This window comes from Papaver somniferum, chromosome 3, assembly GCF_003573695.1.
Source record: "Papaver somniferum cultivar HN1 chromosome 3, ASM357369v1, whole genome shotgun sequence".
NCBI classification, from domain to species: Eukaryota; Viridiplantae; Streptophyta; class Magnoliopsida; order Ranunculales; family Papaveraceae; genus Papaver; species Papaver somniferum.
Window position 1 is genome coordinate 87,291,592 of NC_039360.1, and position 72,089 is coordinate 87,363,680.

At 37.7% G+C, this 72,089-nt stretch overlaps 4 protein-coding genes, 1 long non-coding RNA gene and 1 other non-coding gene across 7 annotated transcripts; 5 read left to right on the forward strand and 1 right to left on the reverse strand.

Moving 5' to 3' along the window:
• The first annotated feature begins 14,751 nt into the window (after positions 1-14,751).
• On the forward strand, positions 14,752-15,234 carry LOC113359702. Its single transcript, XM_026603294.1, has one exon. The coding sequence runs from the start codon at positions 14,752-14,754 to the stop codon at positions 15,232-15,234; it is 483 nt and encodes a 160-aa protein (XP_026459079.1).
• Positions 15,235-15,681: 447 nt separating this feature from the next.
• Positions 15,682-19,786, forward strand: LOC113361446. The gene is made up of 4 exons (XR_003365123.1): positions 15,682-15,790; positions 15,880-16,009; positions 16,642-17,049; positions 19,239-19,786. It is a non-coding gene; the product is annotated as an uncharacterized LOC113361446 (long non-coding RNA).
• Positions 19,787-20,695: 909 nt separating this feature from the next.
• Positions 20,696-22,684, forward strand: LOC113361447. 2 transcript variants are annotated; one of them, XM_026604693.1, is made up of 3 exons: positions 20,696-21,486; positions 21,561-21,806; positions 22,639-22,684. In XM_026604693.1, the coding sequence occupies exons 1-2, from the start codon at positions 20,770-20,772 to the stop codon at positions 21,771-21,773; spliced, it is 930 nt and encodes a 309-aa protein (XP_026460478.1). In that variant the 5' UTR covers positions 20,696-20,769; the 3' UTR covers positions 21,774-21,806; positions 22,639-22,684. The 2 variants fall into 2 exon arrangements, with proteins under 2 accessions (XP_026460478.1, XP_026460477.1); XM_026604692.1 differs by lacking the exon at positions 22,639-22,684 and adding an exon at positions 21,901-22,048.
• Positions 22,685-34,230: 11,546 nt separating this feature from the next.
• On the forward strand, positions 34,231-37,964 carry LOC113356741 (mediator-associated protein 2-like). Its single transcript, XM_026599949.1, has 5 exons — positions 34,231-34,385; positions 35,029-35,160; positions 35,267-35,345; positions 35,458-35,541; positions 37,418-37,964. The coding sequence occupies exons 2-5, from the start codon at positions 35,038-35,040 to the stop codon at positions 37,822-37,824; spliced, it is 693 nt and encodes a 230-aa protein (XP_026455734.1). The 5' UTR covers positions 34,231-34,385; positions 35,029-35,037; the 3' UTR covers positions 37,825-37,964.
• A 2,774-nt stretch (positions 37,965-40,738) lies between these two features.
• Positions 40,739-40,809, reverse strand: TRNAW-CCA. The gene has a single exon. It is a non-coding gene; the product is annotated as a tRNA-Trp (tRNA).
• A 157-nt stretch (positions 40,810-40,966) lies between these two features.
• On the forward strand, positions 40,967-42,939 carry LOC113361448 (tetraketide alpha-pyrone reductase 1-like). The gene is made up of 6 exons (XM_026604694.1): positions 40,967-41,210; positions 41,301-41,470; positions 41,572-41,760; positions 41,949-42,111; positions 42,197-42,389; positions 42,615-42,939. The coding sequence occupies exons 1-6, from the start codon at positions 41,078-41,080 to the stop codon at positions 42,745-42,747; spliced, it is 981 nt and encodes a 326-aa protein (XP_026460479.1). The 5' UTR covers positions 40,967-41,077; the 3' UTR covers positions 42,748-42,939.
• Positions 42,940-72,089: the final 29,150 nt, after the last annotated feature.

The window sequence follows — 72,089 nt, forward strand, 5'->3', positions numbered from 1 at the left end:
AATTTTCAATTGTGGAGGGACAAAGATTGGGAATACCAAGTTTTCCAAAAGCCATCAAAGCATTACTAAGATCATTAGTAGGAAACTTTCCTCGAATCCAAACAACCTTCTTGCCACAAATCCCAACCAAGATATCATCACAAGATGGGTGTTCATCACATGGTCTAGGAAGCCGTACATTCCCCAACGGGATTCTGGTAACCCTTGAAATTAATTCTCTATCAACAAGGAACCTTTCTCTACCAATCATGGATTTGAATTTCATCTTGTTGTAATCAACATCATGAATATTGGCATAAAAAATCCTTGTAAGAAAATCAAATCCTTGACCAAGACCATCAAAGATATTTCCAAGCTTGAATTTTGCAAAGCATACCAAATCCTCTTCATGCCCACTAGAGAAATCCAGCCTCTTTTCTAGAATGAAACCTTTTGAAGCAATCTTATCAAACATTCTAGCACAAGAATCATCCACAAACCTAATTCTAAGAGAGTTTTGGTCACAAAGAGAATTCAAGCTAGAGGTTTTTGAGTTTTTAGAACTCCTTTTTATGCCCTTAGAATTCATCATAGATCTAAGAAATTGAAAGGAGAAAGAAGATTTTACTTACTTGGAGTGAGATTTGAACACCCTTTCTTTCAATTTCTCCAAGGAGGCTTTAATGGAAGAAATACTCAAAACCCTAGGTTCACGTACGCGAACGGGTAAAGGAGAAGACTATGATGCGCGAACTTCTTCTTTATAAGACCACTCATGGGCTTGGACCCGTTTATGAACCGCGACCCACATAAGAAAGATGGGATTTTCTTAGCCATTTGCACATTAAAGGTGATGCATTCCGCGACAACACACATGTGAACGACAACGTAAGCAATAGAAAGCTAAAATTGATATTCAAACAAGGAATAACAATACTGTACACAACTCAAACCATTTCTTGCCCCATTTCAAGATATATACAGATGGGGAAGTGCCAACCTTGTTACCAAGAGGCATAATGCGCAGAGTAATTCTCATGCGACATTTCTGGTTGATATGTGTGAACAGTCCCTGTAGTATAATCAAAGTAATGATGATAGTCAGGGTAGTTAGAGATTTCTATCCTTCGTTTGACCTGGCTAGAAGAAGGATACTTCCGATTACTAGGTTGCACAGTATTAACAGATTTAATACATACATAACCCTTTTCGGAATGATTCTTAGACTTAACAGATTTAAGTTTTTCTAAGAATTTAAGAACGCCTTCAAACACTTTGAAAAGATCTTTATCAACTGATCCATTACGATAGTATTCCTCAAAGAGATCAAGAGTTAATATAGTGAGGTTCCATATCCTTGAGCGTATTGAGTGTTTTCTCAATCTTTCCTTCTTTTTATTTTTTCCTTCTGATTGATTCTTAACATCTAAATCTCCCGTTTTAGATGAAGTAAGATTATCATGAGAAACCAGAGATTTTAGCCATAATAATCTTTGAACAATCTTTAAGGATTTCTTGAAAAAGAGGGGGTCTAACAATACCACCCAATAATTCTATTAGCAATTTGTATGGACTAACTCCGAAATACTTTTCTAGAGAATCAACTAGACAGTCAGATTCAATCTAGATTAAAGTATCTCAAGGAGTCAATATCTCTCACTTGTTTTGATTTACTCAAGCTAAAACAATAGCGAGTCGTTAATCAAACACAAGGAATAACTTGGACGGTACCAAAGACCAATATCCAAGTATCAATCAATATCAATCAACAACCAAAGGTTGGATTTCCAATTGATGATCTTAACGCACAACCTGTATTATTTCAATTATATAAAATATAATGCGGAAAAGAAATAACACAGACACCGGAAGTTTTGTTAACGAGGAAACCGCAAATGCAGAAAAACCCCGGGACCTAGTCCAGATTGAATACACACTGTATTAAGCCGCTACAGACACTAGCCTACTCCAAGCTAACTTCGGACTCGACTATAGTTGAACCCCAATCAGTCTCCCACTAATTTAAGGTACAGTTTTACTCCTACGCCTCTGATCCCAGCAGGATACTGCGCACTTGATTCCCTTAGCTGATCTCACCCTCAACTAAGAGTTGTTGCAACCCAAAATCGCAGACTTGATAATAAACAAATCTGTCTCACACAGAAAAGTCTATCAAAGGATAAATCTGTCTCCCACAGAAAAACCCTAGGTTTTGTTCCGTATTAAGATATAAAATCAAGGTTAACAGGAACCAATTGATAATCCGGTCATATATTCCCGAAGAACATCCTAGATTAATCAATCACCTCTCAACAATCCTTATTGACTACACAAGCGGTTTGTCGAGGAATCACAAACAGTTAGACGAAGATGTTTGTGACTTCTTTATCTTGCCTATCGTAGAACTCTCACGATCTCAAGCCAATCAATAGATTGTACTCGTACGATAGAAGATGCAAGATCAGATCACACAACTACGATAAAAGTAGTATCGTTCTGGCTTCACAATCCCAATGAAGTCTTTAAGTCGTTAACCTGGTTTTAGACAAGAAAACCAAAGGTTAAAGGAGAATCGACTCTAGAGAACGCACTAGTATCACACAGACGTGTGGGGATTAGTTTTGCTTAATGCTAGATGTCTCCTTTATATAGCCTTCAAATCAGGGTTTTGCCTTAGTTACAAAGCAATCTATATTCACCGTTAGATGAAAACCTGATTTAGATTCAAGCTAATATTTCTCAACTGTTAGATCGAAAACTTAGCTTGTCACACACACTTGGATAGACGTTTACTGGGTTTGTGAAAACCATGCCCAAACATGTATGTGTATGTTGGTTCAACATAGTAACCCAAAAGGTTAACCATATGAGCAATTCATATTTACCTAGTTCTTCTTCACCATAACTAGTTCAATTGACTCAAATGAATTAGTTAGAGAGTTGTTCAATTGCTATGAGATCTTATGTAACTACACAAGACACAATTGAAACAAATATGATTCGATTTGATGAATCGGCTCATGAACTTTATAGCCACGGTTTGCATAAAGCATTCCTTAGTAATTTAAGTTTCATGTTCAGAGCACATCTTTAGATCATAACCACTTAAGCTCACAAACAAGTTCGCGGACTTAAGGCAACCGGCAGAGTTTTCCAAACTCAGCAGAAAATCTCGGCAATGAGACTTCCGCCAGTTCGCGGACTAGGTTCGCAGACTGAGTTCGCGGACTTGAACTTCACGAACGAATTTGGAATCCCAACAGAAATTCTCGATACAAGAACTACCTACAGTTCGCGGACTTGGCAAAGCCAATTCCTCCGGTTTCTCTCAATCAACAAAGTCCGAAAACTTCGGATTAAGGAATACATGGTGATGTAATCTAAACTCTCATTCCAATCATTGAGACATTCTCAGAGGACGTTATATAGCCGTTATTCACAGACCGTTTCACGTCAGAGCAATTCTCAAAGTAATTGAAACTTTTCATGACTTTCATCACTAGGTGAAGATAAACTTGATCAAAGCGAAACGCTTTACCAACACACGATTTCGAGAAAAAGATAAGTAGTGAATACTCAGCTCGAAATGTCAAATTTGTATGATCCAGCCTATATAGCATACGACTTTTTGTCTCATAAGAAGTAGGAGATAGAATAGATATACTTTTGAGTGATAGATAAGTTCAAGTTTCCACATACCTTTTTGTTGATGAAGTTCCACGGTTCCTTGAGTAGATCTCCGTCGTTGTATGATGAATCGCCATGAAGTCCTTGAGCTCAACTACACTTTTTTATCCTAGTCCGAGACTTAGCTATAATATACTAGAAATCAAGACTCATAGTTTTGATCACTAACATTGACAAACATGCTTGATATAACAATGCATGCGAGGTAGACCAAGCTATGCTCTAACAGTCTCCCCCTTTGTCAATTTTAATGACAAAACTATTATTACATATGGAATACAAAAAAGATAAACTTTAGTGGCTCATATTCCATAGTCTAATCTTCAACGTTCCTTGAAATATTTGTCCTTCAAAGTACTCCAATGATCCCAAAGTTTGTAAGTTTAGCACCACCGTTGTTGAAGATCCGTAGCTGTAAAAATGAGAGAAATCGAGATTCTCGATCATTATTATACAGTGTCATAGTATCATTATATAACATCAAAGTCCAATTGCATCACGACTTTAATAACAATACTATGGTGATATGTATCACTCCCCCTTAGTCAATACTCCATATTGATCATGGAAACCACTCCCCCTTACACAATGATCCGAAAACCATATGTATTTGTAGTGTGAACTACAGTATTTCTCCCCCTTTTTGTCAATAAAATTGGCAAAAGTAAAAGAACGGGATCATAATGAAATTTCCACAAGAGACATTTCATAGACTAAAAGAAAAAAATACATACCAACTTAATTTAGATGCAATCATAAAGCCTAAGCTAAATGCATTCATCAAGGAGTTTTAAGATACAAGATAACCCCTATAAAATTCCACAGCCGCACACCCCGCACGATATTACCATTAAGCACAAGTTCAAAAGAACTCTCCCCCATTTGATGTCATTCCCGAAAGAACAACAAGAACGACCTTAATTTCGAAAGAAAAGAAGGATTTTTTAATTGGACACCAAAAACCATGGAAATGATTTTTTGTATCCAAAACTCAACCAAATTGATCACAAGTAAACCCATGATTAATTTAATCGGAATACGCAACTAAATCAAACCACAAAAGTGATCAATTTAATTGATTGTGTTCAACATAAGAAAACTCACTGAGCTACGACTAAGATAACCACACGGATATGACTACCTTAATCGTTCAAATACTCTACATAAGGAAAACCTTACGGAATATACGACTATATCAACCAATAGAACATGATTAGTACAGCCGTTCATATACTTAACACAAGAACTTGTGGAATATATGAAAAACTCAACTAGACTAATTACAAGAGAACCCATAATTAATCTAATTGGAATACAAACAACCAAACTAATCACGAAGGTAATCAATTTAATTGTCAAAAGTTTTGCTTGACAAAAGAAGATTTTCGGAGCAAATAACTAAATAACCATCCAAGATGATTAATTTAGTTCATAATGCTCAACATATAGCATCTTATGGAACAACCAACAAAGCCAATAAGAATAATCGACTTAGTTGTATCGTGCTCAACATAAGACACACAATGGAGCCTTCACAGTAATACAAAAAGAATGGATCAATGAAGATCAATACCGTGGAATACATACAAGGATCTATTTTATCTTACCATCGTTATATGCATAATGACATAATAGACTTTATCCTTGTCACACAAAAGATTTTACCCTATTTTCCATCAAATAAATGACTGCATAGGTATAACTTTTGTATTTGTCAAAAGTCCATTCGTCCTTTCATCAATACGAATACCAATTTATGAACGAATTTACTTTTGACAACATATGGGACCATCAAGTTCACGGATGCAAACAATACATATCCCATAAACAATTGCAATATCACAAAATCATAAAGATTAATACTACAATAACAATCTTTGCCCTTAGAAGGTAGAATCAATCTTTTTCGCACGGATTTATACCAAGAGTGGTTACCAAAAGCGTATAAAAAGATTTCCTTAACAGAGAAGAACATACAAAGTCATTAACGACTATGCACCATAGTTCACATGAGATGATTGTGAACACTCAAGAATATATAACAATGTGAACTACTACCCATTCTCGAACTTCCTTCTTTGTGATTCACCAACATCACTCTTGTAACAGCCACAAAATAGCTTAGAATAGGATTTCTCCAAGAATCCCAGTGCCCAAGTCCAAGAGAATAGAACAAGTGCAACGAAACGGAGCAAACACTAAAAAACAAGAGACAGGACAAAGACCAATATTAAATCATCCAAATTCAACGATTCTCATCTCCATTTTGCAGGGAATTCAATAAGGAAGAGAATGCAAAAAGAATGAGGTAAATCCAAGTTCGGACGAAGAAGTTACGACCAAAACAAGTTTACCGAATATCAACGTCAAGTATGCATACGGGTTTGCGAACTTAAACCCCTAGATTTTGATTTTGAATGTTGTTATGCATATTTGGTATGTGTACCATGTAGTCCAAACATCCCGAACTATTATTTTCAAACCTAAACATTTAAGAACCTTAAACACGGATCAAGTTAGGTAGAAATGAACGATAAGCAAGATTATTATAAGTATTCTAAGCAAATAAAAGTACAAATCTTGCTCAAGTTTATAGACATGCCTTTTTAGATGAATCCAATCGAATTCTACCGCCTTACCGAACATAATCTGTGTGCCCCAATTCTTGTGCTTCCCGCACCGTATACAAAGCAGGGCATTCCTTGGTGAGGATGCACTTCCAACACAATCAAGTTGCGTTGGGGTGAACAAAGTCTTGCTCACCACAAGTGACCTTTGGATTATCATGAAAGAGATCACTTTTAGAACCTTTCACATCCAATTCCATTTTTCCAAAAAACTTGTTAAGTTCCAACATCATGGATACTGCCTTTTCCATAGTCATGGAGTTTTCTGGAAGATCATTCTTTTTCACACTCAAAACATCATTGTCTTTCTTCGGTATCCACTTCTGAGTGCGTTTAGGAACAGTCGGAACCTTCTTCCCATCACTCTCTTCTAGAATTCTTGGAAGAGAATTGGATTGATTATTCTTTTGCAAGTTAGTCTTTCTCCAATTTGGAGCATCGGTTCTTGTCTTCGTCTTTACGAAGTTATCCTTTTGATAACCATTACGATTATGAAAAGGATTCGTACGACGTTTATAGGCAAATCTAGGTCTATCATAGCACTGATTCCTTGCCTAAAGGTTGGAAAATTACAACCTGTAACGTTAAGAGGATCAGTCTTAACGTATGATCTTGGTTTCACAACTTCTTGTGATGCCCAAACAAGAACATCATGAAGTTTCTCATTCCTTATATGGAAACGACATCTCCTTTCCAGGTGACCTTTATTTCCGCAATAGTGGCAAACATAAGGAATGTTTTTACCTCGATCCGTGTGTGCTAACTTTGGAGGTTGATAAACTTTGATATTCTGAACCTTAACTGCCGGAGAAGGCATTTCACTTTTTCCATCGGTGGAAACCTTTTGTTGAGAAGAATCACTAGCCTTGACAAATTTTACCTCTTTGCTAGTACTTGGAGCATTTATTCCCTTATAGCCCAATCCTCGTGTATCACGATGATTTTTACTTGCTCCTAGCATAGTGGTTAATTTGCTTGAACTAGTATTGAACTTTTTCAAGTCATCTTCCAACATCTTGATTTTATCAAGAGAAGCAGCTGAATCAGCCTCAAGACGTTTTTCTCGAGTGAGATGAGCGCTTTCTCTGTCGTCAAAACTTGTTTGCTGGAAGTTAAACCTTGCTTCAGATTCTGCAAGTTTCTCTTCCAACAAAAAGAACTTTTGATAAATATTATCACATTCAAGTGACTTCATATGTAGGTTTTCCTCAGAATCCTTGAGGATCGATTCGGTAGAACGATTCGAAAAATAAACACATGCGTAACATCTTCTCAATTTCTTGTTTTCTTGACAGAGAGGAGTCAGAAGAGGTGTGACATGAGAAGTTGTAATCTTCTTCATATTCCACGAATCCAAAAACTTAACATACTATGAGACTTCCTCATCAACATCTCTATCAATATCTGAACCACCTTCATCAGAAAGTTCATCTAACTGTTCTTCAAGGAGAGTTTCCAAATCAACAGTTTTTACATCAAGAGAATGTTTGGATATTGACTTAGATGTGACAGTTCTCTCAGGTGAATCCAAGCTTTTAAAATCATCTAGTAATTTCTGAACTGGTACGTTATTAGAGATAGACTCGTCCATAATCAGATCGCTACAAACACGGACTTATAAGGTCTTTAACGTGTTTGCCTGCTCTGATACCAATTGAAAAAGCGGGGGTCTAACAATACCACCCAATAATTCGATTAGAAATCTTTATGTACTAACTCCGAAATACTTTGCTAGAGAATCAACTAGACAGTCAGACTCAATCTAGATTAAAGTATCTCAAGGAGTCAATATCTCTCACTTGTTTTGATTTACTCAAGCTAAAACAATAGCGAGTCTTTAATCATACACAGGGAATAACTTGGACGGTACCAAAGACCAATATCCAAGGATCAATCAATATCAATCAACAACCAAAGGTTGGATTTCCAATTGATGATCTTAACGCATAACCTGTATTATTTCAATTATATAAAATATAATGCGGAAAAGAAATAACACAGAAACCAGAAGTTTTGTTAACGAGGAAACCGCAAATGCAGAAAAACCCCGGGACCTAGTCCAGATTGAATACACATTGTATTAAGCCGCTACAGACACTAGCCTACTCCAAGCTAACTTCGGACTGGACTATAGTTGAACCCCAATCAGTCTCCCACTGATCCAAGGTACAGTTGTACTCCCTACGCCTCTGATCCTAGCAGGATACTGCGCACTTGATCCCCTTAGATGATCTCACCCACAACTAAGAGTTGTTATGACCCAAAATCGCAGGCTTTAACAATAAACAAATTTGTCTCATACAGACAAGTCTATCAAAGGATCAATCTGTCTCCCACAGATAAACCCTAAAGTTTTTGTTCCGTATTTTGATAATAATCAAGGTGAACATGAACCAATTGATAATCCGGTCTTATATTCCCGAAGAACAGCCTAGATTAATCGATCACCTCACAACAATCTTAATCGTATGGTAGCGAAACAAGATGTCGTGGAATCACAAACAATGAGACGAAGGTGTTTGTGATTACTTTTTATATCTTGCCTATCGGAAAACTCTCACGATCTCAAGCCAATCAATATGATTGTACTCGTACGGTAGAAGATGCAAGATCAGATCACACAACTACGAAAAAAGTAGTATCGGTCTGGCTTCACCATCCCAATGAAGTCTTTAAGTCGTTAACCTGGTTTTAGAAGAAGAAAACCAAAGGTTAAAGGAGAACCGACTCTAGCACACAAATTATTATCACACGTAAGGTGTGGGGATTAGTTTTGCAGAGTTGCTAGATGTCCCCTTATATAGTCTTTCAAATCAGGGTTTTGCCTTAGTTACAAAGCAATCAATATCCACAGTTAGATGAAAACTTTATTTAGATTCAAGCTAATATTTCTCAACCGTTAGATCGAAAACTTAGCTTGTTATACACAAATGACTGTACGCTTCTAGGTCTGTTAACCGCACTCAAACGTGTACATTGTTGGTTCAACAATAGTTTACCAAAAGTTTAATTATATGAGCATTTCATACCAACCATGTTCTTCTTCACCATAACTAGTTCAAGTGACTCAAATGAACTAGTTTAGAGAGTTGTTCAATTGCAAGGAAATCTTATGTAACTACACAAGACACAATTGAAGCAAAGATGATTTGATTCACTCGAATCGGTTCATGAACTTTAATAGCCATGGTTTGCAAAAGCATTCCTTAGTCTTTTAAAATTAAGTTCAGAAATCATCTTTAGATATATAACCTTCTCAAGTTCTCAGACTAGGTTCGCGGACTTAAGATACCGGACAGAGTTTACAAACTCCAACAAAAATTCACGGGATGAGAACTTCGCCGGTTCGCGGACTGGGTTCGCGGACTTGGCTCAGGTAAGTAGTTTGTCAACTCCAGCAGAAGTTCTCGGGTTTGAGAACTTCGGAAGTTCGCGGACTGAGTTCGCGGACTTGGCACTTTCCATACTTCTGGTTCTCTTGATCAATAAAGTTCGAGAACTTCGGTTCAAGGAATCCATTGGTTATGTAATCTAAACTCTCATTCCAATCATTGAAACATTCTTAGAGGACGTTATGTAGTTGTTACACTATTTCTCGTCAAAGCAATTACCAAAGTAATTGAAACATTCATGACATTCGTCACTAGGTAAAGATAAACTTAGTCGAAGCGAAAAGCTTACCAACACATATTTCGAGATATAGATAGGCGAGGTATACTCGGCTCGAAATACTAAATGTGTATAATCTAGTCTATATATATAGCATACGACTTTTGTCTCAAAGAGTAGGAGATAGAATAGATATACTTTTGAGTGAAAGATAAGTTCAAGTCTTCACATACCTTTTTGTCGAGAAGTTCCACCGATTCCTTGAGTAGATCTTCTACTTGTATGATGAATCGCCATGAAGTCCTTGAGCTCAACAACACTTGCTATCCTAGTCCGAGACTTAGCTATAAGAAACTAGTAATCAAGACTTATATTTTTGATCACTAACATTGACAAACATGCTTGAGATAGCAAAGCATGCGAGTTTGACAGAGCAGTGCTCTAACAGATAGTACGAGTCAAAATCAGCAGACAGGTATGAACATGGGCCAAAGTGCTTTATTTTAGAGTGTTGTTAATAAAATGTTTCAAAAGCACAATAAAGGTGATGTCAATCAAAAGATCGCGGGATGTTTATATGTAAGTGCAATTCCCATGAATGTTCTTCGATCTCCATTTTGGGCAGAAATTAATAGTGTCCGCCATTAATAATACACCAAAAGGATACAAATACCCTTCTTATGAAAAGGCTTGAACTTCTTTATTATACAAGGAGCAAATGTTGGTTAAGAAAGCATTGAATCCTTTAGTAAGTGACTATCGGACTCATGGAGTTTCAATTGTCTCTGATGGTTGGTCAAATATGAAAAATGCATCATTAATAAATATTATGACAGTATCAAATGAAAAAACAATGTTTTTAAGTGCACATGATGTTTCAGAAATAGAGAAAACTTGTGAGAACATTTCTGCGATACGTTAAAAGCAATAGAAGAGATTGGGCCTTCGATTGTCGTACACAACCTCATAGACAACGCGAAAAATTGCAAACAGGCTGGAGGAACTCATATAACAAAGGTATCCACATATTATTTGATATGGTTGTTTAGCACATACTCTGAATTTATTAATGAAAGATATAGCAACATCCAAGGAACCAGTCATATTATTTGTGAAAGAAACATATAAAAAATGCAAGGATGTTATGAAGTTCGTGAGGAATCATTATCAATGTCTAGCTTTATTTAAGAAGTTTCTCCTTTAGAGGTTCTCAAATCAAAAACGACACGGTTTGGATTTCATTTTGTTGTGTTTTCCCGTCTTATCGAGATAAGAGGTTCTCTGATTGCCATGGTATTATCGGAAGAATGAAAAGAGCTTAAGAAACCTGCAAATGTAGAAGAAGATGCAAACATCACCTCAATTATCATGGATGGGAATTTTTGGAGTAATGCAGATAAAGTGTTGCGAATAACGAAGTCGATATATATGATTCTTAGATTTTCTGATTCCGATAAGGCAGTTATAGGAGAAGCATATGAGCAAATGGATATAATGTTGGGCTGTTTACAAGACACACTTGCAGATGATATAGTGATTCAACATATTATTCAGCAAATTGTGGTTCAGAGATGAAGTAAAATGAACATTACATTGCATTGTTTAGCTTATTTACTTGTACTTAAGTATTACACAAATTCATGGATAATGAAACCAGCTCCCGGTGACGTTAGTAGGAAGAAGTCTAACTTCGACAAAGAAGTTCAGGATGGTATCTAGATGCTATAGATAAGATGTTTCCAATGCCGGAAGAAGCTGCGGTTATAAGGTATCAAATTTGTGATTTTGCAAGTAATGGAGGTTGTTTCGCGCCCCCACAAGCTATAGCGGATAGAGGAAGGATGAGTGCAAAATAGTGATGGGGTTTATACAGCAGAGGGGCACCATGAGCTTTACAACTTAGCAATGAGAGTGTTGTCTTTAAGTGTTAACTCGTCTTGTGCAGAAATATGTTGGAGCACATATAGCTACATCCACAGTGTAAAGAGAAACAAATTGGGAGTTGATAGGGCTGAAAAGATTGTGTATGTTCAGTATAACCAACGTCTTTTTGCAAGGTAAAGAGCAGATTACGAGACTCAATATAGAAATTAGGATGTAAATCTATAAGAAAACAACATTGAAGAAGCTATTGAAGTAATTGAGGCAAGGGAGCGAGACACGACGTCTGATAATGAAGTGAATTACTTTACAACACCAATACCTGCCTCCCCTACACCAACAACAACACCTCCACCTCCAAGTTCACAAGAACAGGAAACACAAGCACAGAGTCGAGTTCAGAGTGCTCTTAACAAACACAAGAAACAAAAAAGGTCAATGAATGACATATATTCCTGCACTTCAGTACGTAATATTTTCTAGATATTTAATGTATTTGTCTTATTTCTTGATTACAAAATTGGAAAATTGGTAATATAACTAATATTTCTGAAAAATTGTAATTTACGCTCCCAACTCGTTCCTTGAATCTCATTTTTTCGAAAATTTTACGATTTCTGCTTTCGTCCTCCTTCTAATCTCGTTCCTGCTCCTGGCTACTAAGCTATGAAGGAGCTGGATGTTGATGATGGTTTTTAAAAATCCACCACATACGCATTCAAAAGGTTGGAAAAGTAAATAAATTATAATGGTAAAGAAATTGCAAACATATGTGTAATATTATTTACCTAAAGAGTTATTTCCAAAGCTTCGATTCAAATTCATTAAAACTCGGTGAATGTCGGGGATAATGGACACATGATAAGCATCAAAAGCAGTGATGCTGGTGTTTCCACCTGAAGAACATCCTCTCGAATCTTCTTTATCAAATTTTCAGATTATATTCTCTGTGTGCCGCGTAACTCCACTACCTATATAAGAAAAATTGCTAGTATGTGGAATTTTCAAGGTAAACTTTTAAAGAAAAATTGGACAATTAATCAGCAAATGGGAAGACATAGTCGTTTAGCACCTGCTCGTGGTCGATAACCATATCCACGATGGTAACTTCGTTGGTGGACTTAAAGTCCAACTTTTCCCGTTTCCTAGTGACTCTAACTGCAACATGACTTTATTTACTTTCGTCAAATTCATATAACCCTTTGAAGATATCATCTCCCACTGATGAACCAACTTTCTAAACCCGACAATTCACCTGGGATGCTATATTCAGTGGTTTGATTTTCAGCTACTTTCAATAGATAAACATAAACAATTTAAAACATATTAGAACTACTTAAACGAAAGCAATGGTTCTATATTTTCTTGCAGCACATTTTACCAATGATCAAACCGCGATTGATCAGTACAAATAAACCATACTACACCGTTTTATTGGTATCCCCTACAAATAAAGAAGTATTTCAAGTCAAATCATATAAACCCATTTTGCTTTTGCTAAAAACTGAAAAACAATACCAAGGCAGTGATACATGGCTGAGATGTACATTTTCTTCTTTTAAAGCATACTCAATTGTACATAACTTGATAGACACTTAGTTTTTGAGAGTAAAAATTTGCTTTGGATGGAACATTTTCTCAAACGCGTAAACAACTCCATGGCTTGATCAAGATGAATACCCAAGTCTTCAATATTGGACTAAAATAAAAGATGCAATACTCATACAAATTTCAACACACAAATAAAAGATACAATACTTTAATTTAGACAACAAAAAAAGAAAAAAAATCACAATTACTATATAGATTTAACCATAACTTAAATATGAATTCGAAATTCATGAAATCAGATCAAAATTTTCCAAGCTAAAAAAGATATTGAATTTGCAAGCGTATTATAGATTCTAATTCAATCTATCTTCTATTTCAATCTTCTTCATGGGATATTGTTTATTACCTAAAGGTGTTACAAAATAAATTGAGAAGATCCAAAGGTGTTTTTGGTGGGGGCATTCAACTGAAGAACGCAAACTCCATTTTCTAAATTGGTCTAAAATGGAGATGAGAAAAAAATTTGTGGTTTACGAATTAAAAACGTTGAACTGATGAATATTGCATTAATTTGCAAACTGGTCTGGAGATTTTTGGAAGATGAAGATGCGATGTGGGTTCAACTGTTGTGTGCTAGATACTTACATGATACTTCCTTTTGGCTGGCGGATAAACCTGATAAATGCTCAGCAACCTGGAGTAGTATGCTAGAAGTTCGCCATATCATGGAAAATAACATATTCTGGCAGGTTAACAATGAAACAAGATTCACATCTGGAATGATCAATGGCTTCATTCATATAGGGATCATTTGATTCCCAGACCTACTTCTCTGCCTGTAAATGTCAATAAGGTATCCGATCTTATGATTCCAAACACCAATACTTGGAATTTACCTCTGTTGGATGAATTATTCTCTCCATAATTACTTCAGTGTATATCATCAATATACATAAGTTCAGAAGCAGATTCTCATGATACTTTGACATGGTCTTACACTCTATCTGGAAAGTTCACAACAAAATCGTGTTATCATCTTCCATCAAATAATATACCTACTTCGTCGGATTTGGCATCTATTCCTTGGAGAACATTCTGGTCATTCAAAAAACTACTACCAAAAATTCAGATATTCGTTTGAAAGGTGATTCATGATGGTATTGCAGTTAAAGGAAATATTAGCAGGTTTGTGTCTTATGTGGAATCTACTTGCTCTTTTTGTTCAGTGGAAGAGGAATCTATTGCTCATCTTCTCTTTGATTGTCCCATATCTAAGGAAGTTTTCTATAAAGCTAACTGTTATGTGGATTACAATTCTCCGGTCTTTAATATCCATCAGATTCTATCTAAATGGATGTAAGAAAACGAGAATAATGGTTTTATTTTGAGAATGTGCATCTTATGGAACCTATGGAAAATGATAAACGACATTGTCTTCTCTAATGTTAACTTCTCAAAGCATTTGGTCTTAAAAGGTATTGTACAGGATTTCAATCTTTGTTTGGTGGAAGAGTCAAGTTCTGAAAACTCTTCTAAGATTTATCGATCTCCAGACTGGTCTACACTTCCCTCTCCATTCATTAAGATAAACGTTGACGGTGCCTTCATTCCAAATAATGCCGATGCAGGGGAAATTGCCCGTGATTACAATGGTAAGTTCATGGGTTGTGGTTCATCGACATTTGACGCTGCTTCTCCTTTATTGGCAGAAGTTGTGGCTTGTAAACTTGGTTTACAGCTTGCTATAATGTTTGGTTTCAATGATGCTATTATAGAAGGGGACGCCTCAAATGTAACTTCAGTTGTTCTTGGTGAAATATCAGATATACCATGGAGTATTAGATCTGTCATTTTAGAAATCAGGGATATGACGGGATCATTTGCTGTTGTTAAATTTTAGTCTGTACCCAAAAGTGCTAATAATTTAGCACATGTGTTATGTCAACATGCTATGCATGACAATGTAAATTTGTGGTGAAATGCAAATTCTCCACCTCTTTGTATCCTTTCAAACCTCTTTCATTGAGGCCCTTTAATAAAGTGGAGCTCTTCAAAAAAAAATAAAAAATAAAAAGAAATTCAATCTATCTATCTAACTACTCCAGACGATAATCGAAACACAATACTCAACTCTCCTTCATTCTGACCCCACAAAAATCTAATGTGGACAATTCTGATGAGAGTGTTAGAAAATAAAGCTCTCTCATTAATTATGATCCCACGAAGCCAACAAAAAAAATACATAATTTGACACCATGCTTACACCTACCGTAACCCATAAGAAACCGGCAACCAACTGCCCCCGCTTCAACTGCCCGCTTAGACACAATTACCCCAGTAACCCACTTCGTAAAACCAGAGAAGAGAGAGTGGATATGAAGTACAGAAAAGATAGAGATGAGAATGATGAAAAATCAGTTTTCTTAATGAAGATGAAAACATTGTTGATGAAAATGGTAATGTTCGTATTCCTTTTCTTTCTCTATCGTTACTTAAAACATAAACCCCCGTCAATTTCCTAATCACCGTCTCAATTGAATTTCAGAGCTTTCTCATGCTGATGAAAATACCGATTCAGATCGCGATGAGGGAATCCATTCTCAACTTATGTTATTCAAATTGGGTTTTGCTAATTTTTGAAAGAATTCTAATCATATGCAGGTAACCACAACAAGGTACTGTATTGCCTTTGGTTTCCTTCGCTCTTCATGTGTTACGTTTTCCAAGTTCATTTAACTGTGTAGAGCATTATGTGTTCGTGGAAATGCCTAAGAAAAAAATTAATGCCTAAAAAAATAAAATCAAAAAGCTAATGTTATATTTATGTTCAAGGAAATTTGTTTTAAGTTTTTATTTCAATTGTCACTAGACAAGGTCACTGCACTCTGCACTAGTTAGTGCCGACTTTCAAGCATTGCCGGTCTAAGAATATCATAATGCACATGACAGAAAAACAGATTTGAGAGCAGCTGTGAATGGGTCTCAATTAGAAGAAATCTTAAGACAAATCCATAATGGCAAACTTATAAAAATGCATATAGTTTAAAAGGGGGATCAAATGGCAAACTTACCCTTGAATCTTGATGTTTCTTTTGACGTGATGTTTTGGCATTGAGGCATCTATACGTGTAGCATATTTTTACTATTGCAATTCTAATTCTGATTGATACAGATGAAAGACAATGTAAAAAGTCGTGTGTGGAGCTGATACTTTAGCATCTATATATCTCAGTTACATTTAACTGTACATGTTTCTTATTATACCTTTTTTTCTTTGAGTCTGATCATGCTTCTTAACTTTTCCCAGTTTATGATCACTGTCGTGTGCCTGACTTGAAGCTAAGGGATGTTAGAATCCTCTGCATGGATGGATCAAAAGTTACAATAATCACGTGATCAAATTCACCATTGCAATGACTAAAAGATGCAAGATAGATGCCTTCCCTTGATTAGTAGTTCTTCAAGCCCTTATGTTGGCTCCTTGGAAATTTTTGGGTAACCTGAAGGTAACCAGATCAAACTCCACCTCTCCATATAAAGCTTTGAACGCCAATGAAAATTTATTATTATTGATTTTTTTACGTGTTCTGTGAGCCTTTTGTTTACTTGTTTTGTGCGAGCGAATATTTAGAAGAGTCTCGATGTGGTAGAGAACATAAATGTGTTAAAATGGTTCTAAAGATGCTCCAAGAAAGGGTCTGAAGCTGAATCTAAGGTATATGGTTGATTTTTTTTAGTCTCTTTTAAGTGGAATGATTGCATCTCAGTTTCATATATTTTTCCCCCCTTAATTACCTGGATTGTTTGATTGACTGATATGCTTATTACATTATAAATTCATTTGGGTAGGCTAGGCTAGGCTAGGCTTTGTCAAGGTTAGTTTCGATTGAATTTTCCCGAAGACATACTCAGTGTATGCTCGCTCTTAAATCATGTTGCAAGAGTTAACAGATTAAGCCATTAAGGTAGTATATGTGGGTACGGTAGTATGCGCCAAAGTGGTCAACGGCAGTCTCGGGATTGCTTTGGACAACAAAAGGTATTGTTTTTAGAACCCATCCGCCATTTTAGAACATTAATTTTGTGGCAATACGTTATCGACTTTTACTTTCAAAAGATGAATTGAACTTGAAACTACTTGGTTTAATTAACTACCAATATCAGTTGAACACATTTGAACTTTGAAGGTGTGAACACATAAATCACGAAGGCGTCTATATGTTCACAAACAATATTCGCACTCTAGGTACGGACTCGCACTGATAATACAATGGCATTGATTCCTTGGCTCCAAACCTTCGGGTTTATCATAGCCTCATCCAATAACATCGAGAGAGGCGTTTACGTAGGGGAAGATAAAGAAAACGAAGCATAAAAGTAAAACTCATGGAGCGTTAGGCAAATATAAAGTGCTGAAATGTAAATAAGACTGGGATTTACGTGGTTCAGCACTAACGCCTACATCCACGGGGTTGTTGTTTCACTATATACTTGATGGTTACAAAGATAGTCGAGTGACTTTGGGGTTTACATAGATCTGTATATTGTAAAGGACTAACTTACACTCACAATCTCTCTCTCCTTCCCTTCCTCAATTTTCCGATCCCCTTACTCTTGTTGGAGAGGGGGTATTTATAAGGTTAAAGTGTGGGACCCATCTCTGAGGACCGTTGGAACCTTATCTTCTTGTGTTTTGTGTCCATCACGCGGGAGTCTTCGTTTATTACTTCATCACGCAGAGTCGTCCTCGTTCGTTCCACGGGTTGATCGACACTATGCTGCTCAGAGTGTTTAATGCGGGTAGTTGAGGTGCCTGCTCGTGTCAGGCAAGTGTCTTCTGCCCCTGTCACATCCATGTCAGTTCATTTTCTCTCCACCGTTGATCTTGGCTTCTTTTGGGGATGAGATAAAGTAACTCTTCGGGAGTTATCTGGTGCTCCGCAGAACATCGTGTTACCGGTACGTCTTTTTAACTTCTGCCCTTAGATTTTTTCGGGCAAAGATCCAACGTCGGCGGGATGGGCATCTTAGCTGTGGGCACATGTCATCATGCTTTGATGACTTTGTCCGCATGCTCTCCACGTATGTTCCTATATACACGTGTTTGATGATGAAATATGTGCACACAATTTGGCCCTTTTCTTCGGGCTTGAGTGTTTAGTGGGAGCATTGAAGAAAACAGTCGTTACATATTCTTCCTCTCTCCTAATAACTTCTCCTAGAGACTTGGGCATGTTTCTTATTTGTGCATTAACTGCTCATTTAATGGGCACGTTTCCCATTCCTCCCTTAACTTCCTTCTCTTTCTTTCGAGTATATTAAGGAGGGGAGAAAAATTAATTTCATTCTCCTTCGAAAATTAATTTCATTCTCTGTCATTCTTTGTTTTTCAACCATTAAATTCTCTGTCTTAGCATTAATCACGCTCCCTTCTTCATTGTTTCTGGTTTGTTTCATTATCTGTCAGTCTTCATTCTTTGTTCTTCGACCATTAAATCCTCTGTCTTAGCATTAATCACGCTCCCTTCTTCATTGTTTCTGGTTTGTTGTCCTCTTCCTGTTGCTGTTTGTGGTGGTAAGGTTTCTTTTCTTTGTTCCTTTTGTTTTAAGTTGTGTTGGTTGTAAATTTTCTGTTGTTGATCGTATTGTAGCCTCCCCTTTCTGCTGCTGTAGTCCCTTGTTTGTGATGAAGAACCCTTTTCTAATGCTTGTATGCTAGTTTGCCCCTGTTCTTCGTCTCAAATCGAGGAGGCCATTGTTTTGCGTGTATTGATTGGACTTTTGAGTTTGGGGTTTTAGGGTTTCTGTGCTATGTTGAGATGGACTGCTAATTTTGTGGTTTTTTGATCCTTGGTGATGACCTTGTGTTTGTTTCTAACTTGTTTATGTTGTATCTCTTCGCAGCCATGTCTGACCGTCCGCAGCTTCCTTATCAAACTCCGGGTGCTAGTCTACCGAGATCCCCTCCGCGCAGAGAGTCTCAAATGGATCCACGTGGTATCAGAGTTTCTTCTTCAGGGGCGAAGGCCTCTCCTCCTAGGAAAGATGGTCCCTCAAAAAATCATTCTGGGTCTCGAAACGCTGCCGACTGTGCGGTTTCTCGTCCTCGTGATGACGTTAGGTGTGCGCAGACACCTCCTCGTGTTGTTGCCTTTGATGTTCCTCCTCTGCGTTCAGTAGTGCCTGTGCAGCACCCTCTACCGCCGCCTCCAGTACTTCCTCTCAAAGGGAAGAACACCAAAGGTTGTGTCCCGAGGACTGAATCGTCTAAGAATCCCTCTTTAAAAAGACGAGCTTCCGAGGCTTTTGTTGGTTCGTCCGACCCCGCGGAACAGAATGAGGTTGCCCCGGTGATACGCAGTGTTTCGGTCAGCAAGAAGAAAGTGATGTTCAAGCATATTGACCTTGAAGTTTTCAAGGAAAAGCATGAGCTTCAAGCCTTCGAGGTTCGTTTCTATGCCCCTGAGGATGATATTACTTATGAGCTCCTCTCGAAGTATCAGTTTGACGAGTTCCATTTGTTGACTACGGTTGGAGCTTTCGAGGCGGGTCTTATGCTGCCGTTGTACAAGTCTGACGACTCCTTCTATTACGATGTGCTTGCTGGTCGTGAAGGCTCTTCTACCAATACTCACAGCCGTTCTGTGTCGCAATTATCGGGGAATTATCTCCGTGCACTGAAGGAGTGTTATCTGCGGAGTAAGGGACAGACGACGATGACATGTTACGTTCCAAATCCTGCAGAGAGGGAATGGTATACTCCTGAAAACTTCAACAATTATTTTGGTGATTACGTCAATAGTAGGAATCGTAAACCGTGGAGTGTTAGCCTTCGGAATCTCGCTGCTCCTCGGGGTGAAATTCGTCTGTTAAGTGAGGTCAACGATGCCAAACTGAAGTATGTTCCAGGCACCGAAGGGTCTAGTCAGCGAAAACTTTTTCCGGCACGTGAGAGGATCAAGCGTGACCATGACTACGAGTGGCACGCTACTGTAATCGAAGTTGTTGGTCCTTGGGCGTACGGTTGGATTCCCGGTCCACGCGGTTGGCGTCCTTCTGGGAGTAGCAGGCCACGTGAATCTCCTCCTGCTCGTTATGGAGATTTCTGTCCCTGGCGTTTAAACTTCGGAGGTATGAACTTTCCTTATGCCCTCGACGTCGTTGAAGGAGACGAGGAGGAAGGTTCTGGTGCTATACTTCCACCGAATAGTGCCACTACTGCTAAGGTATGGTTATTGCAGTTTCTGGCCGCGCCTGTTCGGAAAGTAACTCTGTGGAAAGTAACTGTTCGGAAAGTAACTCTGTGGAACATGTGTTGGTTTGCAGGTTTCGAAGAAGAAAAAGATTGGGCCGAAGCAGTCTTCTACCATTGTGATGGGTGAGGCTGAGGTTCATGAAGAAGTTACCAGTCCGGTAAACGAAGAGTTTGCCGAGGATGAGATTTCTGATGGGGAAGAACGTATTGATACTACCCCCTAATGTCGAGGAGGAGATTGGTGCGGGTTTTGAAGGTGATGGAGGAAATAATGTCGCGATAGCTGATGGCAGTGTTATCGCTGATATGTCAGTCCCTGCTGGTGATGCTGCGGGAACTCTCCACACCATGTCTCAAGAGTTCTCTTTTGACCGGGTTTATTCCGCAGGGGATCTCCTTGACGATGCTCTTGATTTTCCTGAAGACTTCTCTCTACTCTCCCCCAATGATGATTGGGATGTGCTCGGGGGGTCTGGTAAGGAAGACGTTGTTGTTCAGGATGGAGGCGCGGGTGATCACGATGTGTGTGTTGATGCCGAAACTTGTGTTGATGAGGCAATATCAGCCAAGGGGAAGTCTGTGGTTGATTCGCCTTCCGAGGATTTCCCTCATTCGCTGACATTTGAGGGTGAGGACGCCATAATGGATTGGCTTAAGAAAAGGGGTTTGTTGTTTGTCCCTCATCCTGCCCCGGTGGTTGCTGGTGAAAATGATTCCGATGCTTATACCTGTCGGATGATGGAACTGTCTTCCAAGGCGCGGGTATCTGAGATGTGGGGGAAAAGTTTGAGTGTTCCCGAAGCTACCCTTGTACCGGAGCCTCATACTTCTGTCGAGGATATGATGGCCATAGCCGACGGTTACCAATATGGTTTTCCTCAGCAGCGTGTCTTGGAGGTAAGTCTTCGTACATATCTCTTCGTGACGATTGAATCCTTCGGTGTAATAATGTTTGCCGTTTTGATGTGTAGATGATGAGGAGTGACCATTGTAACCATGTGTTGTATCAATTCTTTAAGGCGAAATCTTTGAAGCTGGAGGCTAAGCTTCGTCACAGAGAAAAGGAATTATCTGCGGCTGAGGTAGAAATAGAAGAACTGAAGAGAAGCCTTGAAGAGAAAGAAAGGTTGGGTGAAGCGGAGGCTGGGCTTCGTTCAGAGCTGCTGTCGTTCGCGCTGAGTTAGAGCAAACTCGCGGCCAAGTTTCAACTTTCACAGGTTTGATTCTTTTTCCTCTTTTACCCTCGCAGTGCGTCGTAATTCCTCTATATTCCTTAGTTGTTCTGTCTGAGTCTCCCCATCCTATCTCCAGTGGGTGGCGTCCCCGAGTTGATATGGCTTCGAAACGAAAGGGCACGGCAAAAATCTCGTATCAAAGAGCTGGTCGAGAAAATTAAGAGTGAAGCCAAAAAGTGGGACGCTCGGGCTGAGGTATGGCGCGCAGGGCATGTTCAAATGGTTGATATGCAGAATCTGTATAACCATGACCGTACTTTGTTCAATGGTACGCTGCTATGGACACGTGAGAATCTGCGGGAATCCCGTGAGCGAACTTCATTGTTGGAGTCTATGATACATCTTCTGGAAGAGGAATTACGAAAGGCTCGCTCCCTTCCTTTTCCGGGAGTTAATGAGAGCATGTTGTGTCTTACCAGAGAACGGGACGATGCCCGAGCCGAAGTTTGGGCTCTAAGCAAGGCCCTTGCTGCGTCTCGCGCTGAAATAGCACGTCTGGCTGAGTCTGAGAGAAATCTTGAAGTATGTATGTACAGACTTGGCAAAGGGGTATCAGAGATAAACAACGAAGTCAACCATCTTCGTCACATGGATTCGATGAAGCAGGTAGAACTAGATGTCAGTCAATTTACTCTCACCAACCTTCAACTAGATTATAAGAAATTATCCGCGGAATATGACCATCTTGATGAAGCGCGAGATGCGGTTGTTAATGAGTATGAAGAGGCTTCGGCTTGTGTCGAAGGTATAACTCTATTTCATCGAGTGTGATTGTGTCTTTTCTGTGCTAACTCCCTTGTGTTGTCTTTTTCAGAGCTCGAGGGACAACTCCGCGTTGCGAATGAAAAATTTGAAAAGGCTCAATCTTCCTTAGCGCAACAGGAAGAACAGACTAATCATTTTAAGAGTTTGGCGGCATCCCGCGAAGAGGTCGTTGGTGCAGCTTCTAAAGAAGTGAATCGTCTATCTTCGTTGTTATCCCAAGCCCAACAGCGGAAGACAGTTATTATGCATAAGGCTCGGTGTCAATTGGCTGAGAAAACAAACAAGATGCTGGAGAAGATTGAGCTTGGCCTTAAGACCGAGCATGGCCTTGTGAAGAGCTATCCGCGTCGTCCAGTGCCTGCTTCCTTGCCTGGCTCCTCGGGACCCTCATCTGGTGGGAGCGTCCCTTCAACTCTTCGGAACAACCCTGTTGATGGGGCGGCATCTTCTAAGTAGAGACCGCGGCATAATTATCCTTCCGTTAGATTTTGCTAGTCTTTTGTAAAAAGAATATTTTTGATGTGTTCCTTGTAAATTTTTGATGTGTAAATTTACAATCCATGGCCTTGCCGCTTTTTGTAACCAACCTTTATGAAATGGATCATTTTTTTGATATACCTGCAATATCAGTTTGTTGTTTATTTTAGGCATTGTGATGAAAGACGCTAAAAACAAAAGAGTTTTTTAAGTGTTTGGGTGCGATACCGAAGGGAGGTACCTTCGTGATCGGCTTGAGACCTGTCACCCCGCTGGCGAACCCTTGGCCAGAGGATTCCCAGACGGTGTGGGCCGAGGCAACGTTCTAGGATATGGGGTTAAAAAATTTACGTACACCCATTCCGTGGACCCGTTGCCTTAAGATTGGTTGGGTATCTCTTTCTGCTGGGTGCCTTCCCCCTGGTCTTATACTTATGGACACTGATGGGGGAGCCCTGAGAGATTGTAGATTAACTACTTTCCCCAATACTGTTGATAAGTTGATTTCTTGAATTTTTAGGAAAGCTTGTTTGATTGATAGGTTGAGGCCTGCAATTCCTCGTCCAGAGATAGAAACATGTAGAGCGGTCACGCTGCCTTCTTCTTCTGGTACTCTTCACGCAGATGCAAAGCTGCGTTGCTCCTATGGGTAATATGGTTTAAGCCACTTAGCATTCCAAGGATGTCGGAGGACCTCGCCTTTCATATTGCGAAGGTAATAGGAACCGCTTCCCGCAATGTCGTGTATTATAAAGGGTCCTCCCCACATAGGTGCTAACTTTCCCCATCTCTTTTCTCGTTGATACTGTGGGATAGTTCTTAACACATACTGTCCCTCTACGAAATTCCGAAGCTTGACCTTTTTGTTGTACTCCCTTGCTAGTCTTCGTTGATAATTTTCCATCTTCTGCAATGCTGCTTCCCTTCTTTCTTCTAGGTCGTCCAATCTCTCTAACATCATGTCTGTTGTGAGATTTTTCTCCCATGCTTCGGTCTTTTTGGTTGGCATGAGGATCTCTGTTGGGATGACTGCTTCAGCTCCATAAGTGAGGAGAAACGGGGATTCCCCGGTGGCAGATCTTCTTGTTGTTCTGTATGCCCATAACACATTATGCAACTGTTCACACCATCGCCCCTTATGTTCGTCTAATTGTTTTTTGAGGATAAGGGCGAGGGTCTTGTTGGTAGCTTCCGCTTGTCCGTTGCTTTGAGGGTATATGGGGGTGGACTTGTTTTTCCTTATTTTGAAAGTGTCAAAGAGCATGTCTATGTTTTTCCCCTGTAATTTTTTACCATTATCGGACACGATTTCCGCTGGTATGCCGAATCTGCAAATAATATTTTGGAATATGAAAGTAAACACGTCCACGTCTCTGATCCTGGCTAAGGCTTTGGCTTCCACCCATTTACTGAAGTATTCCGTGGCTACTATCAAAAATCGTCTTTTCCCTGACCCTTCGACGAAAGGCCCGACGATATCTATGCCCCATTTCGCAAATGGCCACGGGCTATCTACAGAATTTAACAGTGTTGCCGGCGCGTGTATCTTTTTGGCGAAGCGCTGACATTCTTCACACCGTCGGGACATCCTTGCGGCATCATGTATCATTGTGGGCCAGTAATATCCTTGCGTTTTTGCTTTGTCGGCTAGTGACCTCAGGACGCTATGATTCCCTGCGTCACCATAATGGATGTCGTTTAGAATTCGGTGCCCCTCTCTCCGGGATAAGCAACGTAGTAATGGCCCGAGGAAGGATTTCTTGTACAGGACCCCATCCCGGAGATCATATCTTCCTACTTTGGAGAGTATTTTCCTAGCTTGTTTATGATCCGCGGGTAAGCTTCCCTTTTCGAGAAACGCATGGATCACCGTTCTCCAATCATCTTCGTTGCTGAAGTCTTTGTCTTGATTTGCTCTTGACAGGATATCTTCTTCGTCAAAATCGTTATGGATGTCTTCTCCTACTTGGTTTTCGATATTTTCTTCCACTGTATCTTGATTGGTAGCGAAGGAGAATTGAGATGCAATCGAAGGCTCGTATACCCTTGTTATTTTAATAGCTTCGACGCTTTTATCCTTCAGCATGGATGATATATATGCTAGGGCATCCGCATGCCTGAGATCCTTTCTGCATAAGTGCCGGAATTTGATGTTCGGAATTTGTGACGCCAATGTTTGGACCAAGGCCATGTAAGCTGAGAGGGTGTCATCGTACACATTGTACTCGAGCTCTATTTGTCGTATGACAAGCTGTGAATCACTTGTCAGTCTTACATCGGTTACCCCCATTTCTATTATTACACGGAGGGCATGTACGACTGCCTCGTATTCAACGATGTTGTTGGTATGCTCTTTGAATTCTAACCTGAGTGCCTGTACAATCCGTTCTCCGGTTGGGGTGGTGATGACAATGCCTATTCCTTCTCCTTCCTTATTTTTGGAACCGTCGACGAAGACTTCCCATTGTCTTTGACTCGCGGGTTCGAGGATATCCATTGGATCTTTGCTTTCTTCTTCGGCTTCTGGTATTCCCTTAATCTCTTCGTCGTTTTCCAGGGGAGGTCTGCTAAGAAATCCGCCAAAACTTAGGATTTTCGAGAATTTTGAATTTCATGAATGATGTTGAATTGGTCCAGGTGGGTGTTCCACTTGGCTATTCTGCCCACTTTTCCCGCGCTTTTGAGGACTGCTTCCAGTGGTGCTTTGCATGGGACGCGGACGAAGTGAGTTAGGAAGTAGGTTCTCAGCTTTTGAGTAGCCCAAACCAATGCTAGGATAAGCTGTTCGATCTTTGTGCAGTTCCTTTCCGCAGAATTGAGGGTCTTACTGATGTAATAGATAAGCTGTTCTATCTTCGTATTGGTTTTGACCAACACTGCGCTGACTGCGTCTTCTGTTGCTGCTATGTACAATGCCGAAACTTCATCAGGATCCGGCTTCTGCAGGATCGGAATTGTGTTCTTTGATTTTTTGGAAGGCTTCTTCGCATTCTGCGGTCCATTCAAACTTGCTCCCTTTTTTGAGAATATTGAAGAAATGTTTGCATTTTTCCGAGGATCGGGCAATAAATCTGCCCAAGGCTGCTATGGACCCATTGAGCTTCTGCACTTCTTTTAAATTCTTCGGGGATGGCATTTCTACTATGGCCTGAATCTTCACTGGGTCTACCTCAATGCCCCTTTTTGTTACCAGATATCCGAGGAATTTCCCCGAGGTGACACCGAAAGTGCATTTCTCTGGATTTACTTTCATGTGATGTTTCCTCATTGCTTCGAAGATATCTCTCAGATCCTGGTGGTGATCTTTGCGCAGCTTACATTTGACGAGCATATCGTCGACGTAGACTTCTAAGGTACTACCAATCCATGGCCTAAAGATAGTATCGACCATTCTTTGGTATGTTTCCCCTGCGTTTCGAAATCCGAAGGGCATTCTAGTGTAGCAATAAAGGCCATGTGGGTTGTAGAACGCTGTGTGTGGCTGATCTTCTTCTGCCAGGGATACTTGGTTGTAGCCAGAATGTCCATCCATGAATGACAGTTCTTCATATCCTTCTACTGCTTCCACCAGCTGATCTATGCTTGGCAGGGGATAGCTGTCCTTTGGACATGCCTTGTTGAGGTTAGTAAAATCGATGCATATCCTAACCCCTCCATTTTTCTTAGGAACGACGACCATGTTGGAGATCCATGTAGGGTACTTGACTTCCTTGATGAAACCCGCGTCTATTAATTTCCGAAGTTCTTTTTCCACTGCCTTATGGTACTCTGGGGCAACTTTTCTAATTTTCTGCCGGAACGGGGGTGTGCCTGGTTTGATGCGCAGCTCGTGTTAGATTAATTTCGGGTCAATCCCCGGCATACCTCCTAGTTTCCAGGCGAATATATCCGCGTATTCCTTAAGTAATTTGGTTAGAGAATCTTCCCTTCTTTCGTCCATTATGGTCCCTACTTTGATCATTTTCGGGTATTCTTCCGTTCCTATGTTGATTTCTTTTACGGGCTCTACTGGCGTGAATACCGGCTTCGGGTCCCCGAGGACTGGGACGTTCTTTGATTGCTATTTGGTATGTTTCTGTCCTTCGTTGGCTGCTGAAGGACCTGTCTCTGTGTTTAGGACATTATCATCTTTTGTCAAACCCCTTCCTGTAGTTTCCTTGAGGAATAGGTCTATGGCCTTCTCTTTCGCGGCTTCTTTATTTTTAATTCTTCGGGTTTTTCGCTGCTCTTCTTGTTCGTTGTTGATACGATCCTGAGTGGCTTGGAACTCTCTTGCAGAGACCCGATCTCCCTTGATTTCCATCACTCCCTCAGGTGTAGGGAATCTGAGATATTGATAGTAAGTTGCCGCCACTCCCTTGAGTTTATGTAACCATTTTCGTCCAATAATGGCGTTGTAGGGGGATGGGGCGTCGACCACGTTGAATCGTGTTTCTACTTTCATGGGTCCGGCGTTAACCTGCAACACGATGTCTCCCAATGGCTTCGTGGGTGCTCCGTTGAATCCGTAGATGGTGTAATAAGAGGTCACCAGCTGTTCTTCATGGAGTTTCATTCGTTTGAATGCGTCGTAGAATAGAACGTTTACTAAGCTTCCCCCGTCTATGAGGATCTTTTTGAGGTTACATCCGGCCACTGGTAGTGTGAGGACCAGGGGGTCGTTATGGTCTTCCATGTCCTCTTCGATATCCTTAGCATCGAAAATAATAGGCGAGTCCATCCACTCTTCGTGCTCGTCCACCTCTATCCCATCGATCTTATACAATTCGCAGCGGTCTTCGAACTGCTTCCGTAACCTATTTCCTATTTGTGCTGTAATTGAGGGCCCTGCGGCTTCACAACACGAAATGGTGTTGATTGTGCGGTTCCCTTCTGGAAGCTGGACTGGCTTAGTTCGTTTGGATCTATCCTCGGTGACATCCTTTCGTATGTACTGTTTGAGCTCGCCAGCATCGATTAATTTTTGGATCATTATTTTGAGGTTTTTACATTTTTCGGTCTGGTGTCCGTTGAAGCAGTGATATTCACAATAATCTTTAGACTTCTCGGTTCTCGAGGGCTGTTTTCCCTTAGACCATGGCCACTCCAGGTTTTCCCTTTCTTTGATCTCTCTCAGGATCCGAGCATAGCTAGCATTGAGCTTCGTGTAAACTTGATCTTCGAATTTTCGATCGCCTGTTCGTCGTTCGTCCCTTCGTTCCTTCCTGTCTTCGTGAGGCCTCTCCGCTGAACAATTCCTTTTGGCCCCATTGGTTTGTTCTGCTGAATTGGTACGGTGTGACTTCTGTGTGTATGCCCTAGGGTTTTCACGCTGGATTTCTTCAAGACGAGCATGCTTTTCAATAATTATTCGAAGATCTCCCTCTGTCTTAGGTACGCTTCCATGAATCTCAACGAATAGTGGACTCATTCGGTCTAATCCCCACTTGTAGCAGTTGATACTTACCACCGGGTCCACATTTCTTATGGCTTGGCAGACCTTGTGCCATCTGTTAGTGTATTCCCTCGTGGTTTCCTTATAGCCGATTGCTAGCGAAAAGAGCTTATCCATTCCAGTATTAACAGCCTTGTTGTACATGTAAGTTCTTAAGAACTTTTCTGCGAGTTGGTCGTTGGAGTGGATGGAGTCTGGCGGCAGATTATCAAACCAAGACAATGTCGATCCCTTCAGGCTCGATGGGAAGTACCTACAGAGTACTGCGTCGTTTTGACTCCATCTAGCCAAGACACGGTTATAATACCGAATGTGTGCAGCGGGATCACTGGATCCGTCATAGCATTCAAATGTCGGGACAGGGCACTTGAGTGGAATAGGGGTGCTGGCCAGGCGATGAGTTAGGGGCGTGGAGTTAGCCTCTCTCATGACCTCTTCTGACCTTCCCCCGCCTTGTCTACTTTTTAACTGCCTGATCTCTGCCATCATTTCATCACGCAGCTCTTCCATCGCGCGGTGGTGCCCTACGCTCTTCTTCTCGTGATAGCTTGACTCTCCGTCGTTATAATCCGGGTCGGATGCGCTACTACCCCTTGCCGCTTCTCCATTTGCTGCTACGATGACTCTTCGGTCTCGGTTTGAAACTGGTGCCTTTGAACTTGCTTCATCGAGTTGTTGGCTCGTCTTTGTGCTTAGGGCAATCCGGTCTTTTAAATCCTGGTTTTCTCTGGACAACAGAGCTACAACATATGAGTAAATCTTCTGGCTCTTCTTCAATTCCTCAAGATCGTCCATCAATCGATGTGATTGGTTCGACCCCTGATTGGGAGTCCCAGCTCGTGCTACTACGGCAATGGTGCCACCTTCTTCTATGGTTTGCACTAAAGGTGGGGGAGGTTCAGCTTCGATTGTCGGCATTTCCAGATCGGGCGAAGTGCCCATCTGCGGCGTTAGAGCCGCCGGCACAGTTTGATTTTGCTCGTTTGTTGATGGCATTCCGAAGGTCGGAGGGTGCGCGGGTTGGTGTGTTCTGGATTCATCCACCCTTTCTTTTGGTTGGTGAAATTGATTCGTAGCAAAAGTTTTGCTGGCTTCCGCAGCCTTTGGGGCAGCCGTTGTTGTACTATACTTTGTTGCCGCTGCTCTGAGGGCCGCGGCTGCGACGGAGTTAGCCTTCATAGGCGAAGTGATTTCCGCAGTGTCCTGCCTCTGACTGGTCATTTTGGCTTTGTCTCCTTTCTGCTTGCTCCGGGTGATGATCGGGGTTGTCCTTGGTGCTTCCTTTGACGTGACTTTGGATTTTCCTGCTTCCTGCATCTTTTCCATCGTGGGTCCTTTTGTCGCTTTCGTTTTATTTCTGCACAAGGGAATTTCAAACAGCGAGAAACAGAAATGTCCGTGCGGATCGGGTTAGTTTACAAAATTCCTTACTCCAAGACCGGGAAAAACTGCCTGAGGGCCACAGAGAACTTTTAAAAATGCGGGTTCATTGAAGGTACGCGGGAACGTGAAAGGATCCCCTTGAAAATGCACGTAGATCTTTTTGAAATTTTTTGAAAGCGACCCACTGGAAAGCCAGGTCCGTACGATATCTAAAAAATGTAAATCCATGGATCTAAGCGATAAATCTTTTAACCAGTTTAAATTGCTTCGACAGATACTGCCAGGACCATCGAAGATAACGGGTGCGTTTTTGAATATAGTAAAGTTAACAAAAGGTAAATACTGCTAGAGCTGATGAAATAGAGCAATCATATGCTAATTTAATATGAAATCACAGGATAAGATAAATCTTTTACCGGGACGAAGTCCCTGTTTCTAGCGCCAAATTGTGAACACGTAAATCACGAAGGCATCTATATGTTCACAAACAATATTCGCACTCTAGGTACGGACTCGCACTGATAATACAATGGCATTGATTCCTTGACTCCAAACCTTCGGGTTTATCATAGCCTCATCCAATAACATCGAGAGGGGCGTTTACGTAGGGGAAGATAAAGAAAACGAAGCATAAAAGTAAAACTCATGGAGCGTTAGGAAAATATAAAGTGCTGAAATGTAAATAAGACTGGGATTTACGTGGTTCAGCACTAAGGCCTACATCCACGGGGTTGTTGTTTCACTATATACTTGATGGTTACAAAGATAGTCGAGTGACTTTGGGGTTTACATAGATCTGTATATTGTAAAGGACTAACTTACACTCACAATCTCTCTCTCCTTCCCTTCCTCAATTTTCTGATCCCCTTACTCTTGGTGGAGAGGGGGTATTTATAGGGTTAGAGTGTGGGACCCATCTCTGAGGACCGTTGGAACCTTATCTTCTTGTGTTTTGTGTCCATCACGCGGGGGTCTTCGTTTATTACTTTATCACGCAGAGTCGTCCTCGTTCGTTCCACGGGTTGATCGACACGTATGCTGCTCAGAGTGTTTAATGCGGGTAGTTGAGGTGCCTGCTCGTGTCAGGCAAGTGTCTTCTGCCCCTGTCACATCCATGTCAGTTCATTTTCTCTCCACCGTTGATCTTGGCTTCTTTTGGGGATGAGATAAAGTAACTCTTCGGGAGTTATCTGGTGCTCCGCAGAACATCGTGTTACTGGTACGTCTTTTTAACTTCTGCCCTTAGATTTATTCGGGCAAAGATCCAACGTCGGCGGGATGGGCATATTAGCTGTGGGCACATGTCATCATGCTTTGATGACTTTGTCTGCATGCTCTCCACGTATGTTCCTATATACACGTGTTTGATGATGAAATATGTGCACACAGAAGGCTTTGAACTATACCATCATGAATTACTGCGAATGCTTTAAGTTTTTACTGTGGATGCGTCAATCGTGTCATACTGATTAAGAGTTCTATTTCAGACAGGGTTGAATATGTGTAACAAGTCGGCACATTCCATTTGACCGGGCATGAAAGACCAAGGCATTTGAGGCGCCGGAAAAAAGAAGATAGCTGCAGCTTTGGCCAAGAAACACGCTTTATTGTAGAAGCTCTACCATATTTCAGCCAATAGGATGATTTTCTTTTGAAGCGGACCTAATGATGAGTGTATAGATGAAGAAGTGATGGGTATGAAACTCAACTTTTTGCCGGAGATATAATCCTCTTGCTCATCATGTAATTCTCTCATCTTTCTCTCTACAGTACAGTGTACATTATGTAATGCAACTGTTCATTATGGTAGTAAGTATTATTTAACACTTTATTTTTGCGCCCTATATTGTCTGTAGGGCTGTTCATGGTCGGTTTTGGTTCGGTTTCTAGCCACCAATACTATCGGTTTCTAAAAATCTAAGCCAAACCAATCCATTAACCATTGGTTCGGTTTTCAAATGGTTCCGGCTGGTTTCGGTTTGTCCCGGTGGTTTTTGGTTAACCAATAGTTATGTCAAACGACTCAAGCAAACAAAAAAAATACACAAATTTACAGATAAAAAAATCGTAGCTGCCGATAATATTGGTTTACACAAATTTACAGACAAAAAAAAAAAAAAATCAAGAATAGCTAAAGCTTACTCTAAATCTAGAGATCAAAAGGAGATGTATAATATATCTTAATTTAGTTATTGACGAACAAAAAAAAATGAAGAAGGGAAGAAAAAAACTGTACACATACATGGCAGTTCAACGTCAACAACAAATTTAGGCGTTGGTGGGCATTACAATTGTTCAAACACATGTTTTTCCATCATCTTTGAGGTTAATTTTACGCAATCATGTTTATCGGGTTAAACTGCTGTATTCGGTACTTCGTAATTATTCGAGTGACATTTACAAACAAATTTGTCCCAACTGGACACATGCACCGTAGCAGGTGTAATAAAACCTCGGAGAAAATAAAAAGTAAATTTGCTCATGTGATGATTCTGGGCTCGCCTTAATATCAAATCAACAACATTAACGGAGTTGGTCTCTTTTGGTCTTAAGTAGTAAGAACCATTGCAACTGAAAATACACGTTAAAGTCCACCTATGGCTAGTTGTTGAGTCTTCGGTCAATTGCAATGAAATATTGGGTGAAATGAAGTAAAAAAGTCATAGTGAAAATCATGTCTGCAGATTATCTCAACCCATCTCATGATTCATGAATTTCTTGTTTGCACGTGACATCAAAGCATGCGACATTTTACGGAATTGTTGAAGCCTTCAAGCTCTGGTTTTTGAATGTCGGTCGAATTTGGCTGTCGGGTTTGGATTCAGTGAAGTCCGTATTCAAGTACTTCATCTTCTTTACCCGTTTCTCTGCTATTGCAACTTGTTTAGAATCCGAATCATCCGACTAATCAGACGATTTTTTTCAATAAGTTTGAAATGGAAATCTGTTTATTTGTTTGTATGTGAAGTAAGTTCATGATCTATTTTCTTAATGATGTTCATATGAATCTCAATTTCATGAAATTGTAAACCAATTTTATTTTTTCTGCATAAATATTGTGACGGACAAACTCACCATATTTTCATCACTAAGGGACTCCTTCGTCGACTGAGTTAGGGGTGGAGAAGGGAGGCGACTGAGAGAATGAGAAAGAGAAAGAGGGAGATTATCATAATGAAATATTAAATTTAGGGTTTTTATTTATCCTCTAAATCAATGGGTAGAATCTAATACTTGTAAATCAAGGTAGAAACTAAGTTTAAAAATTAATCGGTTTTCCAATGGTTTTTGGTTCAGTTTTAGAGGTTAAACCAAACCAAAACCAACACTATCGGTTTTCCACTTTCTACACCATAACCAATCCATTAGTAAATGGTTCGGTTTGGTTTCTTCCTAATTGGTTTGGTTCGGTCCGGTTCCAGCGGAAAATCGAAACCATGTTCAGCCCTAATTGTTTGGCTCATCATTTTAATGTTTTCAAGCATTTGATGTCCTTGGTTCAGTTAGTACAGTTTGTAACTATCAAGTAAAAAATTCTTATTGTATTGTGGTTGAAGCTTATAATGATGTTTTCAAGCATTATGAAGCTTATAATGATGTTTTTTCATGTTTAAGAAGATGAATCAGATTTCCTATAAATACTGTATATAGGAACTGGGCACTGAGTTATGAAAATTTAACATCAGCTCGCTAGCTCAAACAATAAACGAAAGTTTAGCCCAACCTGAATAAAAACGCTATACTCCTGGTGCAAAGCACGGGTTTCTATCTAGTCAGTTGTTATTTGTAAAGTAGGGTCTTTGTGTTGGATTAACTTCAACATAGAAGTCACTAACAAGTTGGTTAGGACAAGATTAGAAAATTGATGTAATCCTAAGGGAATTAGAAGTCATCTGGTTCTAAGAAAAGGAAAGACATGTAATAAGGTAATAGGATTAGGAAAAGGAATTCATAGTTCTATATATATATATATGCTCACCAAAGTTGTGGTTGATCATATGAGCAAGATTAGAGCTTGTGTTTAGTTTTGAGAAATTTTCTAAACATTAGTAAAGAGAATTGTCTTTATATAAGCTAAGTTTCATCTTACAATTGCCATTACTTTGTAAATGTGAAGCAATTATTATCTCCTTTTCGAATTTGTATACCAAAAAGGAGAACTGGCAGAGAGGTATATGAGTCCATCCATGCGTCTTCTCTCTGGCTATAATTTTCAGTGGCTGTTTGTTCATCTTTGGAAAATACTGAATACGCTGGGCCGTTGGATTAAGATCTAGGATGACATGGGAGGGGAAGGATAATCTCAGCCGCTATTTTGTTTTATAAGCAAAATAGACAAGCTGTTTTTTCGATACAAATAAACAAACGAGTTTTAGAGAGTGTGATTCAGGACTTTCAGCGGCTGAACTTTGATAACAGGGTTTTGCGAACCAGGGTTTATACAGAGAGAGTTTTTTTCCCCGCAAACCAGAAACGAATTCTTTGTGAATTTCCTTAAACCGGTATGATTTCTGTAACCTTTTTCTGTTCTTATCTCTTTAAGTTTTCTTTTCTATTTGATTTTGTTTAATCATCATGTTTGCTTCCCTCTTGATGCTGGAATGTTTGTAACAATGTATAGAATAAAATTTAGATTTGGAGATTAAAAAAAAGTTAGGGTTTTAGGTTAATTTAAAATGGAATTTAAGTGGAGTTTTTTGTTTGGGGATTTTGGGTTTAAGATTTTTGCGTTTCTCTGAGTTTAGGGTTTATTGTTGTGTCTTTGTATTGACTCGGCCTAGTAGCAATTACTATGGTGCTCCACGTGTTAATGAAAGACAGTAGGAGATACTGGGAACATCTGAACTTCTTACAATATTGTGAAAAGATTGAGCAGTAACCATTCTAATAAACTAAGCAGAGCCACAGCACATTACCTATACATGTCTTCTATATGAATCTTATTTTACCATGCCGTCTTTATTGAATAAACCTTCATTACTTACTGCATCCAAACAATTGCTATTACTGGGATATACCAGCGCGCACCTGTTACGTGTTTAAGTCTCGCTCTCGTTCTCTCTCTGAGTAAACTCAATATACTGTTTCTGTTGTTACATGAATATGGAATTTATAACTTAAGTGTTTGTTGTCTTGGTGGTTTAGGTTTCATTAATGGAGGCTGTTGACGAATATAAACCAGCAAACGAATTTCAAGAGGATGTCAAAGACTCACTTCTGGAAATCCCTTTGTCAGATTCGCAGGAGTTTTGGCTTATCCAGTGGCCAGATAAACAAGTAAGGGGGTTTCTCTTAGTTCTCAGTTATCGGTCTATCAGTTTGTGCAAGTGTTTACCATTTTAGTTTGGAATATTCACCTTTATATTGTGATTTGAGATTCCAGGATCCTGATTTTGATGGCCAAGAAGTGTCAATTAAGTTGCATCATGATGGACAATTAGCTAGTTTTGAAAGTTCATCAGGTAAAAGTAAATCCTGGTTTTGTGACATATCATAGATGGTAAGCTTTTGTTGTTTTCTTTTCCTTTGGCCATTTGTAGCATTATACTTATTCTGTGTATTCTATTATGGTAGGAATGTCATACGAAATGGTGAGCTATGCATCTCAAGAACCAGATGCAACGGTATTTCTATCATCTGCATCTGAGGCAAAGATTGGTACGTCTTATTTCTTGATTCTGTAGACGGTATTGTTTCCCTTTGTAGATTGCAACTCGCACACATGTACAATATCTTTGTAATACCAGATAAACATATAGAACTTCTTTTTGTTTGGGTTGAAGTCAATATTTGCTCACTTTAGGCTGTGAGTCTTATACTCACTAGTCACGATGACGTTGTTTGGTTCATCTGAGATTCAAGAAACACTATTGGTCTGATGACTATCTCCCTTTAAGACATTTTTACTAGTCTGTAAGCTTTGATTCTCTCTTCCAAACACTTGAAGTCATACTTTTGTCGAACTTCTCATAATTTTTCTTTTAGTTTAATCACCTCTATGGCTACCCTAGATTAAAGAATAACATGAAATGTCCAACTCCTTCCTGCAGTTATGTTTCTAGTTTGTTATCTTCAGAATATTTTTGGAAATCCCAAAAATGAATAAGAACATAACAGGTTTGTTTCAATTCAGAGTGTCGCTACCTTACAGGATTAGGTGTTGGGTAAAGTTCTTTTGCCTTAAAATATGAAATGTTCAAATGCTTTGACAGGCACGCTAATGAGAACTTTCCATCTTGGAATCCTATGCTATTTGAGATGATTGTCTGGCAAGTCGCCATCGTATTGTAGTATCTTTATGAATTCTCTTGTTTGTACATGCATCTTCAATACGAAATTTTTAGGTCCCGTGCTCCTACGTATCATTGCCTGCTAGAGTTATTTCGTAGCGTCAATTACTGAAGATAGAGAATACCCTACAATTTGGGTGATCTGTGAATTAGGATGGTTGCTTTCAATACTTCTATTGAAATATGCTTAACTTCTGCTAAGGCCAATGCTCCACATATTCAAACACCTAGGATATAGGATATCTTTGAAAGTTAGAGTTTGGCAACAACAGACAAAGTAATGTACATGATAGTGCAGTCAAATGGTTTATAATCAATCAAGGCAGTACATAAGCCCGGCCTATCTAGGTGCATAAAAGCTTTTTTTGAATGCTTAAAGATTGGAACCAAGTAGTATATGCCATGTTGGGGAAAGAGTACATTTGATTCTGCAGAGAAACTTCAACATATGTACACGTAAATCCACATATAAGTAAGCAAAGTTTAAAATCCAATAGACCAATTATCATGTCTATTTTGTACTGTTAATCTGCCAGGATATCTTATCTTTGTTAAAATCATGTTTTGTTATTGCCACATATTCAAATTAATTCAATGAAGACCAGGTCTTGATTATAGTTTATAAACAGGGTAATGAGGTGTGCATATATTTTTTTCGTAATTTATTTCTTACAACTTTCATGCAGACTTAACCATCCGTTGTTTGTTCTGCCATTAAAAGGGACTTTCACTAGATCTCCAATTACAAATTCATTAAAAAATAAAGTGGAAGCTCTACTTGTCTGCGATTATTGAATTGCATTATTGTGGCCAGAGTCATATTGTTTTTGCTTAGCATAGCATTTAACGTCTTGAAAAATGGTATCCGCATGTTTGATTCTTTAGATGAATAAATTTGTAGACTTCATGCTATTATCATTATTTTATTTGGGATTTTTACCATTCATCAACTTTTATACTGTTAGACCCAATTTATGATCATTGCACATTGGGGTATGAAATTTGTTTTTGTAGTCTTAGTTGTATTATGTAATTACGATGCATCTTAAAACTTCTCTGACCGAATATCTGATGGATATGCTTAGGTAATACATAGTCAGTTGCTCTTCAAGAATATTAGATAATTTTAATGGATCAGATTCTTTGATTTATTGTTGAATCTCTATATTTGCTTTAGCAAACCTTATTGCTTAATCAGTATCTAACACTGTTTATGTTTATTGTTATGTTTATTCTTGTTGCAGCTGGAAAAATTTCACGCCGTGTTTCTTTGGTCCGCTATCCAGAACTCCGCGAGCTTGAAGAAAAAGCTAAAGAAGCTAAAGAAAAAGCCAAGGCTGAACGTGCAGCTCAACAGAGTGCAAGAGCACACTCAACTGCAATAACTCCATCTAAATCTAGTGGTGGTAGGCGAGGAATTTTGCCTGCAATTAGTGGAATGCCCCGAGGTAAACTATTGGGTAGCGGTGAGCCATCATCGAAGCATCCCAAGAAAAGACGCGTCAATGAACCAACAAGAACAATATCTCCAGCGGTTAACTTATCAGGAGGACATGGAAGTGGTGTTACTACAACTTCTTCAGGATCTGCTGGGTCCTGTCGTTCAGAGAACTCTAAGAAGAAGAAGAAGACCAAGGAAGAAACAGAGTAAACAGGAGGGGTTCTGAAAAATCGTGAATTTTTTTGTCCCTTTGATATCAAGATTTTGCAAGTCCTTTTCAAGTGAGAATATGAAATATGAACCAACGCATTTGGGCCTTCTTTACAATCGATGAATCATTAGTTTTACCATTTTCTTGTGCTGTATTTTTGTACTGAAGGTTAAAATTGTTCACCCAGTTGGCCAAAGAGCCACTCTCATGGCAAATGAACTCAGAACTGAGATTGCAGACTTTGCAGTGCCGACTGCTGAGCCGAGCCTACGGGCAGTTCAATTCGTGCAGTGTCTCGTTCTTCAGGGATAAGTTTGAAATGAGCATCCAAACCCAATGACACTCTCATCATGTCACGTAAACCTAAAAGCCTGCTCAATAAATTTTAACTTACTCTGCTGTTTCTGTTTGTTAACGAATTTTTAAAGCAAAAGAAAAGAGGGACAAAACCAAAAGTAAAAAGGAAGAACTGTTTCCTATACACAGCATATAACAACAGATTTTGAAAGGAAAGCTTCAATGCAATCTCCAAGAAAAGACTGAAAGTTGTGTTTCTCTCTACATAAGATATCAGTTTCATTGTCGAGACTCGAGTAAAGCTAAAAAGCTTGACACTTGAAAACGAGTACTTCTTAACCTTATTCACTCCTTTCACAATTTCCCAAGACTAAAAAATGTTGTCTTCACAAAACAAAATGAGAAAGACTATTTAAATACATGGAGAAATAGTTCTTTAACCATAATCTTATGGAAACCTTCCTCGACTGTAAAATGGACGACAAGACCTTCTTCTATGAAAGAGTATCATAGAGTAGTATGGTGTAGCTTATCCAAATAAGAAATTCTGCGTGCGTGACTCCGTTCCGCATACAATAACCCTTCTCGAGTTTATTGCAAATGAACCAAAACTAAGCATGCATTTGGATTAGAGAGAAACACAAAAATCAAACATACAAGAAAGTTGTTATTTTTGTAGGCCGAAGTCTTCCAAATTTCCGGAAGTTTCAAAATCTTATAGAATTATATAAACCAACATATTGTATGTTCTGAATGTGACTTCTCAATACCATTTACACTAAAACTGTGTATGAATGCTCAATGGGGGTCAGTTGACTCCCAATCTAGTTCTCTCCTAAGCCTCATTTTGGTCTTGACAAACTTAAAGTTTCTATCCCAAATCTAATTTGCTTCCATGAACTCAAGAGGTTCTTTTTTCTTCCCCCCTCCGGATCAAAAATCCTAGACCCACCACTATCAGAAGCAATTTTAAGTGATTCAAGTGTATTTTTCACTTAGTTGCAGTGAAAGATCTATTGGACGAAAAGACGTCCTAAAGTAGATGACAATCTTAAATCTTTAACCGTTTAACGGGTAACATCAAATGGGATTAAAGTGTGTTTAATGTGTATTAAATGTTACAGTATGACACCCCACCCACGAATCAATTCTATGGTACCTTCTAATAACTTTACCTGTTTTCCTTCCATCATTCATTGGTATATTGATTTTAGTTAGCAGCTATGTAAAACAGAAATCACAGAAGGATTAACATAGAACACCTAATAAACTTTTATTAATTTGATAGCGAACTCAAAGACAACAAAACCTCATGAAAAATGAGGACAAAATAAACAAAGCTCAAAATACATATATCATCATCAACATCAGACCCCCAGAACAAACATCTGCAAATTAATTTCAAGACCCCTCTGTGGTCCAGCAGTTACAAGGAAGAGATTTCAGAACAGACAAGACGGAGAAGAAGAAGAATGATGATGATGCTTACTAAACCTAAAAGGATGACAAGCAACAAGACAAAAAGACAACTTATGTTTACTAAATTTATTAATATGCAGTACTTTTCTTTCCCCCCAACGAAGAACACGATAAACTCTACTTTTGATTACATTATTAATCTTCTTCTTCTTCACTTTTAAGATCTTCACAAACTCTTCTTTACCATTCTCTTTAATCTCTTTTTCTTGAATCTTCTCTGCATCATCAGTTGATCCATAAACAACTATTGCTAGATGATTTACATCATCTTCATCATCTTCACTACCTTTTCTATTTACTTCTACATAAAGAGGATAACTTCTCAAAAACACTCTTCTAGTGTCATAATCTTCATCTCTAAAACTTCTAGCTCTCTTCCCATCTTCTTCATCTCCTTCCATTACTACCATCACTGCTGTATTTTCCCCCATAGCAAACACAAGATATTGAGAAAGACAGAGTTAGAGAGATAGAGAGAACTGAGCTTTAAAGGGTTTTAGTTCTATGTAAACACGAAATGTATTAAAGAGAGTTAAAGACAGAGAAGAAAAGGAAAAAAGATGAATGATGTTATGAGTCAGTACGAGTCAGAATGTACTTATTTTCCAAACGAACCTCTATTTGGTCAAAGATTTTTAATGAGAATAAAGGAAAAGCTCTGCTCTTATTCGATTTTTGCGTGGAAATCTGGAATCTATTTCAAATTTCATATTAGTTCACCCGGGAACTGTGAAATAAGGAATAAGGATGAGCTAAGAATTCATGGGGATGGAGTGACATCCATTCAAAGTGACCAATTTTGGGACCATCCACTCCCCACCATTTGGTATGAGGCTCATTCACGTCATAGTCCAACCCCTTGAGTATATCTCCAAGATTATCTGCATAGAGCTGGTTAAAGCTCACAATGGTTGGACTGCAAAAAACAACCGAGAGGTAACATAGAGATGCTTAGTTTGACTTTAGGGCTGCAAGATCAAGGACTCGACGCTTAAACACAAATTGATAGCTACTGTGGTGCTTTTAACATTTGAATTCACGGACCCATTGTAAAAATAGACAAAAATTTTAGGAAAAAAAATGAACTGTATCACAGACCCATTGTAAAAATAAACAAAAATTTTAGGAAAAAAAAAATGAACCTGACGTGAATCGAACACGCAACCTTCTGATCTGGAGTCGACGCGCTACCATTGCGCCACAGATCCTGATGTGTTTATTGTCGACGTTTTCTTTATATAAACATTACAGGAACAATCTCTAGTTCCAAACTTCCATTACATCACGCTTCCTCCTAACTCTAGATGGCAATAAATCGTGACATATCTGTTTCAAACCTATATTTTGAAGTTTGTAGTTAACATTAGTTGGGGAAAATATACTGTGAATTCTTTTTTCTTTGCCTCGCTAGTATATATAAGGGTCTGAATTTTGTGACCATCTTGCGGGATTTTAAGTTTGTTTTAACCAACTGAAATGGGAGACAACAAAGATGTTGATCTCAAAGGCAAAGTCTGTGTAACTGGAGCGTCTGGTTACCTTGCTTCTTGGCTCATCAAGCGACTGCTGCTATCCGGGTATCAAGTTATAGGCACAGTTAGAGATCCAGGTCTGTCTACAGTACTTTTGTTATGTCTTAGTTACGTGATATGTTTTTCCGGACGTGCACATTTATAGCCAGTTTTGTTTGATTTTATAGGAAATTTCGACAAAGTAGCTCATTTATGGAGATTGGAGGGAGCCGAGGAAAGATTGAAACTGGTGAAGGCTGATCTAATGACGGAGAATAGCTTTGACGCTGCCATCAGTGGTTGTGAGGGTGTCTTCCATACTGCTTCTCCTGTCTTGGGACCTAAAGCCGATCCACAGGCATTGACTACCTCCGCCACCATCTCCATAATATCATTATGCTCAACTTTCTTTCAGTTTAATATTTTTTCACCATGTTACTGAAATATGTTTAAATACAGACTGATATTCTAGATCCAGCAATTCAGGGCACACTGAATGTGTTAAGGTCATGCAAGAAGAACCCTTCCGTTAGACGAGTCGTTCTCACGTCATCATCTTCGACCGTAAGAGTGAGAGACGATTTTGATCCACTGATTCCTCTCGACGAGTCTTCTTGGACCTCTGAGGAACTTTGCAGAAGCCTACAGGTAAAGCTCTCACAGTCTCTATCAAAATGACCAAATGTCTGTGCTAGTTAAACTTAGGCTTGAGCTGGACCACAATCCTAGCCTATAATTGGATTGGGATTGGTCAATTGTCAGGCTACTTTCTTTAGCTTTGTCTAAATTGCATAAACCAAACTAAATGCTCATTGTCTTTTTGTATGCATAATTAGATCTGGTATCCATTATCGAAAACTCTGGCTGAAAAGGCAGCATGGGAATACTGTAAAGAAAACGGTATCAGCTTAGCTACGATCCTTCCTTCCTTCGTCATTGGCCCTAGTCTCCCACGAGAGATATGTTCCACTCTATCTGATGTTATTGGTCTACTTAAAGGTTCCATTCAATCCTGCAATGTCTACATGAACATGTTAATTATGCTTAGATTTTTATACATTTTACGAATTTGTGAACGATACAGGTGAAACCGAGAGATTTCATTGGCACGGAAGAATGGGTTATGTGCATATCGATGATGTAGCGCTTTGCCATATCCTTGCATATGAAAATGCAGACGCAAGTGGGAGATATATTTGTAGCTCTGATGTTATTGACAACAATGAGTTAGCGTCTTTTCTCTCTAGTCGCTATCCCACTTTAGCTGTACCAAAGAGGTCAGTTCTATGCTTCTGTCGAACTCATCTAATCTAGTGACTTGTCGACCTCATCTAATCTAGTGACTTATTCTGGTGTACAATAATGGGCCTGTGCAAGCCCATGATTCATCGATGCATGATGAGCACAGTTGAACAGTGCACATCCTAGGTAGTAGAATATATTGTTCCTATAAATATGGTTTTGATGAGACCTTTAACGATTGATGTTTTTGGTTTTGGTAGGTTTGAGCAGCTTGACAGACCAAGTTACGAGTTGAATACATCCAAGATGAGGAGTTTGGGAATCAAATTCAAAGGACTAGAAGAAATGTTTGATGACTGCATTGCTTCACTTAAAGAACAAGGCCATCTTTGATCTTGTTTTCTACTCTTTAGCCACTAATCAAGACACTTGAGTCTTGTTTTTCTCTTGAATTATTGCACAAATAAGCACTTGTTTAACTCGAGTGAACATTTGGAGTTACAACTGTAGACCATAAAAGTTGAACTAATTATGAATCTCAAGCACATGGTTGTACTGTAGTACACTTGTGCTTAGTTGTGTGGAAAACGGAACAATTAGAGCTCTCTAAATGCACTGTCTCGCCAAACACAAAAGGCCAAAGTCCATTAGCTATTCTTTTTCTGAATTCTAGAGTCTAGACAAGGGGAAAAGTAAAGGGGGAATGAATTGTTGAATTGCATATAACCTTCTTTGGGGAAAAAAAAAAAAAGGGATTGCAGAATTATAAAAAGTGCCAAAGGCCATGAGGAAGAAGAGTCCAACAGTCTTTAGCTTCACCCATTTCATGACCGAATGGCCCATCAATCAATCAATGCCACACCACACAGGTGGGAGAGAATATAATAGAAAGTGTAGATGGAAGATCTCACTAAAGGGGTCCGCAGTCTATCTCTGTTGACCCTACTCGTCTTCTTCTTTCTCCTCTTTATGGGTGCAAGTATATATCACAAAACGCTCGTGGATAAATTTACTTTTTTCTTTCTTCACATGTACTGCTGCCTCGGTCAATCAGTGAGATGCTTCTTCTTCTTCCATCAATCATTGTAGTTGTAGTAGTAGGGCTAGATCACTCACTAGTACTAGTAACTCTACATTCCGGGTGAGCTGAACCGAATCAAAATTCAGATCAATAAAGAAAAGGGTAAAGATAATGCGCGTTTTGCCCTCTTAGAAAGGCAACCTTTGCTTGCCATTCCCTTTTCAATTACCCCCCTTCTTTTAAACTCATTGTCCCCCCGAGTAACGTGCCTTTGCCATCCCCACCCCCAACAAACAAATTAAAAGATTATTTACTTTTAGGAAGAAAAAAATGGCACTGGGTTGTGGAGATTGTGTACGTTCAACTCAGACAATTAGCTGGATATGTATGGAAGAATATTTGATTGAATATTCTAGGGCCTGTACCGATTTCATGAAGAGGATGAAGCTCAAACTTGTGATCTCTTATGAAAATCTACTGGACTACGCAGTGGTTCTTGCCTTGCTGCGACATGAATTCTTGAAAAACAAACAACTCACCTTCTAGTTAGTTTGATCAACTCACTTATAATGCACGCCAGGTTCAGAATGATGTCTTCTTTTTTTCCTTTGGAATGCTGTTGGTATGATACGTACCCATTATAGACGCATGGCCAATCATGCATCCCCAACTCCCCTTGGCACATCTCAAATACCACGTGTTGTTATCCGACACAATTACAGAGAAGGAAATCAAATTGTAGATGGTCTGGCTAATCATGCAATAGATGGAAATCAAATGGAAAATTTCTCAACCGAAATTTAAAACCAGGCGATCCCATTTTTATCAGTCAAATTATTTTCCATGACGTAGGTACCATTACTCACGTCAAATTGTAAACTTAATTTTTTTTCATGGTACATTTTTCCGTAACCTTGCAAATACGACATGTACAGTGTGTTTAATTTTTTTCCATGGTACATTTTTCTTTCTAGAATAAATCAAATTGGTTGTTTCCCGGCCTTATTCAGTAACTAGATTTATAGGGTGATTTGTTTAGGTGAAGTTGCCGAACACTAACTATCTACCTTTACCAATTATTACAGAGTACGATCCTCTTGAAACAGCAGTATAGCACGTTCATTTTCCTCCATACCAATGGTCCCAAACTGTGGAATACTACATACAACACATGTACCCATTAACCCCACATGTGAACGAGGAAATCAATAAACGTCATCATGTGATTCATATCGTAACCTAAACGAACATGTTTAGCAGATTTATCATTAGGCTACGAGTCTTGCGAATGAAGAGTGTGATCAAGTTTCCTTTAGTAAAAAGTATTATTGTCTAAAGAAACCACCAAAAGTAAGGCTTTAATCCGTGTCAATAATTTATTTTATTTTTTTGAAGCATTATAAATAGAAAAGATTAGTTTGTTTGTTTTTTTTTTGACGGGAAGGTTAAATTTTATAAATCAAGAAATATTGTACGATAAATTTATAGTGTCATCTTTATCGAAACATTTGATAATATACTTGATTTACTAACTTTAACCCTAAGGTGCAAAGATATATGTTGAAGACTCTTGACTCTTGCTTCCTTAGCTATAGTATCTGCTACCGAGTTGTGTTTTCTGTTTATGTATCTTATCTTAGCCTGGGGAAGATTATCTAGAATTGCTTTAACTTCTATCATTGTGTTTTCAGCTTCCCAAGATATTTCCTTACAATTTTTATTGATGAAATCAGCAATACCTTTGCAATCTGTTTGAGTTTCTATTTGTAACATTTTTATGACAAAAAACTCTTATTACCTAATTTAGTATGAAATATAGAAAATAATATTTTTATTGTTTGATTTCTTTTTTTCTTTCTTTCTTTTTAAATTTCATAGAAAGAGTATTATTACAAGAAATTAGTTGGAAGCCTAACAGGCTAACCTCCAACAGTGTACTACTATATATTAGTTGAACAGGTTGTCGTGCTAACCTATAAGCGAGCCTCGTGAGGAACCAACCAAGGGAGTCGAAGCGGATAGGGGGTTGATTATGTCGCAAAGGAGGCAAGCTAACTCTACCTTCCATGTCAAACTCTGCAATATTGCGCCATCGGGGACTCGAACCTGTGACCTCCTGGAGCGCATGAAACCTTTGAGGGACGGGGATGACCAGCTGAGCTAGCTGCCCTTTTTTTGGTACAAGGAAACAGAGAAAAGAACTAAACAACAAAGATATCGCCTTGAATACAAGACGCAACACAAGAAGGGGGTTGGAGGAGAACCACCACATATCGGAATGTTGGCTTAAAGCATGCTTAGCTAGAGTATGGGCTACGACGTTCCAATCTCTTTAATTCTAAACAAATTTGACCTCGGTCACTTTCCTTGCCTTGGCTCCAATTTGGAAGATTAGTACTCACGCAATCTCCAGGGGATATGAGCATTTTCCTCAACAGCATCTTGACCACCTTCTCATTATTACTTTCAATTATTACTCTTTGCATCTCGTTGACAACTGCAAAGTCAGTAACCAATAAAACATCCATGGTTTCAGGTTCAATGTGACTCAGCACCTCATGAGAGTTGGTTTCGCAACCTTAAATTCAATTCCACATACTCTAGCCACGAGTGCCCAACCTTCGTTGAAGTTGTCAAAAGTAGCATTCACATTCAACTTGATCCAATTGGCTTCAGGTGGTTGCCATTTAGCTGTAGTTTCCCTAGGTTGATTTGTGTAAATTTGTACTGCTTCTTCCGGAAGCACTGGGATAAAATAGTTGAACCAGAAAATAACTTATTTGATGATTCTTTGGATTAAGTGATTCTTGCAGTTGAAAACTTTATCATTTCTGTTTTTCCATAAAGCCCACATCACACAACTACCCATTTTAAAGACCTCATGATTCCCTTTCCAGCAAGCCATTCAACATTGTTTGCAGCTCATATCACGATAGATTGCGGTTCAGCAACCAAAAGAAGAGCCAAAAAAAAGTGGTGGCAACAACTTGGCAGTGAAAGAAAATGTGCTCAAGGTCTTCAATGGCTACACTACACAATCTGCAATCTTGATTTATACCTGTGATATGTTTTCCTAGAATCTTGAATATAGCTACACCCTCATGAACTACTCTCCATATAAACATGAGTACTGTTGGTTCTGGGTTTTTTATGTTCTAATTTTTTTCATGAGAATGTATCATTATGAGCACTAGAGAAGCTAGGTTGTTTTTCTTTGAGAGTTTTAATGAAAGATTACATGAAAACATACCATTTGGGTGAGGTTTCCAGAGCAGTTGGTCTTCAGTGTCTTCGTCAGCATCTCATAAGTATGTGTTTAGGATTTGAGTAGCAGAACTGTCTCAGAAGAGCTGATTTATCTTTTCTTCATTCCACCTGGTGAGTCTCTATAGAGCTAGGTCCGAGACCTTACAAGTATTTCCCAGATAAGTGTTATATTTCAATGCACGCCTGTTATTGGGATGGTTGTTGAGACATGGGTATTTTGTCACATGAGCAGACTTTAAAATATGAAAACCCAAGTATTTATGGTTACTTTTCATTTTATTAACACCCAATTTATCAGCAACTTCACTTCTTCTCTCGGATTTGATACCTTTGCTGAACAAGATCGCCAATTTCTCTAGGTTTGCTTACTGAACAGACCATATTGCATAAACAAACAGAATGTCTTGCACACTTTGCATTTTTCCATCATCAAGGGTGCCGAAGAAAAATAAATCGTCAGCAAACATGATGTGAGAGATGGATGGGTCCCACCTTTTTACTCTATATCCATTGTAGATGCAGCTTGCTTCCATCTTTATGATCATCCATGATAAACCCTGAGCACATAGAATGAAGATATAAGGTGAGAAAGGGCATACCTGTATTAGCCCCCTCCCACTAGAAAAGTGCCTCTCTGGGGTTCCATTTACAATAATGGAAAAATTTATCGTGGTGACACGATTCATAATGAGATTATAAACTTCACCATTAATACCGTAAGCTCTAAGACACTGTCCTAAGAAGCTCCAAGAGACTCTGTCATAAGCTTCGTTGATATCAATTTTAAGTACAAAAGCACCTAAGACAGAGTTAGACTGATTCACAAAGTGAATTAGTTCCTTATTAAGAAAATTTTCCAAATCAATATTCTTTTCTCCCTAAAATAACTCTTCTCTTTTCTCAACATGTGGACAGTCAGTGTTATTCCAAAAGCATCAAACAAGTTAATGATAAAAAGAACCGATAATAGACAAGAATAAGGATATTTTGAGAATTTTTTCCTTTGTGTTGTGTTGGATTATTTGGAAGGAAAGGAACAAGTTGGCTATTCGTGGAAGAATTGAATTAAAACTAGGGAAGAATTTCTTCGTACAATTAAGAATACATTGTTTTGTGGTGTTCTAATTTGGATATCTTTAAGGGTGTTCCAATCAAGAGAGTTATCTTTGCATGGAAGTCCTTTATTCGTCATTGATTTTGTTTTTAATCATTATTGAAGTTTTCTTAATGTATTTTAACTTTTTTCATTAAACAATAATAAGAAAGAACTATTAAAAAAATCATAAAAATTACATAAAAAGTGCTTTCCAATTCTTAATCGTATAAGAACTGGTGATACTCTCTCTTCTTCTTTTTTTTAATATTTCACATCATAATGACAAATATTATATTATTTATAAAATTTATAGAATTTTTTCTATTTTTGGTTTACTAATTATTTTAGTCAATATCTTTATTTTTTCCGCAAAAGAGGTAAGCCTCCGAAGATACATTGATAATGTCGATTTAGGAAATCGAAAACCTTACATAAATTTTTCAAGATCATACAAAAGTTGTTCAAATTATAGTATCTCCACCCATTCTTTCATATTAAATCTATCCCTTCAGACGTAAGAACAGTTTCATAGGACCTTCTCTCTCGCAAGGGAGATGACCTAACATCTAGGTCCAAACTGGTCTTGAAAACAAAACCAGTATGTGTCAAAGCGCAAGGCAAAGACTGGATAAAATCCAACCCAACGTTCATTAGATCATGAAAATAACATGAACTAGAGTATTTTAAATTTAGATTGCCTAATGCGATCAAGGTAGCGATGACCCAACTAGTCGTAGCCGTAGCCAAATAGTAACCAAAGTGTCTCAAACAGTAACCAAAATGTCTCAAGCAACGGTGGTAATCTGAATCGGTCTTTAAGTGTCTGTGTTGAAACGGGTCGGGATGACTCGGCTTTTGAGATATGGTAACAGTTGTATTAATGGATGAACTTGATGATCTTGAAAGAGTTGATGCTCCTTTATTATCATTACTAAACCTAAAACGAGTAAATCTAAAACTATAACATGAAAGACTAGTCATATCTACACCACAGTTAAAAGATGGTTTAACTGAATATAACCCGGTCGGAAAACGATGATCACGCCGGTTAAAACCTAGATTTTGAATTGTATTATCGGAATGGTGTTTCTTATATATTGTTCATACATAGTTTAACTAGGATAACCTATCATTGGCCATCCCTCCGATGGAATTTTTTCTGTTCATATGGTGTTTTTGATTTTAGTTGTGAAAATTCAATTTTTCACAATTGTTTTTGATAATATTAGAGGTTAACTTTGAAGTTTTCACATTTTTTTTCTTATTTTTCTGCCTGTACTACCGTCTGTGTAATGGAAAAGGTTGCACATTTCACTTTTTTTTATTTGCTACATTAAACCTAATTGATGAAAGTTTGAATTTTCGTCGGAGGTCTTGATTTTAGATGTGAATTTCTCTTTTTCACACTTACTTGTGACATTATTAGAAATGAAAATTATGATTCTCATATTTTATATCTTTTTGGATTTACTAGTGTTAGTTCACTGATAAGAATAGTTATTTTCGCCGATTTTTCTGATTTTTTGTAAAACGCAATTAGTGAAAACATGAATTTTCACCCATTGCATTTGTTGCTATTATTGTGAAAGACTAAAATTTTCACATCTATCGGTACCTTTGTGTTGTTGATGGTCTTGGAACATCCGTAAAAATCGGTGTATTGACATCTGAGAGAAAATAAGAAGAGTTATTGTAGGGGGACTATTTTGAGAGTACATAAGGAGTAAATTTACATAAAAGTATTCTCCATGATTTTTTCAAAATTGTTTCCTTAAAATTTTTTTTGAAAGAAAACTTTTATATATTAAGATAAAACGAAAAAGCCAAAGCGGATACAGATAAAAGGCACACATTTACATAAAATTGTTTGGTTAACTAAAAGATTTAAAATCTAATTCGAAATTGAGGAGGGAAATAGTTTTGTAATCAATTAGAACGGCGTTGCAATATGTAAATTCAATCTTCATATGCAAACTAATTCACATCATACTCCCCCATTTCAAAAAAAATAGGTCTGCTTGATTTTGCACAAGAAATAAAAAATCCAATTATTTGAGCTCATTTTTCATGTCTTTTCCTAATTTTTCCTATAAAAAATAGTCTCCTTAATATTTTAAAAAGAAAAACATGAGAGAAAAATGGTCCCCAAATTTGTAAAAAGTGAGAGAAGTGGGTTATATCGTGGACAAAATAATAAATTATAATATTTGACTTTTTATAACCACCTATTTTCTTGAAAGGAACGGAGTATCTCATTCGGTGTGGGAAAAGCTATCGGCGTGGGTTGCAACTTGCATAGCTTTAAGCCGAAATCCCGACAGCCCTTTCACCCATCAAATTGACCATATTAGCCCTATGGAGATGTAACCCCTAGCGTAATTTCACTTAATTTATCTTAACTTTAAAGAGCAACAACAGACAAAAAGCTGATTAAAAAACTAAACTATATTATTTGCAATGCAATTTGCAACCCTCTCTTGTGCCGGCATGGCCTGCATGTCTATTACGCGGTATATTACATTATAGAAGGGTAAGTGTCACTGTAAGCAACATCTATATGGATCCTGATTGACCTAATTATCACATAATTCGTGTATATTCATTCAGGTGTACCTAATTATAGGTTGATGATCATGTTCAATTTGATTGTGATATGATATCCTAAATAATTAATGCAAAAGACATGCATAAGCATACTTGTGCTTCTTAGCTTTTAAATCAATTCTTTCATGAAATGGTGGTGACTGACTGCCTGACTGGTGATTAGTTTACTACACATTTCTAAGAATTTTAATAATCCATTATTAATTCTTATAATCTATTATTTAATTTTTATTCGGTAAAGCAGTCGAGGTACTTTTTGAGTTTTGTGCACAACAGCAAAAATCTAATGATATAAGGCACCTGACTATGTGCTTAAGCCATCCATAAATTCTGTTTTGCACCCATTTTTTTTTTCTTTTTCAGCAAATCACTTATAACTTGCAAGGAAAATGAGTTGTGACTAATACAATAAGAGAGCAGGACTTTTTCCTACAAATATTTTACCATATCCGATTTGTTCCTTCATATTAAATGGTGATATTATCTAGACATCTATGAGAATTCGCTCTTGCACCTAATGTTGTTTGGTGGTGATAATTAATCGCAAATGAATCCCAGACAAGACAACTGCTGTGAAGTTATCGTATGACTCGATTCGAGTTGAGTAATGGGAAACCTACGTCAAACAAGGACAGTTTGAGAAACATATCACACGTGATCCAGCCAGTTTTCGTATAAAACTTCGTGAATGCTCATTGCTATATTGGTCCTCACGACGTAAACCTTTCTTCTACCTACTTACAAATCTCTCTCTTATTTGTTTTCTTAATTTCCAAGTTTCATTTAACTTGAACAGAGTTATCTGAGACCTCACTCCTTACCCCCTTTGAAACATTATATAGGTCAATCTACATTTTTTCTTTTTGTTCACCAAAGTTGAAAAAAACACTTCTACAAAAGGTATTAAAAAGAAAAATCCGAATTTTCATTTTTTTTTTATTTTTTTTTTATAAACAAGGAACCTTTTCATTAATGGAAATTCAAGATTGCAATGAGTTTGAGATCGAAAATAAGAGAATACAAAGTAACAAGAACATACCGTACAAGTACAATACCGAGAAATCCGACAAGAAAAAGAGAAGGATTACCGGAAAAAGACAAATACAAGTATGAATAAGATCCGATTAAATCGGAGGAAGAATGATTTTTCGCGGAATTAGAATCCAACCATTTAGTTTGTTTTTCTTCTTTAGAAAGATATGCTCCCAAAATAGGAGTGATTTGCTCAAATCTCTTGAAACTAGTGATGGAGCTTCCATCGTCAAAGAAATCACCGATGAAGATGAAGATTTCGTCGTTGGAGAGCATCATCATCGATCTTGAAACCCAACCCAATAACCAAGAACCGCCATTAAAGCGAAGATAAACCTCAAAAGAGTAGATAAAACCACCGTAATGGTGTAGACAAAAAGAAAACATAATAAAAATTAAGCTAAAAATACTAACTAACCTAGAAAACAAGAAATAGTGAAGAAATCACCGATGAAGATGAAGATTTCTGAAAATCCTAATTTTCAGAAACATTCTCAAATACTGGTCTACTTTTTGGTTCACATACAACATTATATTGAGTCAACTCTAAATCAAAAGGCTTGAGTTGACGGTTCTATACCTCAAGAATATACTAGATCAGTTTCATTTTTCAATAAATACTAATCAAGGGATACTGTTAAAAGGGAACGAAATATTTTGTATTCCACCATTTTTTTGTTGTTTGGGATGTTTTCTACATCGTTATCACATTGTAATTTTAGATCAAAAATCATTTGATGGATATTTAACACAAAAAATCTAAGATATTTCAATACATCAAAACTTAAAATGAATGGAGACATCACGTTGTTATGAAGCACTTCGTGACTCATGAGTCTTTTCTGGTTTATCAAGAAGACTTTAAATCCCACTGGCCTCCAAATGTATCACTTTTGCCAAACCAAGTAGCTTGTGGTTTCCAAGCGTATCATCATCCAACCAGGATGTTGTAAATTTTTTGTTTGAAAGTAAACTTTTATTAAGAGAAACTAATAATTACAGAAGGTAAAAAATAGCAGATGATCTGTGGGGGGCTGATTTAACCAGATTCTAATTAGAGACGTTTTTCTGGCTAACTTAGATAAAACATCAGTCAGCGCATTCGAACTCTGTTTAACATATTTGTATAAGGGTTGAGGTAATAGTTCCATACTGCAGTTACAATCATTTATATAAGATAACAATTTCCAACTGATAGAAGAGTCATTACCATTGACAGTTCAATTAAGGAAAGGTTATGTTCACTAACAAAAAAAATCTATCTGGTACTCCTTAGCCCATTCTATAGCCTTTAACAGAGCTATTGCTTCAACTTCTAAAACTGATCCTGTTATTGTTGTTCAGCTTCTTGCAACTGAAAATCCTCCGTTCCTGCAAGAAAAGAATGTTTCCTTGGGGAAACATCTGTGGAAACATCAAAAAACATTATTACTCCCTCTTTATAATGATATAGGCCTAGTTAAGTGATGTTTTTTTTACAATGATCGGTGGATGCAAAATATTTTGTTTTAAGCTAGCATAAAGATATTGTGTCTGAGCTACATTGTTCATGTGATATTTAATCTCATGTATAACAGATTCCTGACATTATTTCACATTATCGATACTAAATTTACAACGAGCCTTTCATATTTGCCACAAGACTGCTATATAGGGAGACTGAAGGTTAGCTGCATCAAGGTTAGATTTGGCAGCACACTAATGTAGTTGCAGGAAATCCTACACTACACCCCTCATATGATTTCATTATTGATTAGCTCATTTTTAGGTTTAAACTCTTAATTTTATTGATTAATTTCTAAGTGTTCTTACAAGAAAGATAAAGAAGTCAAGAATGATCTTTGATCTGAACCTTCTCTCTCCTATTTACTTGTTTCTTACTCAAAATATAGATCCCTCCATCTTTACAACTCGAATGACTATTTATGAGGAAATACATAATGGATGACAGCTAATTTGTCCTTTATTTTCGGATATGGTTTGCGACATTCTCGCAACCTTACAAATGTTAACTTCGCAAGCTCTATAATTTTCGCAAGACTATCACATCTTTCTCATGTTCCTTGCTGACGTCGTTTCTGAAATTATTCTGCGACGCTATTGTGCTGTACCATTGATAATTTCGCTGAGACATAATTGTTGCGAGATTCTGATCCTACATCTTGCCTCTTCTCATATCTTCTCTGCAAAGTAGAGAATGATGTGAGAAATGCCGCAACTGCTTATCTTCTCATATTCTGCATTTATCACACGTATTCTTTCTTCCATTTATTTCTCGACACGTCTTTTGTAACCGTTACTTTTTAACTGCTTAAATCTTTCCGTATTAACCGTGTTTATTTTCTCGAGGAAAAATTCCCTCTATATATATTTATTTTCACTCTCTTCTTCTTTCCTTTTATTCTCTCTGCAACTTCATCGTTCTTCTGCAAATTCCATTATTGGAACTTTTCTTCTTTCCTCTTCAATCTTTTTAAGTTCTTCTTCATCTTCAAACTAGATCTTCATAGTTCGTGATCTTCTTCGAGACAATCTCCCTGCTATCATTTTTCGTGGATTCATCAAGGTTAGTCTTCTCTTTTCTTCCTTATGAGTTTTGCTGAAATTGATATATTTGAAATTAATCTTTTTTATTGCCTTATGTGATGTTGTTTATGTGATTCTCATACTCTTGTTATTTCAGCAAAAGCGGCTCCAACACTAAATTTACAGTTCAGAACCCTAACAATCCCAAATCACAGCATAAAGTTGTCGCACATAAAAGAAAATCTGCGAATGAGAAGGTAGCAAGAAACACTATCTTTTTCTAATAACAAATATTGTTGCCTCTGTTTCTTATCTAGATTGTAATTCGCAGGGTGATAAAGATCTTCATAAACCTCACAAGAAATCTCTCCACCACAAGATTGTTCCAACTTCTGTTCCCTTCCACCTACTCATTTCTTCCAAATCTCCTGCGACATCTTCGCAAGATAAACCTTTATCTCCAATTCGTGAAGATGCTGCCTCTGATTTCATTTCTTCCAAATCTCCTGTGACATCTTCGCAAGATAAACCTTTATCTCCAACTCGCGAAAATGCTGCCTCTGATTTCATTTCTCCATTTGATCTTTCTATGATTGAAATTTCCCTTGTGGATCCTTCTGCGAATGAAATCTCTTCTCTTCCCATTGAGAATGTTTCTCAACCTTCTATCTCTACTAGTTCTTTACCCAAGTCTCTTCCTATGTCGAAAGAAACCGTGGAAGGGATAGATATTGCTTTCAAGGTTTTATCTGAGATTCTGGATGATGGCAAGAAGTCTTCTACTGATCCCATCAAGTCTAATGTTTGCGAAATTATGAGCAAACATTTGGGTTCTGACAAAGCTGCTTCGCAGACAACTTTAGAAAAAGAATGTAATGCTCTTCGTCTTAAAAATCAGAAACTTCATAATGTTTTGCTGGATCATGACAATCTTCGCAAGAAGAATGATGAATTAAGAGGTATGATTTCCTCATCTATGTCTTTAATTTGCCTTTTCAATGGTTTTATCCTTCCCATGTTTAATTATCCTTTAAATCGCTCTTTCGCATGTTAAGCATTAAATCAGAAACGAGTAATGGAGAGATATCAATTTAAATCTGATGTTGAAGAAGCCCGTGTTGATAAAGAAGTCTTAATAGATCAATATAACTCTTGATCAAATAAATAATCTTACCAATGAAAATACCCAATTAGTTCAAAGACAAGATCTATTAAGTAATGAAGTATCTCATCTTTCTTATTCTTTAACCAAAGCTAATTTAGGGATGGAAACTTTATCAGATGAGAATAAAACCTTATTTCAAGAGAAGCGAGTTTATTTAAACAAGATGGCGATATCTTCGCAACAACTTAATATTCTCCAAAAAGTATTTGCTGACCAAGAGAAATCTCTTCGCTCTTTAAGAAATGAACTTAAAGAAGTAACAAAATCATCTATCGCTGAAAGAGATACACTCATTCAAGGTAGAATAGCTTTAAGTGTGAAGGAAAATCAGCTTAAAGAACAATATTCCAAATTAGAAGAATCTTATTCTTCTCTTGCGAAGAAAAATGCCTTCCTTGTTTCTAAAGAGAAAAATCTTCAGTCTCGACTTAAAGGTTTAGTTGGTTTTGTTGAGCAAGTTGTGTTAATAATCAGGTATACTTCTGTCAAAATTTTCTTCTGTTTAGTTGAGCTATTTTCTTATCGTTTATAGCTAAAATATTGTCGGCAGACAACTTTGCTTAAGTATTGGCTACGTCTAAAGTTGTTCTTCATGTTGCCTTCTTTTTACCTTGTCTTCGAAGAAAGAAGACTTGATTATCTTGCTTATTTTAAAGATATTCAAGATAGGAATCATCAAAGAGCACTTCTTCGCCAAGTTCATCTCCGGGTTGAAGTCCTTGTAAATGACATCTTACTGTCCAACTCTTTTCCTCCTACATCAATTGATCCTCTAGAAGTAAATGATGATGAAGTTCCTCGTCCTGCTGATAGTGATTATGATTACGAAAGCGGTGCGGAGGATAATTTCCTGGAAGATGAAGAAGAGGTTCCTTCTAAAGAAGTATCTGCTGGTGTTAATCAGAATGACAAAGAAATTTCTCCTGAAGAAGTAATTTCTGGAGATAATCAAAATGCTACTCATGGCGAAGATCAAAGCCGAAATGAAGGAGGAGCTTGCGAGAATGTTGGCGAAGAATTTCTGTCATCTCCTGCTACTGATATTAATATTTAAGCTTGAGCTTCTTTTCTAGCTTTGTTTTCTTGAACTGTCTTATTTTTATCACTTTTGAGAGATACATTTCTCAATAACTTTGAAGTCAACTTTTCCTTTTAATATTTTGTTGATAAGAAAGATAATGCTTCTTGTATATCGATTCCCATACTTGCCTCTCATTATCTTTATTGCACAAAATAATCTGTTGTGAATACTTATCATTAATTTTTTTTATCATATGGTCTTATTTTGCCTTCCTAATTAAAGGTCTTATTATGCCATCTCTTGTCATTGCGACAAAATCGCAGGACGTCCTTGCATTTTCATACAAAAACCCATTGATCTTGTTTTAACCTTTTCTTTTGTATTATGGCCTCTTCAGGAATGTTGCGACAATATGACAGGCCTAAATATTCTTGCGAAAATAAAGCCCCATGACATTGACGTCTTGCGACGAAATCGCAGGACGTCTTCGCACTTTCATGCGAAAACCCATTGATCTCGTCTTATCTTTTTCTTTTGTATTATTGCCTCTTCAGGATTGTTGCACAAATATGACAAGCCTTAATATCCTTGCGAATAAAAAGTCTCATGACATTTGCGTCTTAAGACACTTATCAGCTCCCTAATGGAGGGTGCCGCCCTTATCTCCCCCTGGTTTCCCCTTCAAGGAGGCGTACTTCTACCATACAAGGTTAGCTCCTCCCATCCAGTCTTAACAACAACCAGTTGTTTTCGAAGCCTCTTGTCCCTTTTGCCTATGGGGATTATGGTTACGAGACTGCACCCTAAGTGGGGTTTTCTTCAGGCCGAGTGCAGTATAAGCCAAGACTTGTCAATAATGGCAAGGACGCTTCAAACGCCCCCGGCACCCTTGACTCAACCGTGTACCTCGGCGCCTTGATCAGATTCTGCACTCCTTGAGAGAGTCCTTATTACCTTAGTCGCCCAACCTAAGTCATATGCTTAAGTTGAGAATCCAAGGTGCCTCTCCCGGATGGGCTTTATTGACCCCAAATCTCCATGACTCAGGTTCCGGTGGCGGTGTAGCCTTTCCATGAGCCATGTAATAGGTACCCCCTAATATGACGTACTTTAGGTCTTACATTTGCCTCTTGCGAAATTTTATTCGCGAACTAGGGTGTACGCCATAAAGGTTCGCCCTTTTCTTTTATGTCATTGTTCTGTGGTTATCTGATAGACGCATTTATGTGTCTAATTTATCTCAATTGTGTATATTGTTAGTGCCCATTGTTGTACTTATTTTGGTTTTTAATCTCTTTGTAGGTGTTTTTGGATAAATAAGGCTTTGCGGCAAAAGTTGGCTAAAAATGTGGCCCTTGGAAATGCCCCAGAAGTGTACCGGAAATACCCCGGAGGAACCCTGAAAAAGTGCGGAAAACATCCCAGAAGAATTGCTAAAGGCACCCCTAATCTGGATAAGGGGCATCCCATTTCAAGGCATATGCTAAAGAGACTCCCAGTCTGGTTAAGGGGACACCACATTCAAATTTCAAATAATGGAATTTGGCGGGAAAACTAAAGTTCACGTCTGATAATTTGCTGTTGGATTTCTGGGCAGTTTTGAGGGATATTAAATCCCTGAAATCAATTGGGCTAGGCCTGTTAAGACTAAACAGACCGTATGCAAGTGATTTTATCGATCAACTTGGGCTGGAATGGCTGGGAGAAGCGATCAAAGTCCAAACAGGATACATATTGTTCTGTCCAGTTTCAAGGATTTCTATGAAAGATTTTGTGAGAGTTTTACGCTGGATAGTTATGTACTAGGTCCTGTTTAAGTCTTGATAAGAGTTTGGTGGAAAGTTTATAGCTAACAGACGTGTACGAATAGCTTTGAGAAGTTTTGATAAACCCAGAAGCCGCGTGAAGAACAGAAAAGGAGAAATATTTTCCGAGACTTTGGAAGAAAGAAAAAAAGAGATTTTATCGGTATTTCTTTGAGCTGTGAAGTATATAAGAGGTGGAGAGAAGTTAGAGAAGGTTTATCAAGAGTTTGGGGTCGATCCAGATCCAGGGGAGCGAAGAAGAAGGAGTAGCAGCAATGTTCACCTGCTACTGCTGCTGCCATTAAAGAGCTTCAAGAACACGAAGAACAGACTCCCCAGGATAGTCTTATTTTCAGCAGCGTCAGCAGCAGAGAAGCGTCGTTCTTCAACAGTTCCAGCGCAGTGAATAAGTGTCGCAGTTTAGCTGCAGTTTTGTGGTATCATTTCTTTCTGGACGTGTTTTGTGAGTCTCAGAACCACTGTTTTATAACTTTTGACTCTTTTAATCATACTTTGAGCATCAAATATATATTTTGAAAACATGATTATTATGATTAACTAAACCCCAACACTGGGATGATGGAGGAAGCCATTCTTTACACATATGATAATTATATTAATTCTTTTTTTGACTACTTGCACTTTTTATTAATTGATTTATGATTTTTCTTAATTGGTTGTGATATCGTATGATGATGTATGCTTGGTCGTAGTGCTTTTGATGCGTCATGCTAGTGATATACAATAAATATTCTAAAAATCTACCTTGGCAAGAATGAGAGTCCTTATGATTTGAGCTATAATTGTTTCGAATAAATATATGAATTGTGTGAATGATTAATGGTGGAATCCTGAGTCCTAGTGTCTCTTGATCCTGTGGTTATGTCATTGTACGCCATAAAGGTTCGCCCCTTTCTTTTATGTCATTGTTCTGTGGTTATCTCTGCGATAATTTCGCACATCATGATCTTCTTTTTATATGAGTAATTCTGCAATTATTTTTTCAGAATTCATAACTTCTCTAAGCTTCTTACTGATAATATCTTTTCAAATACAACCTGTTCCATGGTCTTTTTAATCTATGACCAACATCTCTCCCTTCTGGATCCATTAATCTATAAGCTCCTGTTCCAACTATCTCCTTAATGATGTAAGGTCCATCCCATTTTTTCGCTAATTTTCCACCATTTTCTCGCCGATATATTGGTGTTTCTCGCAGAACTAAATCTCCTGGTTGAAATTCACGTATTTTGACACGTTTATTATATTCTCGAGCTAATCTTCGCTGATAATTCTCCATATGTTGTAAAGATTTTTCTCTTTTTTCTTCTAATTCATCAAGTTTGTTTAAAATTAAACTAAGATTTTTCTCCCAAGCTTCTCTTTTTGTTGTCGGAATAACAACTTCTGTTGGTAACACCACTTCATCTCCGTATGTTAAACAAAAAGGTGACATTCCAGTAGCTTCCCTTCTAGTTGTATTATAATCCATACTGCATTATGTACTTGTTCGCACCATGATATGTGATGTCCTTCCAATTTCTTCTTTAATATATCTGCAATTGTTTTATTTGTTGCTTCTACTTGCCCATTAGCTTGTGGATACAAAGGAGTGGACTTTCCACATTTTATCTTGAATGCATTAAGTAACGTTTCTATATTCTGCCCCTCAAACTGTTTCCCATTATCAGATACCAACTGTGCAGGAATTCCAAATCTGCAAATGATATTTTCGAATATGAATGTAAAGATATCTTTGTCGCGAATATGTTGTACTGCCTTCACTTCTGTCCATTTTGTGAAATAATCTGTTGCGACTATTAAGTATCTTCTTTGTCCAGTTCCTGGTAAAAATGGCCCCACAATGTCTAAGCCCCATTTTCCAAAGGGCCATACACTGGTTGAAGATGACAATGGTGCTCCTGGTGCATGTATTTTCTTTCCATGTCGCTGACAATCTTCGCAACGTCTTGATATTTGTTTTGCATCTTCATGCATGTATGGCCAATAATAACCTTGCATTTTTGCTCTATGTGCCAAAGATCTTCCTCCACTATGATTGCCAGTATCTCCACTATGTAACATTTTCAGCACCTTTTCTCCTTCCTCTCGTGTCAAACATCTGAGTGATGGTCCACTAAAGGATTTTCGTTATAGCAACCCATCTCTTAATTCATAATTCGTTGCTCGGATTTTTAACTTGTGTGTTTACAATCTATTTCTTGGTGTTTCTCCTTTCGCCAAATATGCGTGAAGTTCCATTCTCCAGTCTGCGACATTGTTCATTTGTTCTTCTTTTTCATTATCTATCATCATCACATCCACATCTTCCTCTTCTTTATTTATTGATAGTGACAGAAGTGTTTGTATTTTTATGCATCTCGCAGTTGGATCTGTCATCATGCTTGAGATGAAATCAAAAGTGTCTGCGAGTCTATTATCCTTTCTTGAAATGTGCCTCCATTTTATCTTTGGGATTTTCGCTGATAATTCTTCAACCAGCTTCTTGTATTTCTTCAAGGATGGTTCATTTGTAGTATACTCTCCTTTTATTTGGCGAATAACTAGCTGCGAATCACTAGTGATCCTGGCATTTTCTAGTTTCATTTCTATTGCGAATTTTAAAGCATGTATCACAGCTACATATTCTGTTTCATTATTAGTGGATGCAAATTCCAATCTGAATGAAAAAGCCATCTTTATTCCTTCTGGCGAAATTAAAACAATTCCAACTCCATTTCCTTCTCTATTTGATGATCCATCTACCAATATTTCTCATCTATTTGGTTCTGTTAATAAATCTTTTGGATCTCCATGTTCTTCTTCTATATCCATCATTTCTTCTACTGCTTCATCTTCTTCTAAAGGAAATTCTGCCAAGAAATCCGCAACAACTTGTGATTTTGGTGAAGACAAAATTTCATACTTAATATCAAAGTGGCCTACTTGTGTATTCCATCTCTCTACCCTTCCTGATCTTTTAGAATTCTTCATCACTGATTCAATTGGTACTTTTGTTAATACCTTTATCTTGTGTGCTTGAAAGTATATGCAGAGCTTAAATGATGCATAGACCAATGCTAAGATTAATTTTTCAATCTTTGAGTAATTATTCTCAGCAGTATTAAAAGTTTTGCTAATGTAATAAATGGGTTTCTCCACTCCTGCGTCTACTCGCAATAACACAACACTTAATGCATGCGACGTTGTCGCAAGGTAAATCAATAATTCTTCTCCTGGTTCTGCCTTTTGTAAAATAGTTGTATTCATAAGATGTTCTTTGATTCCTTGAAAAGCCTTTTCACATTCATCACTCCATTTAAATTTTGCACCCTTCTTGAGTATATCGAAAAAATATTTGCATTTGTCTGATGATCGCGAAATGAATCTCCCCAGCGAAGCTAGAAGCCCATTCAACTTATGTACATCTTTTATTGTTGCTGGTGTTGGCATGTCAAGAACTGCTTGCACTTTTTCTGGATCAACCTGTATTCCTTCCTTTGATATAATGTAGCCTAAATTTTTTCCCGATGTAACTCCAATAGTACACTTCTCAGGATTCAATTTAATGTTATACTGACGCATTTGTTCAAGAATCTCCCTCAAGTCTTGTACATGGTCTTTAGCTTCTTTACTCTTTACTAACATGTCGTCCACGTATACTTCTAATGTTTTATGTATCCATTTTGCGAACACCTTCTCTACCATTCTTTGATATGTCGCTCCCGCATTTCGCAAACCAAATAACATTTTCGTGTAACAATATAAACCTCTAGGGGCAAAGAAAGCAGTATGTTCTTGATCTTCTTCAGCGAGAGGAATTTGGTTATACCCTTTGTACCCATCTAAAGATGATACCCTATCATTTCCCGCTGCAGATTCCACCATTTGAGGAATATCGGGTAACGGATAACTATCTTTGGGGCAAGCTTTGTTCAAATCAGTGAAATCTATGCAAATCCTGATTTCCTTGTTTTTCTTTGGGACAATGACCATATTCGCTATCCATTCTGGGTATTTAGCTTCTCTTATAATTCCTGCCTCAAGCATTTTCTGTAATTCTTCTTCTATTTGGAAATGGTAAGTTGTTGCGATTTTTCTTATTCTCTGTTTAAATGGTCTCACATTTTTGTTAATCTCCAATTTGTGGCAAGCAATTGATGGATCTATTCCTGGTATCTCATCCATGTTTCCTGCGAAAATATCTTTATATTCTCGCAACAAGTTGACAGTTCTTTCTTCTTCTTCTATATCCATTTTGGTTCCAATTCTCAACATTAGAGGCTCCTCTACAGTCCCAACATTTATTTATTTTGTTGGTTCTGCGGCAGTGTAACTGTGTTTAGGTTCTCCCATTGGTGTTGGTTCTTTTATTGCTTTTATGGGTTCTTCCCCTTCTTCCGAAATTTCGCTGGGTATTCCTTTTCCTTCTTTTGCCCTTATCATATAAACTCTAAATTCTTCTTCCTTCTTTGCTTCCTTTGCCAATTTTCTGCGAAATTGTTTCTTTTTTGCTTGTTCTTCATAATGTTTTACTTCAATCTGATGACATAATTTCGCATTGTCAACATCTCCTCTAATTTCACCTATTCCATTTGGAGTGGGGAATTTAATACATTGATGCAACGTTGATACCACAGCTTTTATCACATGTATCCATGATCTTCCTAATAACATATTATATGGCGATTCCATATCCACCACACACAATGTTACATATGTTTCGATTTCTCCAAGTGGAATTCGCACCACTATTTATCCTTTAGGTTTTGTTGTGGATTTTCCAAAGCCGTGAACAAAATATGCTGAACTGGACATTTCTTCATCTTTAAATCCCATTCCCCAGAATGCATGATAAAATATTATATCAACTGAACTTCCTGTATCGATTAAAGTTCTATTCAACATCCATTCTCCTGCGGATTCTATTGTTGTATCCTTCTCTTTTCGTGTAATAGGCACTGTGATGACCAACGGAGATGTATGGTTCAAATTTTCTTTTGGTATTTCTTCTGCCATGAATGCAATTTTTTGCTTTTCCCACTCTTTCAAGGGTGATATTTTTTCTACCGCTATAACTTTCTTTCCTTCAAAATTTCGTTTATGTATTCTTCCTTTGACGTTTTCATGAAATTCATTGATCAAGCTTTTTGTTATCATATTACACTCCAATTTTTTGCCATTTTCATTAATTCTGCTCATCTTTCTTTTAACTGATTCACTGATTTATTTAATCACTTTCTTGATTTGAATATTCGCAATCAACAATCTTCAACTTTCGATCTTCAAGTCACTGTTTCTAGCGCCATTCTGTAGTTGCAAGAAATCCTACACTACACCCCTCATATGATTTCATTATTGATTAGCTCATTTTTAGGTTTAAACTCTTAATTTTATTGATTAATTTCTGAGTGTTCTTACAAGAAAGATAAAGAAGTCAAGAATGATCTCTGCTCTGAACTTTCTCTCTCCTATTTACTTGTTTCTTACTCAAAAAATAGATCCCCCCATATTTACAACTCGAATGACTATTTATAAGGAAATACATAATGGATGACAGCTAATCTGTCCTTTATTTTCGGATATGGTTTGCGACATTCTCGCAACCTTACAAATGTTAACTTCACAATCTCTCTAATTTTCGCAAGACTATCACATCTTTCTCATGTTCCTTGCTGACGTTGTTTCTGAAATTATTCTGCGACGCTATTGTGATGTACCATTGATAATTTCGCTGAGACATAATTGTTGCGAGATTCTGATCCTACAACTAATTTAGCATCCACTGTCTTATAGACTGAAAAGATGGCACTTCAAATAGGACTTGTGGACAAGAAAAAAACGAAATTGCTTGTGCAAATGAGCAATAAAGAAATAAGTGATCAAAAATTTCATAATACACATCACACATCGAACAATTAGCATCTGCGACAACTCCAAAATTAATCAAATATTTTTTTAATGGAAAAATATTATGAATACATTTCGAAATAAACAATCTAAATTTAGGCAAGGTATCAATATACTACAGTCTAAGTCATTGCTTCTGCTCTTGAGCAGAACAGTTACGTTGGTTTTCTATAAGAACTTTATAGGTAGATTCGGTTTCCTAGGTTTATTCAAAATAATAAAAATCCTTAGCTAGTAACCACTCCGAGGGATCATCAACTGAATTGGAATAACCTTTCAGGGTTTTTATATACTCAAATGCTAGATTTTATCAAAAGTGTCGATCTGTTAAAAACAAGACTTGGTGCCACTCGGAACTTGATAAACAATCCCTCATAACCGACACCTGGCCTTATGAAACTTACTTACTCTAGTATATATGAACACTTGAGTCTCACTAGAGTGACGGTTTTTTCCATACAAGGTGTAGCTTTGCTTCATCCATAGTTGTTAAAAAAAAACTCTAATCACTGGTACAAAACTATAGGTCTTTAGAAGTTTCCTATATGTGTGTAGAAATCTAGTGGTTTACGTGGCCTCCAAGTCCGCATTTAAAATACAACGATATACTTGGTAGGAAATCGTTAATTAAAAACTAGTACCTAGCAAGTGAAACCCTAACTTATTCCACATGTATGCACTTGCTAACCTTACTCAAGCATCCCTAAAAATAAGTCTTTGAAATATCCAATAATGTGTAGCAATTATGCCTCAAGCATATACTAAACTTTTCGAAAACAAATACCAAAATATGTGCAGCAGAAGTGAAATTTTTTAAGGGGTTTCATAACCAAAATGGGTATGGTTTGGAACCACTAGTTTTTACGCTAGGGTTAACCTATTATGCATCACATAACATGTTAGGTAACATTTTAGTTTCGAAACCTTATCAACATGGTTTCGCAACCAATAATCACAGTTTCGAATCTTTGTTGTCGGGGGTGCTTTTTTATACTCCTCTTACACAACGTATTTGCTTATTTAGAAGGAAAGGAACAAGTTGGTTATTGGTGAAAGAGACAAGATAAACGAAAGTTTTCGAACCGAAAATATCTACTGGGTTTGGGAATTACAAACTCCTAAACTAGTCATCTTAAGTATGCGTACCCGTACGCATACTGGAGGAAGTTTTCGAACCGAACATTTCTGCTGAGTTTGGAAACTTAACAAACTCAAATCCGATTGCTTAAGTACGCATACCCGTACGCATACTTGAGCTGGTTACTTTGTCAAATCGGTCAGTTCATGGACTTAAACATTTAAATCATAAGGAATGCAATCTTTGCAAGCCGTGGCTATAATGTTCATGATTGATTCAAGTGAATCAAACGATTTGGTTTCAATTGTGTTTTCTATAGCAATTGAACAACTCTTTAACTAGTTTCATTTGAGTCATTTGAACTAGTTATGGTTGAGATGAATAAGGTTGATATGAGAGTAATCATATGGCTAACCTCGGTTATATATTTTTGAACCAACATGGTGTACACATTTAGGTATGGTTACATAAACCTAAATGAGGGTACATTTCATTTGTGTGTAACAAGCTAAGTTCGATCTAACGGTTGAAAGATATTAGCTTGTTTGAATCAGGTTTTTCATCTAACGATGATTATTGAATGTTTTGTTACTTGGATTGCAAACCCTGATTTGAAAACTATATAAAGGAGAACTCTAGCAACTGGGAAACCTAATCCCCACACATCCTGTGTGTTACTAGTTGCATAACTAGAGTCGATTCTCCTTTACCCTTAGGTTTCTTCTCGAGACCATGTAGGTTAACGACTTGAAGACTTCATTGGGATTGTGAAGCCAGACCCAACTATTATATTTGTAGTTGCGTGATCTGATCTTGTTGTTTCTATCGTGTTGAGTGCAATTGAAATAATTGGCTCGAGATTTTATATCTCCGATAGGCAAGATTGATAAGTAATCACAAACACTTCGTCTCATCGTTTGTGATTCCACAATAACTTGTTTTGCTAGTCGGTTAAGTTTATTATGAGGTGATTGATAATTCTAGACTGTTCATTGGGAATATAAGTCCGGGTTATCAATTGGTACCTGTTCACCTTGATTTATCAAAAGACGGAACAAAAACTCTTGGGTATTTCGGTGGGAGACAAATTTATTCAGTCTTATAGGCTTTTCTGTGTGAGAAAGATTTTTCTATCAAGTCTTCGACTTTGGGTCTTAGCAACTCTTGGTTGTGGGTGAGATCAACTAAAGGAATCAAGTGCGCAGTATCCTGTGGGATCAGAGACGTAAGGAGCGCAACTATACCTTGAATCAGTGTGGATTGATTAGGGTTCAACTATAGTCCAGTCTGAAGTTAATTGGTAGTAGGCTAGTGTCTGTAGCGGCTTAATACAATGTAGTGTTCAATCTGGACTAGGTCCCGGGGTTTTTCTGCATTTGCGGTTTCCTCGTTAACAAAATTCTGGTGTCTGTGTTATTTCTTTTCCGCATTATATTTTGTTACATAATTGAAATATCACAGGTTGTGCGTTAAGATCAATCAATTAGAAAATCCAACCTTGGTTGTTGATTTACATTGATTGACACTTGAACATTGGTCTTTGGTACCGTTCAAGTTACTCCTCTTATTCAATCGGGCTCGCAGATTTCTATTTGTTGATTGCGGATTGAATTAAAAGTTAGAGATATTAAACTCTTTGATATACTTTACTCTAGATTCAGTCTAACTGTCTAGTTGATTCTCTAGAAAGTATATTAGAGTAAGTCCTCTCAGATTGCCAAACGAATTATTGGGTGTGGTTGTTAGACCCCCGCATTTTCAAGTGGTATCAGAGCAGGCAAACACATTAAAGACCTTGTAAGTCCGTGTTTGTTGCAATTTGTGTTCTGAGGACCTAAGAAGTATCTCGCAAGATAAAGCATATTGACATGCCTTCCACAGATTCTGACTACAACAAAAAACTTGGATTTGCCTCAAAGGATAGCTCCTTAGTAGATTCTTCCGAATCCCGAGGGGAAAACAAGTTTTGTGAGCTCGTGTCAGAATCTGAAGTGAAACTCACCAGATCATTAAAAAAGTGTGTTGACCTTCAAGCCTCTAATTAGATTCTTGAAGAAAAGAATGATCAGCTTATTGATGAATTTGAGAAATCTCTTGAAAGGGAACGTTAACTCTACATTTCATTGAATCTCTCTCTAACCACATAGAACTATTGGTTCGAGAAACTACTCTACAACGTGAAAAGATTAGTTCTCTTGAAGATACTGTGAGAGAAGACTCAATCAGAGAAAAGCGTTTAGTCAAGGCTCATTCATCAGAAATAAACAACTATCGTGTTGAAAAAGAGAAATTTGTTGCATCTCATTAACTTTCCCAAGAACAGTGTGACACCTTGAAAAAGGAAAACTCTGTCTTGATGATTAAGTCATCTTCTACATCTTCTCTTGATACTCACAAGGTTTTACCTAGCGTAAAGAAAAATTCCTCCAAGAAATTACCTACGGTGAAGCACTTGCAAAATTTGCATGTGCAGGCAGAAGTGTTGGGTCAAGAAAATCATGCCTCAAGTCCACGATATTGTTCCTTCTGTGGGAAAAAGAATCACTATGCTCTTTATTGTTTTTCCAGGAGGAAACAAATTTCTAATCTCCATAATTTGCTTCTTTCTACTGTCAATGGAGTAAATCGTCTGAGGACATCTACAGTGAATCTTTTGCCGACAGAAAACCAGAAATCTTATAAAAATGATCTCTCTTCAAGAAATCATCACAGGTTGTATGTTCCTCATTACGGTATAAACGCTTGTGCTGCTAATGAAGACTTTCCCTGTGTTTATAAGACCAAGTCTGGTAAGTCTAAATCAAGAAAATGGAAATCCTCCAAATTCCCTTTTCTAGAACCTATTTTTAGAGGTCTTAGACTCAATCCTCAGAAAAATCCTTCAGATGGACTTTTGAAAGGGTTTATGACTAATTCCTCTGGAATACGTTATAATCAATGGAAAAAGGTAAATATACAAGTAAAACGGTCAAACAACCTGTACAACCCTTCTCCCATGTTTGGTAGTGAGATCACTTCTCACTCCTTTACCTAACTCTAGGTAATCTTATCCTTGAATCTATCTTGAGAGGTACAAGGATGATGACTATGGGAGCCTCAAGATTTGTTGTACGTCATTGTGTGTCGTTTTCTTTTTCCAATCAATCAAAGTTATGAAAGTTTGTTTTATGACTCAGGCGTTAATTTTAAGGATTATTGAGAAATATTTGACAAACATTGTGTTTTTCCTCTTGCTGGATTTAGTTTAAATCCATCCTTCTCCTGAGTACCGTCCGTGAATGTCCATGTCCTACTCCTGTGAGTTCATAGGGTTTCCTTAATGAGAAGTGTCTTCTCTTAATACTTATATATCTTATATAGTATTAATCCATCCCTAACAAAAATTATATGGAGAACTCTGCAAAATCTCAAGAGATTGTGCATCTTGATATGGAGGAAGACACTCAAGGACATGGGTCAATTCAATAGCTGGTTCTAAAGAAGATGCTTGCAAGAAAGGACCATAACTCCTGGATTGATGATTTTGTCAAGGATTTAACTCGTTTTCAAAACGATTCAAAGGTCGAGTTTGCGAATCTCCAACTGCAAATAAACCAACTCTTGGATGGTCAGGACAAAATCCTTTCAAATCAAAATATTCTGATACGAAATCAGGAAAAGCTCATCATGGATTGTGTCAAAGCTAGACAACTTTCTTGGGTTGTTGATCGAAAAGTTTGTGTCATAACTAACGAACATGGAGTGTCTACGGTCAAGAGAGTAAAGGAAATCAGTGATACCTTCTATGATGGATTCATTGAAAGGTGTGAGGTTCTCAAAGAACTTTGTTTTTTTCTAGTAAATCTTCTTTTAAAGAATTTATTTCTTGTTTTTTGAAGAATAACTAGGGTTTGGAATAGCCATTATTATGAGTACATATAGCTATGTCCAACGATTTTCATCTTCTATGTTTTTAAATTTATTTATTTAAATTCTAAGTTTTTGGAAGATGATTTTTGCAATTTTAATCTTTATGATTTTATGTATTGCAAACTGTGATGGGATATGTTGTTTACGTCCGTGAACCTGTGACTGTCTCATACTTGTTCAAAATTTATCTCCATTATGTCGGTATGAATGTATTGATATAAGATAGAATGAAATTTTGGCATTACAAAAGTCAAAGCCTTTTATATCATTGTTTTGATGGAAGAAAAGATAAAACTTTTGTTTACATGGATTAAGTCTATCATATGTCATTGTGCAAATAGTGATGGAAAATATAATGAATCCTTGTCTATTCCTCAGTATTGGTCGATCTCTGATCCACATTTTTGTGCATATACTGTGTTGCTCCGTAAGGTTTCTTGTGTTTGAGCATAAATGATTGAGTTGATCATTCTCTTATGATTAACTTAGTTGTTGCTCCGTAAGGTTCCTTATGTTTGAGCATGACCAACTAAATTGATCATTCTCTTTTGGTTATTTTAGTTGTTGATCCATAAGTTTTCGTATGTCAAGCATGACCAATTGAATTGATCACGTTGTGGTTAATTTGGTTGTGTATTCCAATTAAATTAATCGTGGGGTTTCTTGTGATTAATTTGGTTTTATTTTTTCGATTGCATTAATCACGTGTTCTCTTGTGGTTAATTCAATTGAATTTTGTGGATTCAAATTCATGTTTTCCTGTGATTTGAGTTGTCCAAAGAAATCCTTATTTTCTTGTGAAAGTAAGGTCGCCTTTGTTGTTCCTTCGGGGATGACATTTAATTGGGAGAGTTCATTTTGAACTTGTGCTTAATTTCCAAATCTTTATGGGGAGTGTGGCTGTGGAATATTAGGGATTATCTTGTATCTTTATTAACTCCTTTATGAATGCATTTAGCTTCGGCTTTATGATGGCATATAAATAAGTTGATATGGTATTCTATTTTAGTCATGAAGTATCTCCGTGAAAATTTCATGAGGATCCCCCTAATTTTTGGACCTTTGCCAATTAATATTAACAAAACGGGGGGAGAATTAATGTGTAGTGTGATGCTACAAATACATATGGTTTATGGATCATCATGTAAGGGGGAGTGGTTTTCATGTTGAGATGAAGTATTTACTAAGGTGGAGTGATACATATCACCATAGTATTGTTGTCAAAGTTGTGATACAATTGAACTTTGATGCTATGTAATAATACTATGACGCTGTATAACAATGATTGAGAGCATTTTGTTTTCTCATTGTTATTGCTACGGATCTTCAACAACTGTGATGTTGAACTTACAACCTTTAGGATCATGGAGTACTTGGAAGTGACGAAGATTTCGAGTCGCGTTGAAGATTCCAAGGAGATCAAGCATTTGGATGAGAAGCTACAATTTCTATCTATTTTGTAATCCATATGTATTGATAGTTTTGTCACTGAAATTGACAAAGGGGGAGATTGTTAGAGCACTGCTCGGTCGAACTCGCATGCGTTGCTATCTCAAGCATGTTTGTCAATGTTAGTGATCAAAACTATAAGTCTTGATTTCTAGCCTATTTATAGATGTCTCGGACTAGGACATAGACAATGTAGTTGAGCTTAGATCTCACAGAGTTCATTATTTGAAGACGAAGAACTACTAAGGGGAGCTTGTGGAACTTCTTCGACAAAAGGTATGTCGAGACTTGAACTCATCTATCACTTGGAAAGTCTATTTATACTATCTCCTATATATTGAGACATATGTCGTGTTAAGATATAGTTTTCTCTATACACATTTGAGATTTCGAGCTGAGTATATATCGCTTACATATTTCTCGAAATATGTGTTGGTAAGCTTTCGCTTCGACCAAGTTCATCTTATATCATGAGAAAATTGTCGAGTAACATCTTACATGTTTTGTGTGATACAATCATTTGGTGTAAGACTTGAAATGTTTCGATAATGATTATTTCAATATCTTGAAAATTGCTTTGATGCTAATAGTGTGTGAAAACGTCTATTGTCATTATAGAAGAATGTTTCAATGATTGAAATAAAGAGTTGAGAATGTAACCATGTTTGGATATAAGCATATAAAGTGTGTTCGCACATTAGTGTATAAATCCACAAACTGGGAGCCAAGAGTATGCATATGTGTGTATACAAATTGGTGAAGGAGACAAGATAAGTGTCCGTACCCGTACGCATACTGGCAGAAGTTTTCGAACCGAAAATATTTGTTGCGTTTGGGAATTACAAACTCCTAAACTAGTCACCTTAAGTATGCATACCCGTACGCATACTGGAGGAAGTTTTCGAACCGAAAATTTCTGCTGAGTTTGGAAACTTAACAAACTCAAATCTGGTTGCTTAAGTACGCATACCCGTACACATACTTAAGCTGGTTACTTTGTCAAATCGGTCAGTTCATGGACTTAAACATTTAAATCATAAGGAATGCAATCTTTGCAAACCGTGGCTATAATGTTCATGATTGATTCAAGTGAATCAAACCGATTTGGTTTCAATTGTGTTTTCTATAGCAAATGAACAACTCTTTAACTAATTTCGTTTGAGTCATTTGAACTAGTTATGGTTGAGATGAATAAGGTTGATATGAGAGTAATCATATGGATAACCTCGGTTATCTATTTGTGAACCAACATGGTGTACACGTTTAGGTACGGTTACATAAACCTAAATGAGGGTACATTTCATTTGTGTGTAACAAGCTAAGTTCGATCTAACGGTTGAAAGATATTAGCTTGGTTGAATCAGATTTTTCATCTAACGGTGATTCTTGAATGCTTTGTTACTTGGATTGCAAACCCTGATTTGAAAACTATATAAAGGAGAACTCTAGCAACTGGGAAACCTAATCTCCACACCACTTGTATGTTACTAGTTGCATAATTAGAGTCGATTCTCCTTTAACTTTAGGTTTCTTCTCGAGACCCTGTAGGTTAACGACTTGAAGACTTCATTGGGATTGTGAAGCCACACCCAACTATTATATTTGTAGTTGCGTGATCTGATCTTGTTGTTTCTATCTTGTTGAGTGCAATTGAAATAATTGGCTCGAGATTTTATATCTCCGATAGGCAAGATTGATAAGTAATCACAAACACTTCGTCTCATCGTTTGTGATTCCACAATAACTTGTTTCGCTAGTCGATTAAGTTTATTGTGAGGTGATTGATAATTCTAGGTTGTTCTTCGGGAATATAAGTCCGAGTTATCAATTGGTTCCTGTTCACCTTGATTTA

Excerpts from the sequence above, each read along its gene's own strand:
- LOC113359702 (XM_026603294.1), top strand. The coding sequence starts at position 14,752 with ATGATAAACGACATTGTCTTCTCTAATGTTAACTTCTCAAAGCATTTG.
- LOC113361447 (XM_026604693.1), top strand. The coding sequence starts at position 20,770 with ATGAGATTTCTGATGGGGAAGAACGTATTGATACTACCCCCTAATGTC. Across the intron at positions 21,487-21,560 it reads CTCAGCAGCGTGTCTTGGAG|ATGATGAGGAGTGACCATTG; the intron begins GTAAGTCTTCGT and ends TTTGATGTGTAG.
- LOC113356741 (XM_026599949.1), top strand. The coding sequence starts at position 35,038 with ATGGAGGCTGTTGACGAATATAAACCAGCAAACGAATTTCAAGAGGAT. Across the intron at positions 35,161-35,266 it reads TCCAGTGGCCAGATAAACAA|GATCCTGATTTTGATGGCCA; the intron begins GTAAGGGGGTTT and ends TTGAGATTCCAG. Across the intron at positions 35,346-35,457 it reads TAGTTTTGAAAGTTCATCAG|GAATGTCATACGAAATGGTG; the intron begins GTAAAAGTAAAT and ends CTATTATGGTAG.
- LOC113361448 (XM_026604694.1), top strand. The coding sequence starts at position 41,078 with ATGGGAGACAACAAAGATGTTGATCTCAAAGGCAAAGTCTGTGTAACT. Across the intron at positions 41,761-41,948 it reads AACTTTGCAGAAGCCTACAG|ATCTGGTATCCATTATCGAA; the intron begins GTAAAGCTCTCA and ends ATGCATAATTAG. Across the intron at positions 42,390-42,614 it reads ACTTTAGCTGTACCAAAGAG|GTTTGAGCAGCTTGACAGAC; the intron begins GTCAGTTCTATG and ends TGGTTTTGGTAG.